This window comes from Tenrec ecaudatus, chromosome 10, assembly GCF_050624435.1.
Source record: "Tenrec ecaudatus isolate mTenEca1 chromosome 10, mTenEca1.hap1, whole genome shotgun sequence".
NCBI classification, from domain to species: Eukaryota; Metazoa; Chordata; class Mammalia; order Afrosoricida; family Tenrecidae; genus Tenrec; species Tenrec ecaudatus.
Window position 1 is genome coordinate 133842963 of NC_134539.1, and position 60948 is coordinate 133903910.

At 58.5% G+C, this 60948-nt stretch overlaps 5 protein-coding genes across 6 annotated transcripts; 4 read left to right on the forward strand and 1 right to left on the reverse strand.

The window, feature by feature from the left end:
- The first annotated feature begins 19011 nt into the window (after positions 1–19011).
- On the forward strand, positions 19012–20142 carry SP6 (Sp6 transcription factor). Its single transcript, XM_075559316.1, has one exon. The coding sequence runs from the start codon at positions 19012–19014 to the stop codon at positions 20140–20142; it is 1131 nt and encodes a 376-aa protein (XP_075415431.1).
- Positions 20143–27725: 7583 nt separating this feature from the next.
- Positions 27726–32072, forward strand: SCRN2 (secernin 2). 2 transcript variants are annotated; one of them, XM_075561710.1, is made up of 8 exons: positions 27726–27818; positions 28149–28322; positions 28546–28727; positions 29396–29595; positions 30650–30865; positions 30991–31156; positions 31389–31569; positions 31788–32072. In XM_075561710.1, the coding sequence occupies exons 2-8, from the start codon at positions 28149–28151 to the stop codon at positions 31944–31946; spliced, it is 1278 nt and encodes a 425-aa protein (XP_075417825.1). In that variant the 5' UTR covers positions 27726–27818; the 3' UTR covers positions 31947–32072. The 2 variants fall into 2 exon arrangements, with proteins under 2 accessions (XP_075417825.1, XP_075417824.1); XM_075561709.1 differs by having other exon boundaries at positions 27782–27854.
- Positions 31327–37319, reverse strand: LRRC46 (leucine rich repeat containing 46). The gene is made up of 8 exons (XM_075561712.1): positions 37005–37319; positions 36807–36912; positions 36292–36400; positions 34426–34472; positions 34069–34178; positions 33861–33930; positions 33415–33563; positions 31327–33144 (listed from the first exon to the last, which is right to left on the reverse strand). Exons 1-8 carry the CDS (start codon positions 37012–37014, stop codon positions 32774–32776), a joined length of 972 nt encoding a protein of 323 aa, XP_075417827.1. The 5' UTR covers positions 37015–37319; the 3' UTR covers positions 31327–32773.
- A 106-nt stretch (positions 37320–37425) lies between these two features.
- MRPL10 (mitochondrial ribosomal protein L10) lies at positions 37426–43984 on the forward strand. Its single transcript, XM_075561708.1, has 5 exons — positions 37426–37528; positions 39391–39560; positions 42370–42534; positions 42672–42816; positions 43685–43984. The coding sequence occupies exons 1-5, from the start codon at positions 37477–37479 to the stop codon at positions 43948–43950; spliced, it is 798 nt and encodes a 265-aa protein (XP_075417823.1). The 5' UTR covers positions 37426–37476; the 3' UTR covers positions 43951–43984.
- Positions 43985–46636: 2652 nt separating this feature from the next.
- OSBPL7 (oxysterol binding protein like 7) lies at positions 46637–59536 on the forward strand. Its single transcript, XM_075561713.1, has 23 exons — positions 46637–46763; positions 48039–48186; positions 48321–48446; positions 48611–48664; positions 49187–49300; positions 49676–49786; positions 49903–50020; positions 50520–50623; positions 50913–51005; positions 51091–51223; positions 51311–51405; positions 51577–51672; positions 52308–52445; positions 52952–53045; positions 53486–53733; positions 53856–53993; positions 55774–55837; positions 55950–56028; positions 57490–57634; positions 57716–57860; positions 57958–58084; positions 58283–58405; positions 58532–59536. The coding sequence occupies exons 2-23, from the start codon at positions 48112–48114 to the stop codon at positions 58638–58640; spliced, it is 2529 nt and encodes an 842-aa protein (XP_075417828.1). The 5' UTR covers positions 46637–46763; positions 48039–48111; the 3' UTR covers positions 58641–59536.
- Positions 59537–60948: the final 1412 nt, after the last annotated feature.

Here is a 60948-nt window from a genome sequence, read left to right on the forward strand (position 1 = left end):
CAGCCTCCCCAGCTCCTCTTTCTGGGGCAAACCCTGTGATCTTCCAGCTGAGCAATGAGGTGACTGTGAGAGCCTCTTCAAGGGATCATAAAACACAGTCTTGGCTTGACATTGAAGAATATTTTAATGTAAATGGCTTGGGTTTTTTGGGAGGTGGGAGTAATATGACATGCAGGTAGAAAGTTGCTCGAATCAAAAGTACCAAACTGGGTGGACGTTCATGAAATAAACACACCAGGGCAATCAGTCCTCAGATTAAAGAACACATCCTTATCTGTTCCTCCAAAGCCCCCACCAAGCCCCCTTTCCATTGGGCAAACGCCCCAAGGGCGATGGACCTGTCCACGCCTCGGTGGGTGTATATTTTTGACGTGGAATTGCATGCAGCATCCTCATCTCCACCTGGTCTCCTGGACTCCGTACCCTGCTTGTGAGATTCATCCTCAGCTGGAGGGTGAACGTGCTTGGTGAGGGAGAGGGATGCCACAGGTGCCCTTAGGGCCTCAGGCTCAGGCTCCCCAGAGACCTCTGAGGCACCCTTTAAGAGTTTGGTGTCGGCACCTCCACTTGGCTAGTCTCCCTTAGTCAGTCCCTTACAAAATGAACACTTGGGAAGATCTTGCCCTCTTGGGGCGCCTATCCGACCTGGGATCTGAGAACTGCTGGTCCCAGACCACACCCCTCCAAAGGGACTCCAGAGGAAGTCCCCGACTTGGGCAGGGTTAATTAGATGGCCCTTTGAGATCTCAGGATGAAAGGACTGCCTAGGGCCATTGTCCTTGGCCTCCTGTCCAGCTTGGTGGAGCAGGGGAGGGAGTACACTGGCCCCTTAGGCCCCAGTGGATAATGGGTCATCTGCCTACGGAGGTTGGCATTGCCAGGCTCTGGAAGAGTCTCTGCTCTGAAGGGCTCCTGCGTAGGAAGATATTGGGGAGTGGGGACCCCAGGGCCCATGCCCCTAGGGTCTGCCTCCCCACCTCCCGGGCAGCGCCCAGACAGCTCGGCTCTGGTGCCTGTGTGGTTTCAGGATAAGCTGCCGATGCCACCCAGAGCGCCCTGCTGACAGACAAGGATCTCGCCCGCTTTCAAAGACGCCCTTTCATCTGCCAGGGCTAATTACACCTGCAGAGTGGGGGAGAGGGCACTGGAGCCAGCCCCCTCCTTCTCCCCCCAGTCCCAGCTCCCAAGCCCCCTGCCTCAGGAGCCCTTCCTCTCCTCCCTCTGCCTGCTCCAAAGCCCCAGAAACACCACCTGCCAATTATGGCTCCTCAGGTGACAAGTGGCCCTGTTTCCTGGGAGAGAAGGGACCGGAAGATGGGCCTGTGTGGACCCAGGCGCTGGAGGGGCTGGGTGGCACTGGGAGAGGGTGAAGGCCTTCGAGGGGAACATTCCGACAAGGATCGCTTGGGCTCAGATTCAAGCAGTGCAGGCTTAAAAGCCTGCGTCCCTTCCCGTATTGGCGGTGTGGTCTTGCTTGTTTTCCCACCTGGAACATCACCTGTCTCCTCATGGAGACTGTGAGGAAGAGCCTTGACCATGTAGGAAAAGCCCCGAGCCTAGGATTTAGGCCCGTCCACGGCGAGGGCTCTTTGGGCAGGAGGAAAGATGCCATCATGGGAATGCCCCTCTGACCCCCGCAAGTGGGTGAGAGTCCCCTGCCCCTGGGTGCCCACTCTCCTCCCAGCACCCAGCGGCACATCTCCATAACCAGCTGCTGGTTGGTCCCAAGCTTCTGCCCGCCCTGGTTTGGAACAAACTCCCTCTGTCTTTGAGCGTCAGTAGTGTCCCAGTGGCCGGCACCGAGCAGGCCCATGGACCCTTGTGGACAGATGGTGGAGGAGCGTGGGGTGGGGGTACCTCGCTCGCACATGCAGGCTCTGTGCGGCTGTGGATAACCAGTCCAGGTGGGGGGCAGGGCAAGGGCCGTAGGGGCAGTGGCAGCGTGCCTGTGTCTGAGGGTCTGCTCGGGGTTGGATAGGATGACGTCTTTTAGCATCTTCCTGCTCAAGGCGGGGAGGGAAAAAGAGGACAAGGGCCCATCTGCCTCCCCAGGGTGAGGTGGGTGGGAGGCCAGCCACCACCGGCTACCACACTCCTCCACTCCCCTCCTGGTCCAGCGAGCAGGTGAGGTGCTGGCAAGCTGGTCCGAAGGGAGGCTGGAGCAGGTTGGACAGGTTTCCTTTCGAGGTTTGGGAAGTTGGGTGGGTCCATGGGGGCTGGAGGTGGGAGAGTGAGAGCCCACCCCCAGCCCCACCCCCAGCTGGCTGCTGGCCAGTGGCTGGCTGTGTCCTTCCACAGGAAGGACATTCCGCCAAACCCTTCGCCATCCCAAAGCAAAGACATCCTCCTGGGGTCTCACTCCAACGCTCCATGTCCCAGGCCCGGCCTGGGCCCTGCTCTCCTCTGGTCAGCCTCCCTAGACAGACAGACAGATGGTGATGGCTCATGGACTCCCACCTGGGCTCAAGAACCTGTGGGTTCTCACTTTCCCTCTAAACCTTCCCTTTCGATGCCCTCTCCTTCCCCCTTTACTCATCTCCCGAAGAGTTGGATGCTTTACACTCATCAGACCAAAAGTCCTTCCGGGATTCCAGCCGGCTTCTGGAATGTTCTCAGGCTCTGTTTGGGGGCTAGGTGCAGGGGGACCCCACTGACATTGGGATAAGATGGGGTGGGGTCTGACAACCCGGCGGAAGTCACCGGCCGCCAAAGTATGTCAGTGGTGGGTGTGTATCCCAGGCAGCCACACAGCCTCCCTTTCATCCTCTCCCTGCCAGCCCGCCCCATTCCCACCGCGGGTTCTCGGATTCTCAGCGTGGCGTGTCCGATGAGCCAGAGTCTTCGCCCGGACACGACCTGATCCTGGCCCTGCCCTCTGCTCACCTCCTCCTCCCTGTCTCCCTCCCAGCCACAGGGAACCACTTCCAGCACTTCCCCTGCCAGTCTCCTCACCATGCCTCTGCCCGCCACCCGAGGAGGAATTGTGGTCTGGCGGCAGAGAACAACTTTCCAGGGGTTCATAAAGTGGGATTTGGGGCAGGTTGTGGACCCGGCTTTCCCAGCAAGAATGCTGGTCGGTGCCTTGGAAGGGAAAGAAAATAAGGAGAAAGAAGTCGGGGGCTTCCCCCATCACCCCTCTTGCCCTCTGATGCTACCCCCCTAGCCTGAGTTCCCTGTAGGAGTCTGACTCCCTCCCTCTGATACCAACTATCCCCAAGCCTTTGTTCCCTGATGGTGTTCTGGCTGCTCCGGTCCGGCAGCCAATCCCCAGACATTTCTCCATTCACTTTGGCTTAAAGCAGGGTTTCCACATCACTGGAGATGGCTGTTTGCACTGGACCCTCCCACGGCAGGGCAGGGATTTGGATCCTAGGCCCTGGATCCCAGGCCCGCCCCAGGCAATCATGATCCCTCCCCAACTCAGGCCCTTCTTCTTTCTTTTCTCCAAGAATTCTGTGGCTTGGACTTCCAGCTCCAAGTATTTCCTCATCCTTTTCTTCTCCTCCTCCCTCAGGAAACACTCCCAGAAAGCCTGGCCTGCTCCCTTCTCCCCCACCTGCCCCAGCCGCCCAGCCCTGCTGCCCACGGTTCGGTCCACCAGAGTCACCCAGCCTTCCTCCTGATAGCTGTGTGTCCTGTCTGGCAGCTCCCCAAAGACGGGCATCTCTGTTTCCCCAACAACAGGATAGATGCTTTCGAGAGACAGAGTCTTCCCCAGTTTCTCCAGTTTCCTGAAAAGCCCCTAAACCAGGGTTGGGGAAGTAAGGGAGGGCTGAGGGTAATTATCTAGGGAGGCGGTGGGGAGCCGCTGAAGCCCAAGTCAGAAAGGTAACCAACTCCCTGACCTCTGAGAATGGAGGAGTTCTCCACATTGAGGGAGGTGGGAAGGGAACAACACTTCTTGATCGCTCCTGGGGAGGGGGTGAGCCTGGGGGGGCAGGCTGTCTGGGTGACTGCCAAAGGGAAGACTGGGGGAGGCTGAACTCCACCTTAGAGGGGGTGGTGGGGACTGGAGGTTCCTGCTTCGCAGAGTCCTAGCTCTGGGCCTCTCCCTCCCTGAAATGCAGTTGAGCTGTGGATCTCTCTGGAGCCACCCAGAGACCTAGCAAGTGCTGCTGACTGTCCCCGGGCAGCCTCCACTCCTGGATCTGCCATTAATTAATTTGCTGAATGATCTCTGGCAAGTCCCAAGACTTCTCTGGGCTCCCTTTTCTGTCCCGCCCTCCGTGCTGCGAACAGGTGCCGGAGGGAGGAGGTGGGGTTTCCTCCAGGCTGGTTCGGAGGCTGGAGGCTGCCAGCGCTGACCCTCCCAGAGGCCCCCCTCCGGTGGGTGCCTGCGGTCAGGGCCCATGGTCCTTTCATGGGCTCGTCCACTGGTCAGTGGAGGAGGCTGGGGGAAGGGAACCTGCTGGGCTTTTCTGCCTCATGGGAACAGGAGCCTTTCCACACCTTCTTTCCCTGCCCCTGCCCCTCCCCATGATCTGGCCCCCCTCCCCTGGCACCTCCTGCCCACCGGGGCCCTGCATGGGGGCCCTGCTCGGGAGCAGGCACAAACCCTCAGGAGAGAGACCAGCCCAGCACTCTGATGAGCAATAATTTGTTTTATGACAGAAAAGGAAATTGTCTTCAGTTTCACAAGAGCGAAACGAAGTCGTTTGAAGTAGCTTGCCCTGCGGCAGGCAGGCAGGAGAAGGTTTCTCTCTGGAGCTTGCTGTCTCTCTCCTCGCCCCTCTCTCCCTCTCCCTTTCTAATTACTGCAGCTTCCAAGCTGTTGGCATGTGTTGATGCCAGGCTGTCAGATGCCAACTGCCCCAGGATCTCACCTCTTGGGTGTGGATGGGGGGATGGACCCATAGGAACGAGGTGGGGTGGCTCTTGGTTCAGCCTTTTTCGTGCCCAAAGCCTGGCCTGGCACCACCAGGTGGGGAGGATGGCCAGGCCAGTGGGCACCATGCCAGGGCTCAGGCAGCTCCAGATTTGGGGAGATGACTAGCTCCTTGGGGTCCTGCCTGGGCCACCCATGTTCCCTGGTCAGCCCTCCTCCTCCTCCTTTTTTTTTTTTAAATCATTTTATTAGGGACTCACACAACTCCTATTACAATCCATACATACATAAATTGTGTCAAGCACATCTGTACATTTGTTGCCCTCATCATTCTCAAAACATTTGCTCTCCACCCGAGCCCCTGGCATCAGGTCCCCCTTCTCCTATCGCAGCCTTGAAGCTAGGCTCCCAAGGAATGCAACCGCTGGTGACCAGTGGGCAGGAGAGTGGACCACAGCCACTGGGTGTCGTTGCCATTCAGAGACTCACTGGAGGGTGGCTTGGAAGGGGAGGGTAGCATTGGAGGGTCATTTACTGCCTCCCTTCCGAAGTCCAGTGGACTGAGAAATGGGGAGACCTTTCCATGCCTACTCTAAGACATCTTTCTTCGACCATTTTTGTCCTTTCTTCCTTCCTTCCTTCCTTCCTTCCATTCAATGGCACACAAGCCTACAAAGCACTTACAGAGAGCCAGACCCCAGAAATAGGGCAACGAACAAAACCTCTCCCTCCATGAATTGGCCATTCAGGTGGGGAGTGTGTTAGCTATAGTGGGGAGGGACTGGTGCCTAGCATGTGCTTGGGACAGAAATCTTCAAAAGCATTTGCCGACTGACTGACTGACTGACTGACTGACTAGATGCTCACCCTGAATCAGAGGTGAAAGTGCAGCAGCTCATCTGGGGAGGGCAAGGGACCCATCACCCAACGCCTGCTCTGCCACATCCCCTTGCCCTCCAGGTCCTCCCTCCCTCCCTCCCTGAGTAGCCCTTCTGCATGGGCACGGGCATGGTCTGAGCTACCTCATGAAGGGGCAGCTGGCTGCTCAGGAGAGCAGGCAGGCGCCAGGCGCTGGGGCTGCCAAGTCGGCACCGCTGCTTGGCGCTGGGAGCCTCAAAAACAACACCCTCCATGTCTCTAATTCAGCACTTCCTGTTTGTCTTGATATTATCGCCTGTCCTTGAAGCCAACAGGCCCAATCAGAGACAGGGCAAGGAGCCCAAACTCTAGGGACTTGGAGAGGGACAGGTAAGGGTGCCCTCCTCCATCGGCTTCTACATAGTGCCCGCGGGCACTGGGCAGAGCACTGAGGTTGGGCCTAATGCCCCAGGGCACTAGGTGGGGAGCCCAAATCCCCTCTGTATCACCCTCCAGGGAATTCCTAGGTGCTGGATTCCAGGGGTCTCAGGGTTTGGGGTCAATGCCACCCCTTTCCCTCTATGCTCAGACTGGGAAGGCGGAACCAACAAGCCTCACTCCTGAGCCCTCTTTTCTAAATCCCCACAGGACAAGGACCTGTTCCATCACCCTTCCCTGCTTTGGGACCTAACTCAGGTCCCTGCTTCACCTGCAAGTCTCATCTGTCTCGGGCTCCTGAACCAATGCTGTGGGTGCTTTACCGCAACTGGAAAAAGGCTTTCTCTTCCCATCAAGAGGTACAGCCTCGGCGACCCACAGGGGCAGCTCCCCCTGTCCTATAGGGTCGCTATGAGGTGGCATCAGCCCAATGGCACCGAGCTTGAGTTTTCACCAAGGAAGCACATTAGAGATTTCGCAGTCCGTTGGGGGGCAGTTACCTCCCCTACACCCCTATGCAAGACATCAAGATGGGTGTCCTCTGGGGAGGAGGGTCAGAGCCAATTCCAGACAGGCCCCCACCCTGGCCAGAGGGGCAGCCTCTGCCACCCCCAGAGCTCCAGGTAATAACCTAGGGGCCACGCCAGCCTCGCCCGCACCTGAGCCACCGGCAGCAGATAATGACTGGGGAGCAGGGCAGGCCGAGCCAACCCCTCAATCAGGAAGCAAATTAAAAAGGGGAGGAATCTCCCAGACAGACCACAACAATGAGACCGACCCTCTTTCCAGGGCGCTGCCCGCCCCCCGCCCCCCAGCCTGCCCAATCCCGCCTGCCAGGTCCTGATACCCAGCCCCCCACCCCTGGCCCCCTGGAGACCCTCTGGGTGATTCTCGTTGCAGGGTGGTAGTGGTGCCCAACTGGACAGGCCAGGCCCAGGACTCAGGGTGCGAGGCCGCTCATTGTTCTTCTGTTGGCTCTGACCTGGCATCTGGATCAGGATGCTGGGCATGAGGTTGGGGCGCAACAAGCAGAGCCTGGGGATGTGCTTGGTGCAGCATCTTGATGCGCACAGGGCGGTCCATGGACAAGGGCAACAGAGGGCTTTAGGCAGGACCCCATGACCTCGACCTCCACCGGGCTGCCCCTTCGCCCCCGCAAAGAGCACAGTTCAGCATGAGCAGCACACACTCACGGCACGTCCAGTGCTAGTCCTCGTATGAGATGCTGGAAGCTCGGTCCACGGGGGAACAGAGAAGTCCGTCCCCCATCCCTCAAGGGGCTCATGATCACATCTCCCATCCCCACCCCCACCAAATGACATTCGGCCCTCCTGCATTTGAGGACTCCAGGAGAACAGAAAACAAGCAGAAACTCACTGTTACAGTGTGTGTGCAGAATGGCCCGACAGGACAGGGCAGAACTGCGCGTGTGAGTAGGAAGCCCCATCTTCCTCCTTAGATGGTTTTGAACTGCAGACCCTGTAGATCACAGGCCAACACATAACTGCTATACCACCAGGAGCCCAGAAAAAAGAGGAAGCAACTCTGCTGGGATGACCGGAGGAGGCTTTGTCCAGGCGGGGACGTAGGAGCTCATCCTGCAGAGAAATGGGGAAGAGCATTTTCAGAACGAGGGACAAAATGAGGCCTCAGAGTGTGTGGACAGGAAGGATGGGGCAGGAGCTCCTGTGACTGGGCCCTGGGGACCAGAGGCTGCAAAGGTAGGCGGATGAGGCTCAAGTTCCAAAGGGGATGGGTTTTTCCCAGGTTCCAAAGAGGATGGGCATGACCAGGGTCCTGCCACTCCTGTAAGAATGGTCTCTGCCCACAGAGGGACAAAGGCGACTCTGGTTTTCCTGCTCCTGCTTTGCACCCTGGCTGCTGCTCGGCCAGCCCTTTCTCCCCAACTCCACCCAGAGCTCCTCCCTCTCGCCCCAATTCTCCAGTGCCTTGTCCCTAGCAGAATGGTGGGTTGACTTCGGTCAATATAAGACATGAAAAATAAGGGAGGGAGGGTGGAGGAGGGGGAAATGAGCTGATACCACGGGCTCAAGTAGAAAGGAAATGTTTTGAAAATGATGATGGCAACATAGGTACAAATGCCCTTGACACAATGGATGGATGGATGGATTTTGATAAGAGCTGTAGGAGCCCCCAATAACATGATTCAAAAAGAATAGTTGCTGAGGTGAACGACCCTTCCTTAGCACTCACCCCAACCCTATGTCATTTCAGATGTCTTTCGGGACCCTTGTCTGGAATCCTTCCACGTCTGCCACACAGCGGGCACCAGCAGCTGTGGACACTGCCTTCGCTTTTCTCAAGGATCTTGGGGTCTCAAGGCCCCTGCTGGGCATCCCGAGCACCCTGGTGGCATGGTGGTTTGTATGTCTGTCAGGCTGCTGACCAAAGAGCCGGCCACTTAACTCTACCAGCCACTCCCCAAGAGAAAGATGGACTCTCTGTTCCTATGAAGATTTCTAGCCTCACAAACCTAAAGCGACCGTTGTTCTCTGTCCTATAGGGTCGCTGTGAGTCAGAATCCACCCAGTGGCAGTGAATTCAGTTGGTTTGACATGGTGTGGTGTGGTGTGGTGTGGTGAGGTTGTGTTTTTCCACCTGAGCCTGGTTTCTACCACCCTCCCCAGCTAAAGAGCTTCTCAGGAGAATGTCTCTCAGTCAGGTTTAGCCACCCTGATCGCCAAGACGGATCCTGAGCCAAACGAAGACAGCGTGGTGTGAGGGTGACCTGCTTTCTACCAACCAGCAGGGAAGATCAGAAAACCAAAACGGGGCATGGGGCAATAAATGCAAAGCCAGTTCAGAGGAGGAGGAAGCCAGTGATGGTCAGATAAGACAAGACTTCCTAGGGAACGGAACGCAGCCTTTGAATGGATTAAATGACAGGGGATATGGGCTTGAAGGATGAATTTCTTTCCTGGGTCAGGACCGGTGTCCCCAGGATGAAGAGTGCTGAGGCACCAGGGGGGAGGCTGTTCGTCTTTGGGGACATGTGTTCAGTCAGGCTGGGCTGGGATGCAGGGTTTGTGTAAGGACCGATGGAGGCGGCTATTACAGCCATGATGGAGGGCAAGTAAGAGGCCCTTGGATGTGCCGGCACGGCACCGGGGAGCCACTGAATGTGTTGGAGATGGGATCATTCAGATGGAATGGCATTTTAGGGTGCCTGCTCCTGTCTGTAGGACAGCTGTGGGGGGTGGGGATAGAGTGGCAGGTAGTCCCTATGGGAGAGCAAAAAGCACAATCCAGGCAAGAAGAATGTTCTGGCAGCAAGCTGGCCCTTCTCTACACTCTTCACAGAGCGGTGCCCAATCCCAAGTCTTTCACTCGGTCAAGAAGCATTTATTAAGCACCTACTAAGTCCCAGGCTTCATTCCTCCCTTGGCCGACCTTCCTATGAAAAGAAAAAGGTAAACTCTCCCCCGCACATGCCTAGGGGGACCTTCACGCAGCCCCTCCACCATGATCTGGAAGTTCCTGCCCTTTAGAGGGGAGAACCCGCTGGAGGGAGGGATTCAGGGATGGCAAGAGGTGGGGAAGTTTGGGGCTGGAAGAGGGAGAAGGGAACACAAATTCTGAAGCAGAGTGTGGGGAGACTGGGGTCTCTGGGGGAGACCTGCGACTTCTGAGGGATGGAGACTGGGGAAGGAGCAGAGAGGTGGCGGGAAGGAAAATAGGAGGTAGGCTTCTGGGGCTAAAGATGGGGGCCAGGAGGGAGGGACAAATTAGAGCACTGGAAAAGGAAGTCGAGTCTTAGCGGCTGGAGGGTGGGCGGGGGCTGGGAGGCGAGGGCAGCGGAAATGGGCCCAGGCACTGGAGACAAAAGTCTGCGAGTCTGAGCCTCTGAGGAGCCACCTGGAAGGAGCAGGCAGCGGCAACATCAAGCTTGGGATCCAAGGGCTGGCGCTGGGCGTGAGCTGGAGTTGGGGCTGGGGGCGGGGCTGGGGGGGCACTCCTAGGACAGCTGGGAGTAAGGAGCTTGAATATATCATTTGCCTTGGGGTCTTGGCTTCCTCCAGCGCCCCTTCCAGCATCTCCACCCACCACTCTGCAGATAGAGCCTCCTCCTTGCCCTCCCCAGACTTTCCCTCCCACCCCTCCTTGTTTGGAGTTGCAAATAGAAGAAAGGGGGGTGTCCCCTGTTTGTCTTCATGGCTCCTCACGCAGCAGTTAGGTCTCCCTCTCTACATACCCTTTACTGATCCAAAAGCTTCCAGGAGGGATATGGGCCAATAGGTCCAGGCTAAGGGCAGTGTTCCCCCCACCTACCCCAGGGCTCCCCTCAGCCCAAGATTCTCCCATCTTTGGACTGGACCTGCTACCTAAGCATATGGAACCGATTGAAAGAATTGGTATGCTCACCTTATAATTTATGCAAATCAACTCTGTAATTAACTATAATTTGGAGGCATCCTTTGGTATTTGAGACATTTATCCATGAGGAAATGCCCTAGTGATAATGCTCCCGTATTAACATTATTTACTCCACCTGTGTGGTCTCCTCTGCTTGTCCCCCGCGCCCGCCCCCCCAACACACACACACACACTCTGGTTTTCTGGGCTGGAAGGTAGGGAGGGCCAGGGAAGCCCCTCCCTGGAGCCAGCCTCCATCCTGACGCCTGGGTTCCCCAGGGAGTTGTGCCCGCCTGGCGGGGGGCAGGGGGGGCGACAGCTCTGCCCCCGAAGCCCTCCATTACTCCTCAGCTTGATGGGTGGCTTCCCAGCGAACCCTTTCACGCTCTTAATGGCCTCAACTCAACGTTCTCATCTCTGAAATGGGGAGAGGAAGGACCTGTCAGGGCCTTTATGGGATGATAATTACTAAAATGCTAATGGAGGAACTGGGAATCCCCTGGTTAGAGATTGCTGGGGGTGAAGGAGGAGGGGCTGGGAAAGAGTTCAAGGTGAAGACACCCCGATTTTCCCTGTGGGAGATTTGAGGGGGGTACAAAAGTCCTGGGCTACTCTGTGTGTGTGCACATGTATGTGTGTGTGACCATGGGGCACACAGCAGCTCTTGTCCTCAGGACCAAAGGCACTGGGCAAGAATGGGATGTGACCACAGGAGAAGTCCCCAGGCCAGTCCAATGTGGGTCAGAATTTCCAGCCAAGGGAAGCTTTGGGAAACATCTCCTTTCCCCTTCCTGGTCTTTTGTCCCTCTCTGCTCCAGGACATGCTCCTGTTAACCAACACGCCCCAACTTCCAGCCACCCTAAAATTAAATGCACATAAATAGTTTGGGGTGTAGGGGCTCCACCTAAATTCACCTCCAGGCCCCTTCTCCCATTTCCACGCTGTGCCTTCCAAGCCCCTCAACTGCTCTGGAGTTCCAGGGGCCCTGGACTACCCATAAAAAGTTGTCAGCCATGCTTCCCTCTGGTCAAGGCTGCCCACCGGAAGCTGGGGAGACATTCCTCCCTTCCCATCTGACAGTAGGAGACCCCCACTCCCTTATCCAAGGGTTACATGGAATCCTCTGGAAGATCCAAGATGGGAAGTGAACGTTTAAAAGTGGGGGGGGGGGAGCTGAAGAAAAAGGAGAGGGAGGGATGAAGGTTCTGGAGATGTACAAGAACCCTTCACTGGTGGTAGCCCCGGAGGGAGAGAGCAAGACTCACCCGAGGGACATATGTGTGTGTGTGTTCCAGGTCTTAAAAGCAGTCCTTCTGTCCTTCCCACCAAGTCCATGGAGGACACCTCAAAAGGCAGCACCTGGAATTTGGAGGCTCCCAGACTCCCTCTAGCAACAGCCCACTTCCTCCATCCCCCAAGAGCCCCTTGGTCCCTTTCCCACTGCCCATTCAAGCCCTGGAGGAGGAAGGAAATCCACCCCCCACCTCACCCCCAAGCTGGCTCTTCCAGCTAAAATCCTCCTTTCCTGGCAGACCTCAGAGCCTCAGATCTCACCCCCAACCCTTTCCCCAGGAGAGCCCGGGGCCACTGTTTCCTGGATTATCCTAAAAGCTTCCGAGCAGGAGGAGGCCTGGAGGACTTGGCAGCATCTCTGCCCGCCTCTCTCACCTACCCCTTTGGCTCAGACTGTTGCCTCCTTTATAAAGCCTGGCTCTCCCATCACCCCCACTGGCCCCTTGCTGATGCTGCCAGCTCTGGGCTCCATGGACTGGTAAGGGGGGTGTTCCCTGGTCAATAGAGGAGACAGAGGATGGACCAAGGGTCCAGAAGGCTTGGCTTTTTCTGAATTGGAGAGGGGGAAATAAGAAGTAGATCTTGGTGGGCTCTTCAGGGAGGACTCTTTGGGGGTCCTTGAGGTGGACTGTGCTCCCTGTGAGAAGTGGGTGGGGTTCACTGGTGACTAGGCACCTGGAGATTTTCTGCTGAAAGGATGCGCAGGTGCTAATAGAGATATTGGGGGCAGAACTCTGCACAGGTACTAAGAGAAGCTCTGTGCCTGCCATGTGGGGCACTAGCTCCACTGGAGTCCCAAAGGGACACTCAGCATGATATGCACACATGTTTATAGAGCCACACATGTCCACCAACAGACGGATACAGTGTCCTGAGCTGGGCTCATCTCTGAGGCGGAATGCCAGTGAGATTTAGAATACCTCATTTATCACTTATAATGCGAGTGAGGTTTAGACTAGAATGAGTGTCCAGAACAGTGCTTGGCTCATGGTAGTATTTAATGCATGAAAGGATAAATGGGCATAAATAAAACCAACATCCATTTAGCCTCACTGGTGGACTCTGTCCATTTTCCAGGGAATCTAGGAAGAGTGTGAGGAGAGGAAGGAAACAGAGGGCACAGGCCCACAGTCACCAGTGGGCAGGCTTCAAAATGCAGCCTGGAGAGCTGGTGGGGGGTAGAGGAGTAAAATCGGTAAGAAAGCTGGGCACCCGGAGAAGGAGGTTCTGGTCCCTGCTTTGTTTCCATTGGCTATGCGACCTTGAGCTATGTGCCTCCTCCTGGGATCCTGTTTCCCTCTGGTAAAAGGAGAACTTGGATTCTATGCTTTGTATAGGCAGAAGGGCTTTGATATTCTCCCTAGTACAACCTCTATGAAAGGCTGCAGAGCTTTGAGAGAGACAAAGGGGAAGGGTGTCTACTGCTTTGTTCCCACCATGCCATCCACCATGGAACCACATAATCGTATCAGACTCCAGATGGTGGATGACTTTGATGTAGGGCTCTAGTTTAAGAATGCTGTGCCTCTTACCTTTAGGATCTGCATGGAGGAGGAGGCTGGATAGACTACCAGGCAGACAGATGTGGACTGGATTCCTCTTAACAGCTTTGTGATCTTGGGAATGCCATTTAACTTTTTTGATCCTTGGGCTCCTGGATAATGATGGATGCAAGGCCACTGCATGAGAATGAGAGAGATTGGTGTGTTAAGTGCCGGGGGACACAGTAGATGCTCAGTAAATGCTGGTTAAAGTAGTGAGGCTGTCACAGGCACTGCTAACTGGAAGTCTTCAGGGGTGGTAGGGATGGGAGGTGGACCCTGGGGAGAACTTGTGGCTGTATCCTTCTGGAAGGTGGCAGCACAGAACAGAAATGACCCAAGTCCTGAGCAGCTCTCTGTGTGTAGGAGACACAGTGGGCGGTGTTGTTGGATTTTGAGGTGGGGGAAGAGGGTAGCATTGGGTAGGGGTGACCTTGGCCATCAGGCCCCGGCCACCTTTGCCAGGGAAACACCACGTAGCCCGTTCGAAATCGGAAGAGCTGGCTTTGGCTTCAAAGGAATGAAGGCAAGCAGAGGGAAGTAGTGCCCAGGGTCAGAGGCGCCCTGGGGGCAGCCGCTATCCCAAGGTCAGCATTTGGGAACCAACAGTAGCTGTGCGGAAGAAAAAGGAGGCTTTGCACTCTGGCGGAGTCAGTTTGAGACGCCCACAGGGCAGTACTACTCTATAATTTAAGCCTAGAGGGTCACTGTGAATCGATTGGATGGCAGTGAGTTTTTCTGGTTTGGGTCCAAGGGAGAAATTTACACAAGGCAGCGAATCGGAAAATGAAGGTCTCCCCACCCCTCCCCCTCCCCTTCGTTACCGTTACTGTTCAATTTCTTGCTGAGAGGCCACAATCCAGGAAGCCTGGTGGCGCAGCGGTTAAACAGCTCAGCTGCTCCAGGTAAAATGTGCTGGCAGTGGGCTTTCCTAAAGATTTGCATCCCGATGGGGCAGTGTTTTTGTTTTTTTGTGGGGGTGGGGAGCGCAAGCAGATGCAAGTCAAGGGGATTTGGGTTAGAGGGGCCACAGGTATTGCCGGCCATCTGGGACTGGGCTCTGTTTTCCTGAGGCTTTCTGTGAAGGTGCCGGGAAGATGGAGCCAATGGCACTAGGGAACCGTGAGGGCGCTGGGTTCCCGCAGACTGGGGTCAGGCCTCAGCATTCGCGTTGTTAGCGTCGGACAATAGGTATTGGGGCAGCTGGAAAGCCTGCGGGCAGGCTGGGGAAGGAGGCGGGGACCGCCCAAGGGGAGAATCCAGTTTAACGGAGGAACCGGATCCGTGAGCTGCAGCCCTGACCTGAGCCTAAAAAACTCTGTTCGGGACATAGCTGTGAACTAGGATGCAGAACAAGTAGCCTGGATTCGAAAGCTGTGTAGTTGGAGATAAAGCCGTGCCGATAGGTACGGTGGTCGGTGGTCGAGTCCACTGGGGCCCCAAAGTTTCAGGGTAGTTCAAGAGAATCCACATCTCAGGAGCCCGGGGAAGGGGGATCAGCAATATCGATCCCCGAAGTCAGGGTTGGGGCGGCGCGCGTTTAGCGGGGTTTCTCTAAGATTGCTGGGGCATCACATTTCACAGGTGAGGAAACTGAGGCTAGGAGCAACGCCATCAGCCCGCCGGGGTCCTTAGGAATAAATATTCCAAGCGTCAGGGCTGGAGTGAAAGCTGAAGTACATCGACAGCTGATGCGAAGATCTTTGAGAATATATCTTAATCCAAGAAGCATTGGTTAGGAACCACTTTATTTAATCATTCGAACAACGTTATCAGGAACGCACGGCTCACACAGCTCTGCATCTTAGGAATACCATTTCCTTAAAGCCCCAGGAAACCTTCCCAACGTGTACAGATGAGGAAACTGAGGCTTCAAAAGAGGGAGATGGGCGTAGTTCATCACAGATGAATCAGACATTGGTTCTGGATAGGCCGACATGTACGTGTTTGGGGAAACCCCCCCCCCACACACACACGCACACACAGATTCATTTTCCGGCGGCGTACGGACTCAGTCTGGCTCCGTTTTAGTCAAATAGCGAGGATTTGGGGGATGCTAGACGAAGTCCGCTGGACTCGCCGTCTGCCCGGCGGAACGCGGCAAATACCCAAACGAAATCAAAGCTCGGAGGGCGGCGCCCTTCGGAGAAGCGGGGTCGCGCAACGAAAGAGAAACGGAAATTGATCCGAAAGCCCTCAGCAAAAAGAAGTCCGCCCGAGATGCCAACGAGGGGCTGGGGGAGGCAGGGGCTGGCGGGCCGGGGGTGGGGTGGGGGTGACGCCGACAATCCTGGACTCTCGGGCGATTCCCGGAGGACCAGGATCTCCAGAGAAGGTCTGTCTTGGGTGGGCGCCGCGAATGCCCTAATATGCTCGCAGCATGTTGTGTTGCGCGTGTACATTTGGGTTTCTCGAACATTGGGACTTGTCAAAGACCCTTGCCAGAGTTAAGAACTGATAGTTGAGAATGAGAAGGCGCATCAACCAGGAGCCACTCAAAAAAAAAAAAGTCTCTCCCCTCCACTCCACCCCCCCCCCCAGCATCGATTCCTAGGGCCATTCAGACTCCTAGTCTAGCGTGCCAGGCGTCAGGGCGAGGGGGGCAAACGCGGTCGGGAGGGGTCGGGTGCTGCTTCAGTGGACAGGGCAGGGGAGGCGAGCCGAGGGAGCGCGGGAGAGCAGTGGGGCACGTGGAGTCCGGAAAGTGGGGCAGTGGCGCGGGGCGGGGGGGGGGAGGTCACCCTGAAAGTGGCCTGGGAAGGAGAACCCGGAGGCCAGAGGGACCCGGGAGGGGCCGCGCGAGAAGCGGTGGGGGATGGGAGGAAGAGGGCAGCGGAGATGAGGTCCTCCCGGCCTAGGCCAGGGGGCAGACCCATTACCTACTTGGCGCTCAGGCCCGTTGCCTGCCTTCCGCTCAGGTCCGGGCGCCCACCCGAGCCGGGGCGAGCGGGTCTAAGGCAGCCGAGGCCGCCGGCCCCCTGCGGGTGGCTCGCCATCTCCCCCAGGATCCACCCCCTCCTCCATTCCCTCGGGGTTGGCCTCCTGCGTGCCCTGCCTGACCAGCCAGCTCCAGGACAGTTTTCCACCCGGTGGGGGCGGGTCTCGAAATCTGGGGAACACCTCGCCCGGGTCCCCCCGCCCAGGGAGGAGCGACGGCGCGCGGGCTGGGGGAGGGTGGGGGGGCCGCCCGACGACAGTAGAGATGCTATCCGCTCTCCTCCGCCCGCCCCCCGCGCCACCGCCCCCTCTAGGCGGGCCGGGCTGGCAGCCCCGTCGAGCCCGCTAGGGTTAAAGGCGGCGGCAGGTGAGGTGGGCGGGGCCGCGAGGCCCCGGGGAAAAAGGAGCGCGGGCCGAGGATGCTGGCAGAGCGCGGTGAGTCACCGGCGGAGCTGGCCTCACTGCTCGCTCGCAGCCGTCCGCCCTCCGCCCTCCAGCCGCGCTCGCCGCCTCCGCCGCCAGCTGCCCGCCCGGCTCGCAGACCCACTCCAGCCCTCGCCGCCCGAGAGCCCCCGCGTCGGGCCCATGAGCGATCGCCTGTAGCGCGCCCTCCGGCCGTGCCCGGACCCCAGTGCAGCCTCCAGGTAGGAGCCCGGGGCACGCGGCGACGGGTGCCCGCAGCCGAGATCCTTTGGGAGGCGAGCGCGCCCCGAGCCGCCTCCTCTGGCCCTTGGGAACCTGAGCGTCTTTAGAGGCCCCGGCCGAGGGCCAAGTGGGCAGAAGGGAGAGGATGGAGGCGCCGAGGAGGGCGGGAACTAGGGCAGCTGGGACGCCAGAGGACGGGAACTTCGGGGACAGCGAGGACGGAAGGCCCGGCCACCTGACGACGGCGATCGCGAGAGGTGGCCGCGGAACCGGGAATGAGGGTGCCTCTGCCGGGTGGGGAGGCCAAGCTGCGCGCCTGCTGCCTCCGGTTCCGAGACCTCGGTGGCAGGTCACTGCAGCCCAGGGCCATGCACCCAGGGCTCTGGGTCGGAGAACAGAACGTCCCTGAGTCGTGCGTCCTGGGCTCCCCACCCCCGGGCCCCTGGGGCAGTTCCCAGGCGCCAAAAGCTATTAGGGTCTGGGGCCTCGCTGCTCCAGCCAGCCCCTTTCTCGGCTGCCCCGCCTGGGCCTCGGGCTCCCTTCTTGCCGCTTCACCCAGGTCTCTTTCTTGTGGTGAGGCAACCTAGCCCCAGTAGGCGCCCCAGTGCCCCTCTCCCTCCTTCCTCCCTCCCTCTGACTACTCGTGGCACCTCCTGAGATCCAGAGTCTGTAGGTGTTGGGGCGTCTTTGAAACCTACCGCGGAAAGGAAAAATCCCATACCTTAAATTACTGCACCTCCCCCAACGCCACCCCGCGATAGAAGAAGGCCGGGTCACACACCTCAGAGGCACCAGCGCTCAAGGAAGAGGTAGAACTTCCAGAGTCGCTGTGTGGCTAGAGCGGGGAGCCCTCCGGGGCTGGGTGGTAGAAGGAAGGAGTCACAGAAGAGGTGGGCATTCAGGACATATTCTTAGGTGGATTGAATAAGTGAATATAACTTCATCCGAATCACTTCTCCAAATTCAGCCTCGGTTTCTCTCCTTTCAAGTAAGAGCGATGTCTCTTCCCTGGTGTTGTACAGAAGGATCTGGGGGAGCTTTTAAGATGTAGTCCTGCCTGGGATGCACCTTTTCCCCTGCCCCCCCCCATAACCACTTTGAGCAATTCTTCCTATTAGCCTCCCCTTCCCTAATTCTGACCCTTCCACCTTGTAAGCGGCCAGCCATTTTACTTTCCAGAGCTTGCTGGCAGACCCCCCCCCTCCCACACTGGGGAAAGTTGACCCCTCCTCTCAGCTTTCACTCCGCCCCCCCACCCCCACCCCAGCAGTTTCAGAAGGGTCCGAGTAGGGATCAGCGAGGGTGGTTGGCACCGGTGTGGGGCTGGGCAGGGGACCTGGCTTTTTCTGGAACTCCCTTGAAACTGGTGCTGCAGCTGCACCCGGCAAAGGTGAAGTCCCTGCCTGAGGGAAAGGGGTGGGAGCCAGGCGTGGGAGCGAGTTTGGTGGGACCTGAGGCAACCCAGCCAAAAGCTGTGAGGGGGGTGGGAGGGTAAATAGTGCAGAGAAGGTGGGATGCTCTCCTCACTGAACAGAACCTGCTCTGGCCTTTTGGACAGGCAGGGCACCTCAAGCTTCAGGGTTCAGGAACAGACCCTTCCCTGCCCCCATCTGTGTGTGCATGGGAAGGCGTGGGAGTGGAGGAAGGTCTAGAATCCTCCCTGTGGGCTAACAGAGCTAGGGGAGGGCAGGGTGCTTTGCCCCTCACGCTGGGCAGTGCTCTCACGGTGTGTCATGCCTACCAGCCTGGGACCAGCCCAGCTCCCAGGGTGAGCTGGGCCCTGTGGGAGGAAGGCAGGGCTTGGGCTTCCCCATCCTCTGCCCCTGGTTGAGAACCTCACCTTCAAGAAGTGCACTGCCCAATTCTCTGACCCGGTCTGGAGGCCCCACCCAGAGCTGGGCGTCCTTTTCTCATTGGGGGTGGGGGAAGGGGGACGGAACCGAGGAGCACTTTGCAGGGAGGGCATCTCCGCCTGGACCAGAAGTGAGCCTGCTCCTTTCCTAACTGATCTTTTTTTTTTTTTTTTCCTTCCTCCTTTAGGTCGCATCTGAGGCGCCCCTGACCGTGCCCTGCCCCCGCCCCCACCCCGGATCCCGGCAATGCTAACCGCCGTGTGCGGCTCTCTGGGCAGCCAGCACACGGACGCGCCTCACGCCTCGCCACCGCGACTGGACCTGCAGCCTCTCCAAACATACCAGGGCCACACCAGCCCGGAGGCCGGGGACTACCCCTCCCCGCTGCAGCCTGGAGAGCTGCAGAGCCTCCCCCTGGGCCCCGAGGTGGACTTCTCCCAGGGCTATGAGCTGCCAGGGGCCTCCTCGCGGGTAACCTGCGAGGACCTGGAAAGCGACAGTCCCTTGGCCCCGGGACCCTTTTCCAAGCTCCTGCAGCCGGACATGTCACACCATTATGAGTCATGGTTCCGGCCCACCCACCCGAGCACCGACGATGGCTCTTGGTGGGACCTTCATCCGGGCACCAGCTGGATGGACCTCCCCCACACCCAAGGCGCGCTGACCTCCCCTGGCCACCCGGGGGCGCTTCAGGCCGGCTTGGGGGGCTACGTGGGAGACCATCAGCTCTGCGCTCCGCCGCCCCACCCACATCCACACCACCTCCTCCCAGCTGCCGGAGGGCAGCACCTTCTGGGCCCGCCCGACGGGGCAAAGGCCCTGGAAGCGGCTGCCCCGGAGGCTCAGGGGTTGGATTCCAGTCTGGACGGGGCGGCCCGGTCCAAAGGCTCTCGGCGCTCCGTTCCCCGCAGCTCCGGCCAGACCGTGTGCCGCTGTCCCAACTGCCTGGAGGCCGAGCGATTGGGGGCTCCGTGCGGTCCCGACGGGGGCAAGAAGAAGCACTTGCATAATTGCCACATACCCGGCTGCGGCAAGGCCTACGCCAAGACGTCGCACCTGAAGGCGCACCTGCGCTGGCACAGCGGCGACCGCCCCTTCGTGTGCAACTGGCTCTTCTGCGGCAAGCGCTTCACGCGCTCCGACGAGCTGCAGCGCCACCTCCAGACCCACACGGGCACCAAGAAGTTCCCCTGTGCCGTCTGCAGTCGAGTGTTCATGCGCAGCGACCACCTGGCCAAGCACATGAAAACCCACGAGGGCGCCAAGGAGGAGGCCGCGAGCCCGGCCACGGGCGAGGGCAAGGCCGGAGGAGCGGCGGAGACCCCCGGGAGCAAAGGCAAGCGGGACGTCGAGGGCGGCCCCGCACCATCCAACTGAGCGCCCCTCCTCGACAGCCACCCTGGCCTCTGCTGGGGCGTCGGAAGAGAACCCTCAGGCCTGACGCTTTGAAGGTCGGCCTGGGTGAGGGAGAAAGGTGGATATTTATTGAAAGGGGAGGGGAGCAGGGGTGCTGGGACCAGGAGATGGGGGTCTAGGGGGTTTGGATCCTTCGGGCTGGAGGGGGCATGTTGGACGGCTGATCCCAGAGTCAGTTGCTGCGGTAAGCGCTGTATGCTCTGTTCTCCGCTGCCCCATCAATTTCCTCCCGCCCTGCGGTTGAGCGGGGTGGGGATGGGCTGGAGGAGACAGCGCGTCCCAGAGCAGGGAGCAGTGGGACTGGCCCTGGGCGCTGGGGGTAGCTGCCTGGACACGTCCTTAGCTCCTGGGAACGGGACATAAAAGCACCGCCCTGTGTCCCTTTCATCCCCCTCAGAGTGGTGCTGCCGTCCATTTGGAAGGAGAGCCTAGATGGGGTGGAGAGTGGGGGGTGCCCCCTAGGGCTGGTCTCACTCTCTCTGGCTGGGAGGGTGGTAGTGGGAGAAAGGACCGTGATGGCGCTTCCTTGTTGACCTTGGCAGCCCCAGGTCTCCTGGAGGTATGAAGGAAGAGGGGCTCAATCTGGGCTTCCCAGCCAGGTCTGGGGGTGGTCTTGGAGTGAGCCACCCTGGGGGAGAGGGAGAGGAAGGCCTTTCCTAGGCTGAGAGAAGGGGGATTTGGTGGGAGAACGGAGGGGAAAAAAGTCAACTCTTTCCTTCTCCACGTTCGATTCCGAATCGATTCTGTTCTTAACCAAAGGATTTTAGGAAAAGGACAGTTGGGTAGCCAACCACCCCCATGTAAGGAAGCTTTCAAGGTGACCCCGGAAGTCCCAGCTCTAGAAATGATTGATGTAGGTTCTCAGCACTTGCTTTCTGTGTGTGTGTGTGTGTGTGTGTGTGTGTGTGTGTGTGTGTGTGTGTGTTTGGCTTGTTTCTTGGGGGGTTGGGTGGGGGAAGAGGGTTCCAGCCCAGGCACTTTCAGCCTTCCCCCTCTCCAAACCAGGATCGCCCCTGCCTGGCCATCTCCCTGCTCCCCTCCCCAGAAGCCAACCTCATTCTTTTTTTTAACTCACCCCCCTCAGATAGATGCTTGTGCTGAGGATGAATTTGGGGGGTGGGGATACCAGGAGGGAGTGAGGAGGCTGCCTCGCCCCACTGGGAGTCTCCTTTCATATGAAGGAGTGGTTCTCTGAAGTGCTCTCCGGGAAGCCCATTCCCTTCTTTAGGCGTTTAGAAATACATCTTGGTTATGCTCCATGGACAGGGTGGGGGAGGGAGGGAGGGAGGGTCGAAGCCCAGTGGAGGCCAGAGCTAGGCCGGCAGAGGGGAAAGCAGCTGTCACTGGGAGGAGGCCTGGAGCTGGTGGGCTTTCCCAGGCTGGGGGGGTGGGAGGGGGGCAAGGAAGAGGGGGAGGCCTTCCTTCTGAGCCCTCTTTCCCACCCCTCCCCCTTTGCTCCTCTTTGCCCCCTTAGTCTTCTGTGGGGATTAGCTGTGTACTGATGTTTAAGTTATAAGCAAAGGGTATTTTATTTAATATTAGGATATGTGTGTGCTTGTGTGAGTATGTTTCTGTGGTGCCTGTGTGTGTGTGCTCGCGCGTGTGTGTTTGCGTGGTTCTCTACTGAGCCTGGGGTCTCCAGTCAGGGAGACCCTGTCTTGTTCACCCCATTCAAGGCCCACAGTATCTCTTCCTAGGGTGGGGATGCTGGATCCCAGCCCAGGGTCTGGGAGCTCTTGGAAATGGTCGCTGGCTCTGGGTGGGAATATATGTCTCTGTAGAAAGGCCCCTCCTTTAAAGGGTGCGTGCCTTCTCCCTGGGGGGCTCTGGTAGGCCTGGGTAGTTTAAGAAGTAAAGTTCATTTTCCATCCCCTCTCTTTCCCCTCCCCCACCCAGCCCAACTCCAGGCCCCCTTCCTGGGGGCTGGAGGAGAGTTGGCCAGGCTGGGCTGGCTCTAAGGTGGCCTGGCCAGGTGGAGAGAGGGAGAGGGGGAGGGTGCTTTTCTCCCCCACCCATCGAAACCAGCCCCCCCTCCTTGTGCCACCAGGACAGCCTTCTCCGGTGACCATTCTGAGGGGAACTTCCAAAGAGTTGTTGGGGGTGGGGGGGCAGGTGGATGTGTCCCTCCAAACTCTGCGGTGTGCGGGTGGGAGCTTTGGATATCTTGTCTTCCGCTCCCCTCTTTGATAGATCTAGGTTGCATGGCTGCCTGCCCTTGTCCAGGCAGCCCCCCTAGAGGAAAAATGTAGGATTTTTTTTTTCCTTTAACTGCTGTGAACCCACTTTGGGGGAAGGAGGAGGAGGAGGTAGAAACAGCCTGTGTTTTTTATGTCACAATAAAGTCATCAACCACACCGTTGCTTCATTTGTCTCCCAACTCGGTTTCCACTCAGCAACTGGGACCAGGTCTGTGCTGCAGGCTGGGGAGGGTGGGGGCATGGAGGATGGGACAGGGACACCGCCCTTTGGTCCCACAATCCCTGGGCAGCCTCACTTCTCCTTGGCTGAGGTTGAACCTGGGGCGGAGGTAAAGAAGAGAGGCGCTCCCTCTGGGTTAACACCCCACCCTCATTCCTCCCCTTCGGAAGGCTATATAGTTCCTTCCTCCTCCACATGCAAGCCCCCTCTTTTCCCTCCTCTGCCAAGAGCCCAGGTTCTCGGCCTCCCAGAGCTGGCCTCTGCTCCCTCACCACACCCCCCGTGGGGGTGTGAGGGTATGCGAGTCAGTCGGTCCCTCTGGCTGTGAGCAAGGTGGGGGTGACTGATTTCTTCACCCAAGATGATCCCTATCGGGGACAAGGTGATGAAAGGCAGCCAAAATATCTGATTGGCTCCTGCCCAGCTGGAAAGTCTGAGGGAAAGGGCTCTGCTCCAGAGCAACAGCTAGACCAGCCACGTTTCACAACCTGGTGTGCGCTGCGAACCTGGTCTCCCAGGAGCCAGCGAGGGGCACCCTCTGGGATAAGCAGGACTCCCCATTCCCTCAGCTGCAGCACCCGGTGGTAGTCATTAAAGTTACACAGTGGGGCGGGGGGTTCAAGGGGTGGCAAACTCATGAATCCAAAGCCCCACCACTGGCAAGGTCCATTTATGGAGGGTCAGTTTGGGCCTGCTCTTCCCACCTCCTGGGGGTGGGATAAGGTGGTTCTCTGTCTGGCCCTCCCCTCAGATAATTCTTGACCTGGGGACGTGGGGGGTGGGAGCAGATGATTCCTACTTAATAAGCCTCTACTCCTTAGCACATGGGGTTACACACAGCTCACCACAGGCCTTCAACAGAGTCTCCAGCAAAATCTTATCTCGGATGGCCCAGCCCACCTCGGGTTTGGAAGTGTTTGGGGTCACAAAGTAGAGGTCACTTTGGGATGGGGGCATCAGAAGACTTCAGGATTACAGAGGAGACCAGACCGGTTTAGGGGCCCATTGTTTGTAGCTACAGTCTTGTTCCTAGATTTACAAACCTGGGAGATGGGGAAGTGGGGGCAGGGGATGTGGGTGCTGCATTTCTGTGACCTCATGTTCTCTCCCCCCCTGCACCCTCCCTGGGGCACCTCTTCTGTCTTCCTGGTTCTGGGGAGGTTAGATTCCAGACCCTGGTGAATCCTTTCCCTCCTTCACCACCCCCCAGGGACTGTGGGGCCTGCTGGGCCTGTCTGGGCAAGGCTGGGGCCTCCCCTCCTCCCCTCCCGGCTCCTCCCGCTGACCTGCATTCTTAGCGGGGGCCTTGGTGGGGCTCTGATGCTGCCTTGCTCGCCCCCGGCAGGCAGCAATGTAGTTTGGTTGGCCTCGCCTAGACCCCCCACCCCCCCACCCCTGTAGAGCCCAAGGCCACCTCTGACCCTCTGATCTGGCGCCAGGCCAGGCGATCCCAGAGGGCCCCGGAGGGGTTGGAGAAAGCAGAATAGGTGGGTTGACCCACAGAAAGACCTCAGTCTCCCTCCGGGATAGGTGGGAGAAGGATCCCTGCAGGTGCATGAGAAGTGACTCAGAGAAGGCGCCTGGGCCAGTGCTGGGCCCTCCTCGCCTCTCTTCCAGGCAGCGCCTGCCCCCCAGCGGGCAGCTGGTGAAGTTATGGGGAGGACACAGGGCTTCCTGCAGGCCCGCGTTAGGTGCTCAGGTTTATTTATTATTAAATCATTTCATGGGGCTCGTGCAGCTCGTATCATAATCCATCCATTCATCTGTGTGTCAAGTACATTGCTGCCATCACTTTCAAAGCATTTTCTTTCTACTTGAACCCTTGGTATCAGCTCCTCATTTTTCCCCCTCCCTCCCTCAGGAACCCGTGATCATTTATAAACTGTTATTATGTTTGTCCTGTCTTACACTGACCGATGTCTCCCTTCACCCACTTTTCTGTTGCCTGTCCCCCTGGGAGGGAGTTATATGTAAATCATAGTGATCGGTTCCCCCTACCTCCCCGCACCTTCCCCTTCCCCTCCTGATGTGGCTACTCTCACTATCGGTCCTGAGGGGTTTACCTGTCCTGGATTCCCTGTGTTTCCAGCTCTGATCTGCACCAGTGTACATGCTCTGGCCTAGCCGGATTTGTGAGGTAGAATTGGGGTCATGAGAGTGGGGGTGGGGATGGTGCTCAGGTCTCCTTCAGCACCCAACCTTCTGTTAGCTCGGGGAATGCCAGGCCCCCATTGCCCCTCCCGGGCCTCACATCAGAAGCCGTCTTGAATACATGCCCACAGGTTCCTGCACAAGAGGCTATCCAGCCCATCAACCTCTCGCTGTCTGCCCCCCTAGGAACCTGGGACACCAATGCTGGGGACGTATTAAAATAAACTATATAAACAAAATAATAAAACAAAGTCTTCCTCTTCCCGTTGATCGCAGTGAGCTGCACGGCAGTGCTCAGCATCCTGGCTGTGTAGGCTTGAACTTCTAGGGACCAGCTGGTCACTTGTTCTCACTGGGAGCGGGCACACGAGAGCCACTGTGGAGTGCTTCAAGAAACCGCAGTACCCCACTCCCTTAGGCCCTCGTGGGGCCATCCTACAGCAGTGTTTCTTAAACTTGACCCTGGAGGCTGGAGATTGGACGCCTGAGACTCTTTTTTTTTTTTTAAGTCTACATTTTTAACAAGCTTCCAGTGTGGCTCCACGGACCAGTCTTGTTGTTACCGTTCAGCGAAGGACACAGCTCCCTGGTGAAAGGGCAAGTTCTTCTTCAAGAAGCACCAGGGACGTTGAGTCGACGTTCGTGGTGGTGGACCGACTTGGCACAGGACAGCAGGGATGACCACGCCATGTCCCGGACTCGGCCATGTAGACACTGTGGAGATGGGGCGGGCTCTGGTCGGCATCTTTTCAACACACGCAATTTCAAGCACAAACCCCGTGATGTCCTATGCTCAACCTAAGGAGAAACGAAGCAGAAATAAGACCTATGTGGTGTGAAAGGTTAGAGGCAGAAAGAAGGGGGAAACAGCCCAAGAAGAAGAAAGGCAGCGGCAGAAGGGGAGAAATGGAGGCTGGAGGGGTCTCGGGTCTCCTCGCGGGGAAGTCTGGGGTTGGCTCCACAGACCTCACTTTGAGGAGCAGAGCATTCGAGTACTGGGCTGTAGAGTGGGAGTCTGGGTGGCTGCGGGGGGCGGGATCCGTCTTCGCTCCTCGTGAGTCCTGGTAGCGCAGTGGTCACAAGCTTGGCTCACTCACTGCTGAGACTGTAGGACAGGGTAGAACTGCCCCGTGCGTTTCCAGACTGTAACTCGTCTCAAACTACTGACCTTGCAGTTAGCAGCCCAACACATAACCACTACGCCAAGCTTGGCTGCTAACCCAGAGGTCAGCAGCGTGAACCCCCCGCTGATCCGAGGGGAACGATGTGATGTAGCCGTCTGTTTCCTAAAGATTGATCAGCTCGGAAGAATCCCCAAGGGGCAGTTCTACAAGCCACGATCGATGACCATCGTCCATGTCCTCATTCTACGACTGGGAAAACAGACCTCTGCAGGGGAAGGGACCTGCACAGAGACACCCCCCGCCCCTCAAGCAAAGGTGAGATGCCTGCCTGTGGAATTCCAAGTCATACTCTTCTGTGCCCGTCTCCCCCCTCTCCAGCCCTGCCTCCAGGGCACCAGGGCACTCTGCCCGGTCCAGCCTCCCTTCTGAGTGTCTGCCAGGAGATAGCATCCACCTGGCAACCAGCTTTTTACACTTCAGAGAACAGTAGACAAGAACTCAGCTGTGGGGTCCTCAGCAGCCCCAGGAGCATGTTTCTCCCCAGCCACTCCCCTGGCCCTGGGGTAGCCAGGCTGTCTCCCTCTGCCTTCATTTCCGGCCCGGCACTGACCACAGGCAGAGCTGCCATGGCCAGGGCTCCCAGTGGCAGCCCTGGCTGCTTGGCAGGATGGTTGTGGGAGGAGCCAGTGATCTGCAGCATCGCCCCTGGATAGGACCCCGCAGAGCAAGGAAGGAGATGGAGACCGCTTATCGTGGGAAAGGAGAACATCTGTGATTGACGTCTCCACGCCCCTGGGTTCCCACCTCGGCCTCAGGGTCTCCTGTCGTTTCCATTTCACTGCATGTAGAGGAGCGGTTCTCAATCTTCCTTAAGCCGCCATCCTTTCAGACAGTTCCTCATGTGGTGGTGACCCCCAACCCTAACATTATTTCCCTTGCTACTTGACCACTGTAATGTTATGAATCGTCATGTAAATATCTGATATGCAGGGTGCATTAGGGGACCCCAGTGGAAGGGTCGTTCGAACCCCAAAGGGGTCGCGACCCACCCACAGGTGGAGAACCACTGATGTAGCATTACCAAATATTTCAGCAATTTCTAAATTGCCTGCCCAAACTATCTTCCTATGAATCTGAGCACCGTGGGACAGACTAGATCTTCTTGGGGTCAAATAGGGCTTGCACGTAGGTGCACAAAAAATGCAGTCATTTAAAGGACTTCTGCAGCTTCTGGCCTGGGACCACCGGTACCAGGAAGCTTCAAAACGTTCCTGGAAGAAGGGAATTAAAAGATAAAGGAATCGTCCCATGAAGGAACTCGGATATACATATTTTGTCCTCCCTACCCCATCCCCTCTTTCCAATCCTGGTAGCATGGTGTGTTTGCTACCCCCAAGATCACAAGCTTGAAACCACCCGCCACCGTGCAGGGTAGACGCCTCTTCCTGTTCCTGTGCAGATGGACCGCCTTGGAGACCCACAGGGGCAGCTCTACTCTGTCCCATGCGGTCACTACGAGTCAGGGTCAACTCAGCCTAGGTTTGAGTTTGGGGCGTTCAAACAAGGATCCATATACACACATTTCTTTTTCAATTCCAAATGTCCTGGCTTTTTTCTTTCCGCTCTCACGCGGGCCTCTTTATTGTCCCCAGCTTCAGGTACCCATAGTGACCCCATTGGAAGAACCCCAAGAAAGCCTCCTTGCTTTTAGATCTGGAAAGTGTCCATGGGTCCACTTGGAAGGCCGGCTCTACGCCAAGAAGCGGTGCCGGTGCGCACCCTGGTGGAAGCGAGCCGAACTGCAGGTGCCCGCTGCCTGCCGGCTCCGCCCTGGGCCCCGAAGACCTTCCAGGTCACCTGGGAGCCTGCGCCCAATGGGACGCACTGACCCGAAGGGGAGGCGCCCACGGCTGCGGCCCAGCCGGGCTCTTGGAGGGAACGAGGGTGAGGGCTATCCCGCACTGGGGGAGCCAGGGACAGGTGAATAGAGTAGGGGCCGAGTTCAGAGATGGACTCTTGGACTCTTGGAGATGGGTGGGAGAATGCTCTCATCTAGAGATGCTCCCAGGACTGAGTGGAAGGGCCAGGACTGTAGTAAGGGGTCTTTGGGGTGCCCAGGGTCTGGGCACACTGGCTGGCGCCTGAGCGTGGAGTGTGTGTGTGTGTGGGGGGGGGGGCGGTTTGCCCAGCGTCTTCCCTGAGTGGCCCTGTGCACTTGTTGGAAAGTGGCTCCTTGGGACGGAGGGTCACACACTCACCTCCTCCCCTCCCCAGATGGCATCTCTGACCCCCGATGCCCCATGTTCCTGCGACTGCTTTGTCTCGGTACCCCCGGCCTCTGCCACCCCAGCCGTCATCTTTGCCAAGAACTCTGACAGGCCCCGGGAGGAGGTGCAGGAGGTGGTGTTTGTACCTGCAGCCACACATGCCCCTGGGAGTCTTCTCCAGGTGGGTTAGGGCTTATGGGGGTGCTGGGGGCGTGCCACATCTAGGTAGGCTCCTAAGACCCTTGTCCTCTGGTTCCCTCGCCTGGGGGGAGGGGGACATACATGTACTGGAAAGAGCTTGAAGTCCACGTGGACCTTAGCTGGTGGCTCAGCCTCTGTGGTCCTGGGCTTCCTCCACGGGCTGGGCCAGCATGGGGAGGTACCTCTCCCTCTCTCCCTTCCAGTGCACCTACATTCAGGTGGAGCAGGTGTCGAGGACGCATGCTGTGGTCCTGAGCCGCCCTTCTTGGCTGTGGGGGGCCGAGATGGGTGCGAATGAGCATGGGGTCTGCATCGGCAATGAGGCGGTGTGGACCAAGGAGCCTGTTGGGGAGGGGGAGGCCCTGCTGGGCATGGATCTACTCAGGTGCGTATTTGCCTCCCTCATCTCCCTACTCACAGGAATCTGGGAGCTGGGCATTGGCCCGGGTCCATCCTTCCGTCCCCCAAGCCTGTCACCAGGGTCCTCACGCCCTCCCTGAGAGCCTGCCCCTGCCCCTCCTGCTCTTTCAGGACCCCATAATCTACCTAGATCCACCGTCATCTGGTCGATTCTGACTTGTAGGGTTTCTGCCAATCTTTATGGGTCTCCTGAGGAGCGGCTGGTGGGTTTGAACCGCTGACCTTGTAGTCAGCTGTCTAATGCTTATGCAACAGCACCACCTCTAAAGTCTGGATTAGAAGCCTCCAGACGCAACTGCTGCCGGCTTCTCCTGTCTCCACCCCTCCGCCCCCCAAAAAGGAAGGCAACCGTTTAGATGTTGTTTTCAATAGAAGTGAAAGTTGTTTTGAAATGAACTTTTTGGGGGTGTCTGATTAAAAAGTGGAGTCGAAGGCTTGCAGGCAAAGGCTCTTTTCTGGGTGGGACCCGTCTCAGCATTTCTCAGGAGACCCCCAGAGCACAGCTCGGAAACACTGCTATAGCTGCTGATGGGGATCTAAGCTAGTAGGCTGCTCACCTAACCTCTCTGGGCCTTTTAGTTGCCTTTAGATGCCCCTACGACCCCTCCATCGCCTGGCTCTTTCTCTCTGTAGGCTGGCTCTAGAGCGGAGTACCTCAGCCCAGGAAGCCTTGCAAGTGATCACAGGTTTGCTGGAGCACTATGGGCAGGGGGGCAGCTGCCGGGAGGACCCCACCCCATTCTGCTACCACAACACCTTCCTGATGGCCGACCGGACGGAGGCATGGGTGCTGGAGACAGCTGGGCGACTGTGGGCTGCCCAGAGGATCCGTGGTGAGAGGCCTGGCACTGGGGCCTACCTCCCAGGGGTATCCCCCTCACTCCCACCCCTTATCCACCTTGGGAGGCAGGCAGGGAGAGGTCTCAGCCCAGGAGCAAACTTCTCGGGGTGGCTGGGACATCTGGGGAGATGGGCGCATCCAGGACTTCGCCCCTGCTGCTTGGTAGATGCCACTTTGTGTTTCAGCTTGCTGCTGCTTCCAGGAAGCCTTCCTGGGCACCTATCGGGGCTGAGTACTCGTACATGCCAGCAGGCGCCTCTTTTTCATTGCCTTCCCCACCCCCTGAGCTTACTTTCATTTTTATGATACTTTTATGACACACACACACACACACACACAGTGGAGGCTCGGGAGGGCAGGCTGTTGCCATCAGCATCGTGTGCTTGTGCTACACACGTGCGCGCGCGCGCCCGCACACACACACACACACACACACACACACACACACCTCTCTGTCTTTCTGGAGCAGCAGTTCTCAACTTGTGGGTCGTGAGCCCTTTGGGGGTCAACCGGCCCTTTCACAGGGGTCGCTTAAGACTATCAGAAAACACATATTTCTGATGGTCTTAGGAACCGAGACACGGATCCTCTATCCGTCTCCAGGCAGGTCCGCCCACATGCAGATATGCCCACCTACAAGTAGCCAGCCTGAAGACTGTTACCCAGGCTACACCATGCTTCCACAAATTTTTATTTATTTGTCATTAGAAATAAATATTTCACAATATATAATGACATATTGTTGTGACGAATCACTATGCTTTAATTATGTTCAATTTGTAACCATGAAAATGCATCCTGCATTTCAGACATTTACATGACAGTTCTTAACAGCAGCAAAATGACAGTGATGAAGCAGCAAGGAAAACAATGTTATGGCGGGGAGTCCGCACCCCATGGGGAATTGTATGAAAGGGTCGTGGCGTGAGGAAGGTCGAGAAACGCTGTGCTGGAGGCTCCGGCTTGTGGCCTTCCCCATCACGTGCTTGTGCTTGGTCACCCTGGCTGCCCCCAAACCATGAACCACACCCCCGTCTTCCCCACAGAGGGGGCCCGGAACCTCTCCAACCAGCTGAGCATCGGCTCGGACATCTCGGCTGAACACCCTGAGCTGCGGGCCCACGCGCAGGCCCAGGGCTGGTGGGACGGGCAGGGCACCTTCCACTTCGCCCAGGTCTTCTCCCTGACCCAGCAGCCTGTGCGCATGGAGGCTGCCAAGGCCCGCTTCCAGGCCGGGCGAGAGCTGCTGCAGCAACAGCAAGGTGGTTGAGGGGCTGAGCGGGGGTGGGGGGTGGGGGTAGGGACTCTCCCTTCCCCCAGCTCGGGGGTGGGGTGGGGTGGGGTGGGCTCTGCGCCTGAGGGACCCCGTTGCTCTCCTTGTTGCCAGGGGCCATCACAGCCGAGGTGATGATGGGCATCCTCAGGAACAAGCAGAGTGGCATCTGTATGGATTCTGGAGGCTTCCGCACTACGGCCAGCATGGTGTCCCTTCTGCCCCAGGACCCCACGCAGCCCTGTGTCCACTTCCTCACGGCCACACCAGACCCCTCCAGGTGAGGGTGGGATGGCTGGGAGCCTGTGTGGGTGAGGGGACACAGAGGGAAGCGATGTGCCCCAACCCCCTTTTGATTTCACACTTTTACTTTAAAAGAAAACAAAACATAATTTGTAATTCCCGCATACCTTTATTATGTCTTAGGTCTGACTGGCACGTAATTCACATAGTATACAAGTCAATCGTTCAGTCGTACTAAGGAGACTGTCCCTAATCCCCTCTCCCATTAGATCAGTGTTCAAGCCATTCGTCTTCGGGGTGGGTGTGGCCCAGACCCCCCAAGTGCTGTCCCCCACTTTTGGAAGCCAGGACCCAGCTCGGACCTTGCCCCGATTCCAGACTCAGGTGGATCGCAGGCACCCTCTCTACCGGGGACACCAGGTGGCCCTAGGGCTGATGGAGAGTGAGCAGGTAACCTCCAGAAAATAGGGGGTGGGGTGGGGTGTGTGTGTGTGTGTGTTTATCAACTTCTACTGGGAATCTGGAAACAGAGGGGCCTGGGAATGGGGAAGACACTCCAGAACTGGTGAAGCAGTCCTTCCTTCAAAGCCGACTGTCCAGGGGCCTGTCCGCGTCCCCTCCACCCTCAGGGAAGCCTGTCCCTGGACTCAGCTATGCCTTCCCTGCAGGATCTGGGGCAGCAGCTCCAGCAAAAGCAGCGGGCTCTGGAGCAGGAAGGCCTGGAGGTGGCCCGAGGGCTGCTGGCTGGGCAGCAGGCCCCACCAGCCCAGGAGTGGGGCAAGCTCTTCCAGACCTTCGTGGAGAGAGAGAGCCGGGTGTATGCCTGAGCACCGCAGCCCCTCCGGCCGGAATTTGGGCCGTGCGCTCGGGCCCCGCCTGAACCGTCCTTCACGCCCCAGCGGCCAGCTCAGCCTTTGCCCTAATAAAAGTATTTCATTTCTCTGTTCTTTAAACTTGATCCCAGGTCCAAAGGGTGGCCCTGAGCTGGCACCTGGGCCCTGGGTGGCCTTACTGGGCAGCTCATTTTATGGCTCCGGGGCGGGTGACCTGGTGGAGAGACAAGAGGGGTGGTGAGGAGAGGCGAAGGCCTCCTGTAGCCGGCCTGATGGGCAAGTGTGGGTCAGCTCAGGCCAGAGTCCAGCTGTTAGCAGAGAACTGGAACGCTAGGCCCTGGAGCTGGGGACGGACGGCATGGCTGGCGAGTGGCGATGAAGCCTACAGGAAGCCAAGTGGGGGGCCTGAGACACTGTGACTGAAAGATGGGAAATGTGGCCTTTGGAGTTTTGTGTTTCCTGTGGCTAGGAGCCCTGCTGGTGCGGGGTTACACGCTGGGCTGCCACTTGCAAGGTCAGGAGTTCGAAGCCACCAGCCACTTCCCGGGAAAAGATGGGGCTTTCTACTTTCTACTCCCTTGAACAGCTACCGTGTTGGAAACTCAGAGGGATGGGTTATGTAGGATCGTTTTGAGTCGGCATCGTCTTGATGGCGGTGAGTTTTTGGAGTATGTCCTCTGAGGGGCTCCAGTGACAGGAGAGTCATCCTTAAGCCCAGAGACGCTTTATTGGGGGATGGGCCCCTGCCCCAGGGGAGGGCTCTAAGAGCAAGGGCAGGGTCGGGACATTAGCTCTTCCTTAATCCGGTGGCCACCCACAGTTTATTTCTTGATTTTCTGGGTCTTGCTTTTGCTTGTGCTGGGGGCTCCAGGCAGAGAAGCCTTGGAGGCTGTGGCCCCCTTGGCCCTTGCCCGTGCCCGGGCAGCACCTTGCTGGCCCTGGGAGGTCCGGGTGCAAAGCTTGGTGGCAGAGGGTGTCTGTGGCGATGACGCAGTCTCCGTGGGTGTCTTCTTCCCTTGTCCGGGAGGGACAGTGGGGCTGCTGTCCCCAGCAGCCATGGGCTCCCTGGGCAGCTGGGGGAGGTCTGTGAGGACCAGCTGGGCCTCCATCCTCTGGCAGTGCTCCGTCAGGGCCGCCTGCTGCCTGCGCTCCCGGTGCCTGCTCAGCTCCTGCTCCAGACCCTTGAGGAAGCCTGAAGGGGGTGGAGTGGGGGAGGGGGACAGGTGGTAGGTAGGCCCCAGCTCACAGAGCAGGTTCTTGGGGGACCCCTGAGGAACCTGCTGTCCCCAGTGGGCATCACCCGGGTCACTGGCGTGGCCAGGATGAATTCCTGCTCGACGGCACTGCCCGTGACCATCTCTGACCAGATGCTGATCTGTACTTGGGGCACCTCCTTGGCTTCTCACATTCCCCGGGAAGGGTGGAGTGGGCTGCCACAGGCTGTCAGGGGACAGGCACCTACCTCGCTCTGAGCAGAAGGGGCCACTCAGCTCCGGGTACTCATCCTCACCGCCCGAGGCAGCGGCACCCTCTTCGTCCGAGACCCAGCGCTCCTGCACAGGCTGCCTGTCCAGGTCCAGGAGCAGGGGCAGGCCTTTTATCACCAGCTTCCTGCAGGGCGGGAGAGGAGCGGCCATCTGGGAGGGCCCCTGGGGCAGGGTGAAAACAGAGTCCCCCCCTTTCCTGGGCTCCACAGCCCCAGGAGGGGTGGCTCACAAGAGGCAGGTCCCTGTGGAGTTTGGGGATGGGGGAGGAACGGGGAGCTGGCATCCTCGGGAAAGAGAAGGTGCCTCTCCAGTGAGTGGCCCCAGGTTTGCAGCAGGATGGATCCTGCAGGGGGAGCTAAGCATCACATCTGCGGGCGGGGGGCAGCCCCCCACCCTCCCCACCCTGCTGCCACCTCCTGACCTGTAGTCTTTCTGCTTGGTGCAACCATTTCCGGTCAGGTTGAGGATGAGGAGGCTCAGGGGGAACTCATCTGTACATACCAGAGGGGGGCACTGAGGGGCCACACCCCTGGAGAATGAAGTCAGGGGAGGGGGTTCAGGTATTGCAGGAGAGAGTTGGGAGGGCCCGAGTGGGGCTGCCTCCTGAGTTTGGGCAAAGGCGTTCCTACCCAGCTTCAGCGTCTCTATCAGGTTCTCGGAGAGGTCCAGAAACTGGAGGTGTGGGAGGGCGAGGAGGTTTTCCACCTGTTTGATGCGGTTTCCTGCCAGAGACAGGAAGCTGGAGGGGGAAGAGAGGGGGCAGAGACTGAGCTGAATAGCCCAGCAGCTGAGTGGGTGGGGTAGGGGCAGAAGGGGTCCCCTGGTGAGGGAGCAGAGGACCAGTGGGCACACATGGCTTTCCAGGGTGAGGCCGGCTTGCTGGCCCTGCACTGGCAAGAAGCCAGGCCTGGTGAGGTCCCGGCCAGTGCCTTGGTCATGGTTTAAGCTTCGGCTGGGTTTTACACCCCTACCCCTGCCCTGCATACCGCAACGAGGGGATGCAGGCCAGGTTCTCAATTCGCTGGATCTTGTTCTGCAGGAAGAAATCAAGGTGGTGAACCATGCTGGGGAGGGGAAGCGGAGATACCAGAGGTCGTGTCTCTCCGTCCTGGCAGCTGAAGATCCAGAACTTTGTGATTGATCCCCCTGCTCCTTGAAATGCTTATCGCTCACTATCTCAGGGTGATCCAGGTGGCTGGTTACAGGTAGGAGGAGCCCCTGGTGGCCTAGTGGACCACATGTTGGTCTGGTAACTGCGAGGTCGGCAGTTTGAATCCGCCAGCCACTCTTCAGGAGACAGATGAGACTTTTTGCTATCGCAAGGATTGGCAACCTCCAAAACAAACAGTTCTACCTTGCCCTTTAGGCTCGCTATGAGTCAGAATTGAATTGCTGGCAATGAGTTTGGAGTTAAGGGTATACTCGTAGGTTGGCTATAGCCTGTGAAAGCATGCTATCTGCTGAGGAATCGGAGAAGGCAATGGCCTTGGTGACCACAGGGAAGTGGCAATGGCCTTGGTGACCTGCAGACAGGGAGGGAACTAAATCCACAAAACCAAACCCACTGCTATCCAGTCGATGCTGATGATAGGGAGTGACCTATCGGGGGAGGCAGAACTGCTCCAGTAGGTTTCTGACACTGTTACTTTTTCAGGAGTGGAAAGCCCCATCTTTCCCCCGTGGGGTAGCAGGTGGGTTCGAACTGTGACCTTGTGGTTAGCAACCCCGTGTGTAAGCACTACACCACCAGGGCTCCTAAGGAGGGAACAAACCGCTATCTTCATTTGTCTGTCGCGCGATGAACAGTTAAGAGAGCCGGGTATACTCAGCCAGGAGAAACTGAAAAGCCACTAGCCAACGAACCAACAAACAACCTCTGTGGTTCTGGAAAGTACAGAAGAACCTCCTTCTTATTCTTCCTCAAATAGGAAACAGGCTTGAGCTATGTCACATGGGTGATGCAGGGTAGAAAGAAAAAGCTATCCAGAACCAGACGGGGGTACGATGCAGGAAGAGCGGTGCAAGTCTGTTCATGGTTTCTTGGGGCCAGGGGGTTGGGATCCTCAGTCTTTGGACTCAGAGAGGATTCTGGATTCAGCCGAGGGCTGTTAAAATGAAAGTCAGCTAGCCTGGATACCAGGGAACGGGACAGGACAGTCGGGCTGGTGCCTTTCAGCGTCCCCATGGCTATGGAGTGGATTCAGACTCTGCACGGCGGAATGGGACTCCTCCTTTGGGTTTCCGAGGCTGTAAACCCCTCTGGGAACAGAAAGTCTCTTCGTTCTCCCTAGGAGAAGACGCCAACTCCTGACCTTGCAGTCAGTAGCCCAATGTGTAAGCTACTGAGCCATCAGTTTCCTTTCAGATTGTCACTTATTTTTTGTCTCTCTTTCACATGCACGCTCACTGCCATCAAATCAGTTCCACTCCTAGTGATCCTGTAGGATAAAGTGGAACTGTCCCGGAGTGTTCCCGAGGCTGGGAATTTTTACAAAAGCAGAATACCTCACCTGTCTCCCTGGAGAGGCTGGTGGGTTTAAAGTGCTGACCTTGACCACCCAACACATAAGCCCACTTACCTACTCTTGTCCCAGGAGCATCTTCCTTTCAGATTCCCAGAACCAAGCTCAACTCATAGTGACCCCACAGACAAGGCAGAACTGGACCTGTGGGTTTCTGAGATGGGAGTAGAAAGTCTCCGCGTCCTCCCACGGAGGGGCTGGTGGTTTAGAACTGCTGAGCTTGTGGTTTGCAGACCAGTGCACAACCCGGGGTGCCTCTTTCAGATTCAACCAACTAAGTTCCTGGTGTGGGTGAAGTAGAGGGAAGGGAGAGCAGAGGCAAGAAGTTACCGACTGCAGGTAGAGGCTGTGAATACTCTGGAGGCTCTCTAAGTTTCTGATAAAGGTAATCCTCTCCCGGTCCAGGCGTACTGTCTGCAGCTCAGCGAGGGTGTGAAACCTGGGGGGTGGGGTGGGGGTCACTGAACACCATATCTGTGGTCTCTTGGAGAAGGTGGGAAGGGAGAGGTAGGACACCGTTTTAAGGAGGGTTAGATGGTTGAGTGATTTTTTAAGTGATAAAAATACAGGTAACAAAAGCATTTGCCATTTCAACAGTCTTCAACGTGCAATTCAGTATTACCTGCCGGACATGTTTAGCCAGCACCTTTAGTTCCCACGTCTCCCCATCCCTCTTAGCAGCAGCTCAGGTGTCCCCTAAGTGGTTGGGTGATTTGGATCAGCTGCATGTGCAGAGTAAGGGAAGGGGGAGCCAGAGCCCAGTGGGCACATTAATTAAGAGGGCCATCCCGGACAGTTCAGTCTGCCGGCGGCGTCCTCCGCCCCCACCCGGCTCCAGCACTCACATCTTCTCGGACAGGTCATCATCCTCAGGGAAGGTCAAGTTGCGCTTCGTGATGAGGGCTTCGGTGATGTAGAGACCTTTTTCCTCCGCATCCGCGGCAAGCTTAGCTGTCAGGAGCAGAAACCAATCGCTCCAGTTCCTAGAAGCCAAACCCCAACGGCTATCCCACCGTCCGAGCTGCTATCCCGCCCTAACTCACTTTCAGGCATGGTCGGCCTGGGAAAAGAAAGGGGGCGGCGCAGCTTGGACAGCCGGTGGGCTGGAGGATCCCGAGGTGTTCCGCGCAGAACCTTGGGGGGCCAGGGGAAGGGTGGGCTTCAGAGTAAACCGTCGGGGTGGGGTTGAGCCAAGAGCAGACCGAGGGTAAGGGGTGAGGCTTGCGGAGCGGGGAGAAGGGGTTCGTTGCCAGCAGCTGGAGGACTGCGATCCGCGGGCGACGGGAGTAGCCACCTGGGGAGGAAACGGTCGTTGCCGGCGGGTTGGCGTCGTTGCTAGGAGACCGGACGCCAGGTGGCCGGAGGGCCCGCCCCCGCCCAGCCGTGGGCGGGCCCGCGCATGCGGGTTACTGACGCAGCCTGTGGACCCGCCCACCGCTTCCGGCCCTGGGGTTCGCTGCCCCACAATCCTTAGCAACTTCCGTCCTGTCGCTTTCCGTCGTTCCCCGGGCGGCGATGGCTGCGCCCGTGGTTGGGCTGCTGCGAGGGCGCCTCCTGCCCCAAGCGGGTAAGGAGCTGCCCACCGCCTCGCGGCGCGATCCGGCCGCCCGCTCGGGCGCTGGCCCCTAGCTTCTCCCACTGCTGATTCCTTCTGTCTGCCTCCTACTCCGAGAGCCCCGGCCAGCCCTGATCCCGGCTGCATCTCCGGCCTCCTCGTCCCAGGCAGTTGCCGGTGGCTCCGGGAACAGCGACAGTATTTGTGCTTTACACCCCAGCTCCCACCCTTCTTGGTGTCTAGCCCATCCCCGACATCTCCTATGTTCGGACCCCAGCCTCTCCCTGGACCTTAAGGAAACCCACGAGACTCCGAACTCCACCGGCTGCCGTGTTTTTGCCGGCGCTCGCAGGCTTGACAGGATGCAGTCCTAACTGCTTTTCTGTCGCTCCTTGTAATGCAGAGTATTTGCGTTTTCCTCCTCTGACAGGTTCCCGCCTTCCAGCTCTCACAGGGTTTACTGTACTGTCTTTTTATTAAGGTTCCCTACCCACCCCCAAGCTTCTGTAAGGCAGGTGCCTCCTGTTCTTCGCTTGCTGTGTCCTTGTTTGTTAAACCCCGTTGGTTGCCCCTCTTGCATCTGTTTTCTTCTCTCGTCTCCTCTCTCTTAGACTGTAAACTCCAAGAGGGCAGCTTCATGCTCGTTCAGCATAACCGGCAGATGGCATGGTGTCTGGCATTAGTAGGCCTGCAGGGATACTTGCTGGCTGAATGAATCTGGGTATTTAAGATAGGCCAAGCACTGTGAGACATACTTTCCATTCTCTCATTGAAATCTTAGGGCACCTTAAGAGGAAAGTATGATTCTCTCTCTACGCATGAGGAAACCGAGGTTCAATGACTGGCCAAGATACAGTGAAGAAGTGGCAGACACGAGGCTTGAAATCGAGTTTCATCTGACTCTAGAGGCCAGGCTGTTAAAAGTTCTGCCAATGGCCCTTGGCCGAAAAGCCCCTTAATCCCTGCCAATCTCCATGGTCTGTTTGTGTATGTGTTAGACGCACCTCGTAGCAGAACCTTTTCCTGAGATCCCAGCCCAACCCTGGGCAGGCCTGGGAGCGGAACCTTCTAGCCTGGGCTCGTGTGTCAGTGTGTCAAGGATGAACGCATCAGGGAGGCCCAGCATCTCCTCAGTCCTCTGCAGAGTGCTCGCTAACACGTGCTGGGGACAGGAAGGGAAAGTGGACAGGGAGACTTGTTTGGAGGAGCCAGTGGGTGACGGAACACTTCTGCCTTGCTCAGGTCACAGCGTTTGGGGCAATGGTTTTCAAGCTTTAGCGCGCATCATCACCTGGCAGCCTCCTTAAAAGACTTTCCCAGACCCCACTTCCTAGTTTGCGATTCGGTAGATCTGCTCCCTGGGCATGCAGGGGCTGCTGCTCCGGGGACCACACTATGTAACCAGTGACTTGGACCACAGGTTGCCAGATGGTAGCTGTTTGCTGATAAAGCTTTGTTTTATTTTTGATAAAGTTTTATTAGAACCCAGTACACGGTCCTGAATGCCCTGGTGAGAGAGCAGCAGAAACCACGGAGTTCTCACAGTGGAAAACACATATACTCTCAGGCCATTTCAGGAACAAGCTGGCCCCCCTTCTTTTTAAAACACGGTCCAAAGGATCTCTCCTTTGTCCCCGTGAACCCCATCCCATAAAGAAGAGATGCAGCCATTGGGGGATAGGTGGGTCTTCCAAGGACCATGTGACAGGTCTAGAAGAGAAAGGGGAAGTCAGGATTCCTGGTAGAAGATGTCTTGATTCCCTCTGTGCCGAGTCTAGCGCTTCGAGCCGTGTTTGTCTCTGCCAAGAGCACCAATGGCCCACTAGGGCCTCTGAGAGGCTGCACCTCCCCCACATTGCCCTCTCTTCTCCCAGGCCGGCTGCCCACCCTCCAGACCGTCCGCCATGGTTCCAAGGCCGTGACCCGCCACCGTCGTGTGATGCACTTTGAGCGGCAGAAGCTGATGGCTGTGACGGAGTATATACCTCCCAAGCCTGCCATCAACCCCAGATGCCTGCCACCTCCTCCCAGCCCGCCCCAGGAGGTAAGGGGAGAGTGGGCACACACTTGGTGGCAGGGTGGTGGCTTAGAGCGATCTGGTGATGAAGTAGGTCTGTGGGCCATAGTCACTGGGATCCTTCCTCCCATCCCCATTCTCTGGTCCGAGTACCTTAAAATCACTTCTGCAGGTGAGCTTGTATTGGCCTCTGGGCTCTTGGTCAAAGTCCTGTCGAAATTGCTTACTAAATTCTTGTCTCCAAAGAAGTAAGTATGTATGAAAGCTACTGTGTTGGTCTGAGTTGACTAGAGAACCCCATTCATAGATACTCATGTGTATAAGAAAGATCTTTAAAAAAAACGAGCTTTATGTAAAAAATAATTGTATATTAAGAAAACATCCCAGCCCAGTTCAGATCAAGTCCAAATGTCCAATTTTAGCCTTTATGTCCAATACTAGTCTGTAAATTCCTCTTCAGACTCAGGCAACACATTCAATGATGTCCAATTCAGGAATATCACAGGCGAGTAGGTGGAAAGTCTTGTGGATTCAGTGGAGGTGGAAGCATCTCAGCATTGGCGTGGGTCTCCACATGGCTCCTCCAGCTACAGGGCTCTGGCTGTATCAGCATAGCTCCATGTGGCTTGTGAGCAGGAAGACGAAGCAGAGAGAATGTGTGTGTCCCACCTCCAGGGAAGAGGACGAGTTCTCAGAATCCTCAGGAGAAGGCCATGCCCACACAGAGGCTTCATTAGCTATAACGATTGACAGGCTAGACTCCACCGCTTCCCCAAGTTGACAGCAGGTTTATGTAACTGTCACAGCTACCCAAGTAGGTGGGGATAGGACAGAGGATCTCTTTTGTCTGAAAAGGCACCGAAGCATCCACATTTTTGTGGAGGGGCGGGGGCAGGACTATAGAGCTTTTTTTTCTGCCCTTAAAAAAAAAAAGAACTGAAAGACCAGGGGAGGATTTGTAACCTTGCTACTGTGCAACCTTGAGTCAGAGTCGACTTGACCTTGATCGCAGTGAATTGAGTGTGAGTGCAGCCAGACCTCCCTGACCGAGGCTGGGTGGAGAGCCGAAGCCAGATACCTCAGGAAGTGCTGACGGAAGTCACTGGGCAGAGATTCCTCCAGGACAGTGGCCCGACAACCCCACCCATCTGGGCTTTGTTCTGAAGGCAAAGAACTGGCTTGAAGGAACCCTGCAGCCCTGTTATTTCAGGGGCTGGAGCTCTTGCAGCAGGACTTCCAAATGCCCACCTGGAATTGATTAACAGCATCGCCCCCTAACCACCCCTTCCCCCTCCCTGCTAACTCAGGCAAAGGTACGAGCACTTGGTGTGAGACTTGCAGCACCGAGGAACCGAGTTTCAATTGTGTGTAATATTAACCAAAGGTCGATGGCCCCAGGACCGGAGAGAGGAGACCCAGAGCTTAGAATCTGCACAGAATGAGCATACTAATATTTTCATGAGGTTCTGCGATGGACACCATGACGCCCAGGTACCCGCTTTCCCAGTGGATTTCAGGGTCATTACGCTGTAAACATTGTTACAGAGGTCCTTCCTGAGCCCTGGTGGCAATTTGGTCATGCGACGACAGGCTGCTGACTGCAATTCAAACCCACCAGCCACTCTTGGGGAGAAAGCTGGGGCTTCAATTACCGTGAAGAGTTACAGTCTTGAAGAGAGAAAAGACGACCTATGTGTCAGTGCCTGCATGAGCCAAAACGTGAATCTCTTGGGAAGAAGGGGAAGTTGGTATTTTCACATTTGACCATTAAAAAGAAATTGCAACATGTTTGTGTCAGTCTGGGTGGACTAGAGAAACAAACCCAGAGACATTCATATATGTGTAAGAGAGAACTTTATATCAAGAAGCAATTGGGCATCAATAAAACATCCCAGTCCAGATCAAATCCATGATTCAATATTAGTCATCAGTCCGATAGTAGCCCATGGCTTCTGGAAACTCACGCAGCACATGCAGTGATGCCGCTTGCAGGAAGATCACCGGCCAGTGGTGGTGGAGCATCTCAGACTTGGTGCAGGTCTCCACAGCATGGCTCCATGTGTCTTGTCAGCAGGAAGACGAAGCAGAGAGAATGTGTGTGTCCCGCCTCCAGGGAGGAAGACGGGAGTTCCCAGAATCCTCAGGAGAAGGCCATGCCCACCCAGAGGCTCTGACCTGATCGACAGGCTAGATTCCACGCCTTCGCTGAAGTTGACAGATGATGTAACTGTCATAACGTTCTTTAGGCAGATGATTCTTTTACTCAGAAATATTTCTCCATCTTAAAAAAAAAAAGTTACAGTCTTGGAACCTGACAGGGGCAGTGCTACCCCGTCCTGTCGGGTGGCTGTGGGCTGACATCAACTCGATGGCACTGAGTGTGAGTTTTGTGTAAAGCTCTGTGACTAGTCTTGAGCTCACAGGTGCTCAACTTAGAGAGACGTTGTCTTTAAAAGCAAATCACTCGATAAAGGCCTGTTCTGGGGAAGGGCCCTGTTTTGAGTGGCTGGGTGGCGGCGCTGTCTTGGTGTCTAGTTGGTAGAAGAATCCCACCTGGGTGCAGTGCCAGCGGGGAGTCATGCTGGCAATGCCATCATCCTGTAGCGCTGCCTGGGCAGACCTCCACCTGGCTGGGGGACCGCGTGTTCTCTGCTCTAAAGAGTGGTCATCGGATGAAAGAGAAAAGGTGGGGGCCGGGGGTAGGACACGTCTCAGGGAGCCAGAGGGCCAGCGAGCCCACCTGGCCCCTGGTGGACATTGGGCATCACTGGGCACCTGGGGCGCAGGGAGTAAGGCGTGGAGGTCATGCGGCTGGGCTGTCCCTTTTTGAGTCTAGGAGTCCGGCCTTATCCAGCTTCTCCGTCGGGAGATCGCGGCCGTTTTCCAAGACAACCGAATGATCGCTGTCTGCCAGAACTTGGCCCTGAGCGCAGAGGACAAGCTCCTGCTCCGGCACCGGCTTCGCAAACACGGCATTGTGATGAAGATCTTCCCCAACCAGGTAGGCGGGCTGGCCGGGCTGACTGGGCTGGTCCCGCTCTCCGCAGCCCCCGCCCAGCTTCAGGGGAGGGCCACTTCCGACTCCTACAAGCAGGTACTGGCTTGGCTACCTCCACTGCCCTCTCCCTGCTGTCCCAGGTCCTGAAGCCCTTCCTGGAAGATTCCAAGTACCAAAATCTGCTGCCCCTGTTTGTGGGGCACAACCTGCTGCTGGTCAGTGCAGAGCCCAAGGTCAAGGAGATGATTCGCATCCTGAAGAGTGTGCCTTACCTCCCGCTGCTAGGTGAGGGGCTGGTGAGTCCACCTGGCTGGGGCCAGGGGACTGAGGCTGAAGGGAGCCATCTGGGCCATCTGTGAGGCGTGTCTGACTCAGCAGCACTAAGTAGGAACAGCTGTACCTTCAACTCCGGGTGGTCTCACTGCCCAGGTCCCCTGTGTACTGGAGGAGAGCCATGGGGAGGCGGGAGGAAGTTTCCCTGAGATCTGCAGGAAGAGAATGGCTAACTAATACTGGTGGGAATTAGTGCGGACAGCCACGCAGGTAAAGATAATTAAAACCGAGAGCCCAAGCAGACCACTGAGACCGGCTCCCTGGGGCAGGCTTCCTGGAAGTGCTGATTCTCTCCACGTTTAAACACCTGGCCTTGGGAACTGATGGTGGGGTCTTGAAATTTTGGCTAAAGGTTTCTGAACATGCAAGGACCAAAATAGAATTCAAAATCAAATGTGCATCGAAGCCGAGGTGTTTCTGGCAGCTCGCTGGCCTGAGCTGCAAACTTCTCAGGGCAAAAGGGTCGGAGGTGGGTGGGAAACGTGTAAGGAGCCTTGCGGGTCTGGGGCAAAGGCTGGGCAGCTCTGTTGGAAATACAATGTCATAGGAATCTGTATAATAAGCCCCTCCCCACCAAGCCATGTTTCTTCACTAAAGTTTGGGAAGCCCTGACCTTGTGGGACTCGGGGTCCAGGGGGCCCGGTGGAGTATGTTATGCAAAGGTTTTCAGAAGGGGAAAGTAGGGGAGGGTGTGCAGCATGCCCAGGAAGCCTGGGCAACGGAGAGGGGCGAGGGAGAGCAAAGCCGGAGGCCTGGCACCTCATGGTCAGGCCAGGAAGGCAATTGTGGGGGAGTCCCGCTGACCTCCGGCTTCTTCCAGGTGGCTGCATTGACGACACCCTCCTGAGCAGGCAGGGCTTCATCAACTACTCCAAGCTTCCCAGCCTGGCCCTGGTGCGCAGAGAGCTGGTCGGAGGACTCGCCCTGCTCGTGGCCCAGACCCACTCCATGCTCCAGCAGCAGCCCCGGCAGCTGGCCGCCCTCCTGGAGCAGTACGTCAGGCAGCAACGCGAAGGGCACGCTGAGGAGACCGCGCCAGCCAGTGGGATGTCCCCTCCGCCTGCAGAGCCTGCTCCTCCCTCCTAGCCTGTTCCCCGCCCAGAAATACACTCAGACTCTCTTGGCTGTGTCGTCCTTCGTCGGAGATATGGAAGCATTAGGGTGGGGAGAGCACCCGTCACCTGGCAGCCATGGACAGAGCTGTGCTTGGTTTTCCCTCGCAGCTCTCCAGGTCCACAGCAGAGAAGCTGAGAAGGACCTGTCCTCTACCCCCTGGTCACTCTCTAGCTGCCCACCTGCCCCCACTGCAGCCTGTCCTCTCGCAGGCGCAACAGCTCGGTTGAGGAATCGGGGTAACGGTGGCACCTGGTGAGAGTCCCGCGTGTGTCTGGCACTGCTCTGAGCACCTGGTATGTGGGTGCTTTTGTTCCTCACCAGGTTGCCCCGTTTTACAGGACAAGATAAAGGGCCAGGCAGCTAGGGACAGAACAGGGACTTGAAGCAGGGGCTCTGTTCCTGAAGACCACACCCTGAATTCCTCCACTCCTCCAGTCTCCCGCAGGCTCTGAGGTTGGCTCTCACCTGGGAGAGGTGGGACACACTGGCTTCCCAGGGAAGGCCTTTCACTTCCTGTTTTCTTGTTTGAAAGGTCATCCTCCATGTAGTCTCAAGGTGACCTCTCAATTCTGACTTCCCCCCAAGCTTCCCTCTTCCCGTTACTCAAGCCTGTTAGCTCACTGTGCCTCCCCACGCAGAGCTCCGTGCACCGAGTCAGTGCCGTAGCGTGGCCGGTTCCGTGGGTGTGAGTCCGTTCCTCCACGCTGCACAGCCCCATCTCGGCCTCCTCTGAGCTGCTTCGCTCTCTTTTTTCTTTAATCATTTTATTAGGGGCTCATACAACCCATATCACAATCCATACATACATCAATTGTGTTTGCCTTCCTCATTCTCAAATCATTTGCTTTCCACTTAAGCCCCTGGCATCAGCTCCTCATTTTCCCCGCTCCCTCATGAACCCTTGATAAATTATAAGTTATTTTGTCATATCTTGCCCTGTCCAATGTCTCCCTTCACCCACTTTTCTGTTGTCTATCCCCCAGGGAGGAGATTATATGTAGATCCTTGTAATCGGTTCCCCCTCTGAGTTGCTTCTCTCCCAAGAACAGAAACCCCCCCACCCCGAGGTTCCGGTCTATTCTGATCCTTCGTCAATAGTTGAGCGAACAGTGCTCAAGACAGAGTCTTTACTAATTAAACCAAGCGATTTGGTGGTTCAAACCCACCAACTGCTCCGCAGGAGGAAGATGACACTGGCCACTCCATCCGGGCCATGAGTTTGGGGATATTACTTGGTTGGGGAAGAATTCAAGGGGATATCTTTAGCTAAATGTTTACAGGTGATCCCGGGGCAAGGGTTTCTTCCAGCCTCCATGATTCCAGAATGTCTGGATTTTCTAAAGCAACTGACAGCTTTTAAACTCCCGCCCCCTTACAGGCAGCTGACAGCTTTGCCCTGTAGCCGACACATTCCAGACATTCCCGAACACAACCAGGTTCTCAAGTGGAGTGTCAGGGCATTCTCAGGTCCATGCCTCATCCCCAAGCCTTGACCCAACAGCTCGTGGTGTCCTGGAGGAGGTGGCAGCGGCGATGCAGGGAGGTGGCAGTCCTAGGACTTGCGGTGTCACAGCTTCTTTAGCCCCTGGACACGTGCCCCTGGCAGAGAGGAGCTGAGCTCTGCTGTGTGGCCTGGTCCTGGACCAACTTCCCTCCCGTGGTGCCCAGCTCTGTCCTGTGCCCAGGGCTGCACAATCAATACAAGTGGATTAAAAGGCTCTGGAGGCTTGTGAGTGCCAGAGCCCCCCTGGTCAAGGCTGTCCCACTGCTGCTGAGTGGCTTCCCCAGTCTCCCAGGACCCCTCCACAGACAGCAGGTGGCTGCTGAGAGGGGAAGGGCCTTCTGGGTAAGCCAAAGCCTGTGGGGTCCAGGTGGATGGGGAAGTGGCCAACGGTCGCACACTGCTGACAGGCCCTCAGCCCCACCTTCAAAGACGCTGCTTCCCGGAAAGTTGCTTTAACTTCATTGAAAGCCATGTGTTTTCCCCCAAGCAGTTGCGTTTCCGGTCTTTCTCCGGAGCTGGTTTTTAATGAGAACCCAGCACCTGGACCTCGGCCCCGCAGCAGAAAGGCAGGGCCACTCAGGGGAGGGGAGGAGCCCAGAGTTGGGAGTTGGCTGCGGTTTACCCCAAACAGACCCACCGGGAACCAGACACTGAGGAGGCAAGGCGCTTCGAGATGCCCCAGACGGGTCCTGATTTAGGGTGTCAGTGCATGCTCTGAGCCCAGGCTTGCCCCTGAGGGTGCATCCATCCATCCTTGCCCATCAACCTGATACAGTGGCTGGCTCCAAGTTTTGCCATCTATTTGCAGATGTAAAATGATCGGCTGGCTTGGCCGGGTCAATAAGGAAATGCCTTGAGCGCTCACTGCGGCCGGTGCGCGGGGCCACCGTAGATTGAATAAGCCCTTTCCCCCCACTGGCGGGAGGCCAGCAGCTCCCAGTCTTCTGGGCTCTACCTGGAGCTGGGCCCAGTGGGGACGGTGCCCCAGCGCCTGAGCCAGATCGGCTGGCGCTGGGGGAAGCCTGCCCGGCCCTGAGTCCTCCGGGGAGCAGGGGGGCAGAGCTGAGCGGCCGAGGCGCTGGGCGGGAGGAGGGGACGGGGAGGGGGAGGGGGAGATCCGGCTGGAGGGGAGGCTCCGACGTCCCCTTCCTTCCTGGTTCCTGCAGCAGCTGCCGCCGCCGCTCCGCTCAGCCCCGCGCCGAGGGAGCCTGCGAGGCGGAGACGTGACTCAGGTGGACGGCGCGCTGGCCGAGGAGCTCTGGCGTCCATGGCGCCTGGGGTAAGGGGCCGCGCGCCCGCCCAGCTGACAGCGCCCCTGAAGCCGGAGCCCGGGGATGCCGGGGGGAATGCAGCCGGGAGGACCGATCACCTGCCTCCTGGACCCCCACCCCTCCCGACACATCCTCCACCTCCACCCGCAACCAGTGAGGGTGCCAGGCTCCCCACGGGGGTGGGGGCCCAGAGCCAGGCCACAGAAATGCCCCAACACCCCCAAGAGTTTGGGAACTTTGCATGACCGAGGGCAGGGTTTCACCCCCCCCACCCCCCGCCCTGCGACAGCCTCTGCTCCCACCCACCTCTCAGCTTCTCTTTCTCCACCGAGTCCCTGTCCCCTGCCGGCCGCCCCGTGCTCCTCAGGTGCCGGTTCTCGAAGGTGACCTGAGTGGCTGCCCCCATCCTCACAGCCTCACCCTTCTAGTCCCCCCCACCCCCACTCCCGGGCTCACACACACCCCACTGCTTGCATTATTGATGGTCTCGTCTCGGAGCCGGGATGGCCGGGGTTGGTGCCAGGGCCGCGGGCACAGCTATGGGACCTGTGTGGACCTGGCATGCTGAGGGCCACCTCCTTTCCTGTCCCCCACTGTCCCCCTGCACGACCTGTCTCCACCAGCCCAGTCCCCACTCTCACTGGGTGGACAGTACTATAGTAGCCCCTTGGGGCCGGACAAGTGGGACAGGGATGACAAGGCTTTGGGACACAAGGTGGCCCTGGTCGGGATTCAGGGGGAGGCCTGGTGGAAGGAGACATGGGCAAAAGTGGGGGGCTGACTCAGGCCTCGGTGTCCACTGCAGAAAATTGGAGCCCAAGAACTAAGAGGATATGGGGATCAATTGGTAGGGCAGTGGAGTGAGGAATTTGGGGCCACTTTGCTTTTGTACTTCCAGGCTGTGGTGGGGGCAAGGAGCGGCCTGAGGGTCAGGCGGTGGGATGAAAGCTTGCTCCCGTCTCTGACCCCTTCAGCCCTGCCTTGGTGCCTTGTCCTTCCCTTTGCTCCCCTGCCTCACCTCTGAAGGCCTCCAGAGCCCTTCCAAGAAGGCTCCCGTGCTTCCTGGAGCCCCGCAGTGTGTGCCCAAGGCGGGGCCCAGTGAACTTCCTGCAGCTTTCTGGGCACAGCCTACGGCTGCATTCAGCTCACCTCCATCAGGGGTGTGGGGGCCAGGAGACCCCCCCCCCAGGGCAGATAAGCTGAGATTCTTATCCCAGAGGGTGCCCAAGGGGCTTGGGGGTGGGAAGTGATCTGAGCTAACCGGCCCTCTCTTTTCCTTCCAGGGCCCCTTCAGGACAAGGTGACTAGCCCTGCCCTGCCCTGTGTCCCCAGCAGGGAGTGGCTGCTCCCTTCTCCATGGACTGCCACGAGAGGGACCCGCCCACCCTGACTGAGAGCACTCAGTCCTCAAAGCCCAGCAGTGCCCAGCAGGTCTGGGAATGGGAGAACAGGCAGTGGGGTGGGGTGGAGTGTTGGGAGGGGCTGGCCTGAGCTGGTCCCAAAGGGAGGGGCGTGATGCGTTGGCCTTAGGATCCACTCCCCACCCTCTCTGTGCCGGCCTGCAGGCCTCGGAGATGTGGGAGGTGGTGGAGGAGCCCAGAGGCCGGCTGGAGGCAGGGGGTATCATGGCAGAGAGGCAGGAAGGCCACCTGCTCAAGAAGAGGAAGTGGCCTCTGAAGGGCTGGCACAAGGTAAGGTGGGCAGGGAGAGGGGTGGAGCCTGGGGGGGACTGGGGCTGGAGGGGGAGGCTGCGGGCAGCCCCGGGCGTTGGTGGTGTGACAGCAGCAAAGTGTGTGTTGTGGTTGCTCTCTCTTCCCCACACCCTGCCCTCTCTGCCTCCTGGGGGACGCCACAGAGATACTTTGTGCTCGAGGACGGGATTCTGCACTACGCAACCACCCGGCAAGATGTGAGTCCGGCCTCTGCTCAGGGCAGAGGGAGGAGCGGCCCCAGAATGTCCCAGGCGACCACGGGACAGTGGCGGGCAGAGAGCAGGGTCTGAGTCCTAGCTCCCCGTTTGCTGGAAGTGGGCCTGGGTTTCCTCTCCTCTTAGACTATGGTGTGTAGGGCTGTTGGCATGTGAAGGGCAGAGATACCCTTGAGGCACCAACAAGAAATGGGAGCTCTTGTGGGGCTTGCCTCCGGCCCCTGGTCATGTTGGGACGCCTGGGTTCTCGGAGAGAAGAGAAACTCAACCTTGCAGGTTCCTAGGCGTGGGGGTCATTCCCTTTGCTCTGTGTCTTCACGGAGCTCGGAATGGGACTTGACGTAGCAGGGTGTTCTGTCCACAGTAGGGTGATTGACAAGTTCCTACCAATACTGTGACTTGGGACTGGGGTGAGCCTGCTGCTTCAGGGAGATGAGGGGGGGGGGCTCCTGGCCCTGAGAGCCTAAAGCCAGCCCCCTCTCCCCTCACCAACTCACATCCCAGATCGCCAAGGGGAAGCCCCATGGCTCCATTGATGTGCGCCTGTCTGTCATGTCCATCAATAAGAAGGCCCAGCGCATTGACTTGGATACAGAAGACAACATCTACCACCTCAAGGTGACATCCTGTGAGCCAGGGAGAGTGGCTTGGCCCCTGGGCTGGCAGAGGAACTGGGGCATGCTAGAGAGGGGCTGGGGCTCGGGGGTGTCGTTGTCGTCTATGGGCTGAGTTTGACAAAAAGGATGCCCCACTGTTTAAAACAGTCCCCGGAAGATGCACCTGCCGCTGGTTGTTATGTGAGCCAGTGCAGAGCTCTGGGGGTACAGGCTCTGGGGGAGCTGGGCTTGGCCTTCCCGTCGGGACTTGCACAAGCTGGGGGCTTTCGGGAGAGACCCTGCCTACCTGGGGACCAGGGCCCCGACTTCTTGCCCCTGGAAAACAGTCCTTCCTTCTACGTGTCCCTCTCCCAGCCCCATCTCTTCTCTCCTGCAGATCAAATCCCAGGACCTGTTCCAGAGCTGGGTGGCCCAACTGCGTGCCCATCGTCTGGCCCAGCGCCTGGACATGCTCCATGGCCCACTGCCCAGCACCAATCACCGGAAGGTCAGAGGGGCCCAGGGGTGGGGCCAGGTGAAGTGGTGATTGGGGTGGGGGCTGGGGCAACTGGGAGGCCCGGGGAGGCTGACACTGACCTTCCTGACCATCCCCTCACCCCATAGGCTGCTGGTGCCCAGCTTCCCACTGTGGGTAGCACGGCGGCCCTCCCTGGAGTGGGGCCCCGGGAGAAGGTGTCCTCCTGGCTCAGGGACAGTGACGGCCTAGACCGCTGCTCCCATGGTGAGGGCTGGCCCACGCTGTTGGGTCTGGGTGCATCAGTGCTCACAGAGGGGTGGCCCGGTCACCTCTGTCCCTGCCTTGGGAGCCCCTGCCTGGTGACAGAGCACACACAGCCTCTGCTGCTCTGAGCTGCTCCCATGGCTCAGGCCTGGCCCTGGGGAGCCCCTGACATACAGAGGAGCGACAGATTGGACACAGGGTGCTAATGCAGGGGCTGGGGGGAGGGTCCTGAGGAGTGGAGCTGGGGAGTCACGGGTGTTCCCAGGGCGCTCGCCCAGGGTGAATGTAGCAGAGGTGAGGTCTGGGGCCTGAGGGAGAACTGGGTGCAGACCCTCCTGGGAAGCCAGGCGAGGGCTGGCATTTGTTAAGGGGTCTGGGTTCCTGAGTAGGGGCAGGGAAGGCTCTGCTGGGATTTCTGTGGCTGCCGGTGAAGTCATTGGCGGAGGAAGGGGGGGCCCTGGTGGTGGGAGGGGAACTTCCTCCTGGCCTCTCTCCCCAGAGCTCTCGGAGTGTCAGGGGAAGCTGCAGGAGCTACACAGACTTCTCCAGAGCCTGGAGTCCCTGCACCGGATCCCCTCTGCCCCTGTGATCCCCACGCACCAGGCAAGGCCCAGGGCTCCCCCATCTGCTGCCCTCATTCCCCATTGCTCATCTGGGAAGGCCTCATCCACTCTGTCACAGCAGGTTGCTGAGCACCTCCACCTGCTTCATGGCTCTGAGCCCCTTATCCACGCTCCCCCTCAGCGTCTTCCTCCCTCCTGTCCCTAGTATCTGCCACCCTGTTGGTCTTCCTTGTCCCCCACCCCTGGCCTGGGCTGTGTCCCCTCTGCCTCTCCCCCGAGCCCCACGGGTATGACCCTTTCCCCAGTCAAAGCCCCACCTTGACTGCCAGGTGTCTGTGACGACGGAGAGACCCAAGAAGGGCAAACGGAGCAGCCGCATGTGGTGCACACAGAGCTTCGCCAAGGACGACACCATCGGACGGGTGAGGGGGGCCTGTGCCCTCGCTCGCTGTGGGTGGGTTGCTCTGAAGGAGGGTGACCCCCGCTAACCCTCCCCTTCCCCGACAGGTGGGTCGTCTCCACGGCTCTGTTCCAAACCTGTCTCGCTACCTGGAGTCCCGAGACCCCACGGGCCCCCGAGGGCTGCCAACCCCGGACTATGCCCATCTGCAGCGCAGTTTCTGGGCCCTGGCCCAGAAGGGTGAGTGCTTGCCTACTGGAGAGGGCAAGGGCAGGCAGGAGGGAGAGGCGGGGAGTCTGACGGCTGGCCCTGTCTGTCCACACACAGTACACAGCTCCCTCAGCAGTGTGCTGGCCGCCCTCACCACCGAACGGGACCGTCTGAGGGACCTGCCCCCGGGCTCGGAGCTCTCAAGGCTGGGGGTGAGGCTGGGGGACCAGGGAGGCGGTGGGGGCGGGGGCTGGAGGCTCCATTCTGCAGGCCCAGGGGCTGAACGCAGACCTGACCCCAAACGGGGAGACCCGGCAGGGCATTCAGCACAGGTGAGCAGACTTTACCCTTCCCAGCACCTTTCCCCTCACTTCTCCCTGCAGATTTCTGAGGTCCCAGCTGGCCAGAGGCGCCTCCACTCACTGTCCATGTCCTCAGACACCACCGCGGACTCCTTCAGCTCCCTCAACCCTGAGGAGGTGAGGGGTGGCGGGCTGCAGGCCTCAGCTGTTTCTCCTCGGGGTGGTGGGTGGGGTGGCAAGGTTGGCTCTAGCGTGTGCAGCGGGCCTTGATCATTGGGAAAAGATGAGGCTTTCGACCCCTGTAAAGAGTCACTGATTCGGAAACCCAAAGGGGCAGCTCTGCCCTGTCCTCTGGAGTCCCCAGGAGTCGACATTGGCTCCATGGCAGTGAGAGATAAGCAGTTATTCCCAGGCTTCAGTTGGTAGGAAATTGAACTCCAAGATCCTCAGTGGTAAGTCAGGGCAGTGTCCTAGAGTCAAGGGTTGTGAACACGGAGCCCCGGGCTGTCCTGGTGACCCTGAACCTCAGACCTCAGGGTCTTCCTCTGCAAGCGGGCATGGTGGGGGTGACAGCCTCCCCCGGCCTCGTCGCCTGCTTGTGACGATGTGCGTTGATGCAAAGGGAGGGCTCGGGGGGGGGCTGGCATGAAGTTCTCAGGCAGTGCCAGTGGACAGGGGACCCGTGTCCCTTCAGGCCCTCAGCCCCTCGTCTCTGCTGCCCCTCCCTCCTGCTCAGGCAGGTGTGACCCTCAGACTGTGAAAGTGACTCCTGACGCAGCGTCTGGGGCCTCACAGCCTTCTGGTTCCCACAGCAAGAAGCTCTGTACATGAAGGGGCGGGAACTGACCCCCCAGCTGTCGCAGAGCAGCGTCCTGTCCCTGGCCGATTCCCACACGGAGTTCTTCGATGCCTGTGAAGTCCTCCTCTCGGCCAGCTCTTCGGAGAACGAGGTGAGGGAGGCGGCAGTGAGTGGGAGACACCCTGGGAATATGGAGCGAGGGTCCAGAGATCAGAATCGATGGGATCCTGAATCCTTTCCACCGGCCTTAGCCGCCATCCCTGGGGCCCTGCTCAGAGATCTCCCAGCTTTGACAGACTCTTGTACCCAGGGGCGTTCCCCAGACCAGGCTGCCTGGACCCCAGCCCAGTCATCCTCCTGTGACTGGTTTCTACTTCAGCACTCCCCTGACCTCACTCCCCAAACCCTGAGTCCCATCATCTCTGTCACCTGCCGAGTCCCGCCAGTCGGAGTGCCAGGCCTTCCCCTTCACAAGGTCACGCTTGGTGATGCCAGCCTTCCCGAAGACTGCCTCGGACCTCAGACCACCCCCACCACCAATACATTCTCTTCCCCTCCCTACCAAAGGGCTAGCCGGGCAGATTCTTGCCAGGCCCTGGGCACTGCCCAGCTGCCCGGGGGCACACTCTGCCCGGCCTGTCATCTGTCCTGGCCCAGGGCTCTGAGGAGGAGGAGTCGTGTACCAGTGAGATCACCACCAGCCTGTCCGAGGAGCTGCTGGACCTCAGGGGGATGGAGCGCTGTCAGAAAGGTGCCAGCCAGGCGGGGACAGAGAGGGCTGGAGGTGGCCGGGAAAGGCGCCGTCGTCCAGGGCTCAGGCCTCAGGGGAGGGAGTCCTTGTGGGATTGGGTGCTGACTGACCCCGCAGATGACTCCAGAAGGAAGGAAGGAAGGAAGAAGGTGTGAGCTGCAGGTCGGGGTCAGGTCGGAGGCCATGGGCTCGGGTTAGGGGCCCCCTTGCCCTCTTTCTAACTGCTTGGCTTTGGATGAGCCATTTGACTTTGGTGTCTGCTTCCCATCTGTAAAATGGGCTGTTTTCATCTGTGTCCCAGAGCCTGGGTCTGTATTTGCAGAAGGGTACAGAAGGCCCCGGTGGGGGCTTAGGGACAGCTCCAGGGGCGCTGGTCCAGCAGGCTGGGGGGCATCTTCGGGGCTGGAGGACTGGAAGTGATAGGCTGGGCTGGGCGCCAGGGGGCTGTGTTTCAGGAAGAGCTGTGGGGCCGCCACGTCGCCGCTGCCTGCCTGCAGCCAGTGGGCCTGGGGCCGACGTGAGCCTGTGGAACATCCTGCGTAACAACATCGGCAAAGACCTGTCCAAGGTCTCCATGCCCGTGCAGCTCAACGAGCCCCTCAACACCCTGCAGCGGCTCTGCGAGGAGCTGGAGTACAGCAGCCTCTTGGACCAGGCCAGCCGCACCGCCGACCCCTGCGAGCGCATGGTACCTGCCAGCCCCTGGCCCCCAGGAAAGCCTGGTGGGGCTGGCCCCTGCCCCGGAGCGCCCAGTTCCAGCAGTGCCCCTTCTCTGGGCACGCCCCCTGCTCAGCGGCCTTCTCCCCGCAGGTGTACGTGGCAGCCTTCGCCGTCTCTGCCTATTCCTCCACGTACCACCGAGCGGGCTGCAAGCCCTTCAACCCCGTCCTGGGGGAGACCTACGAGTGTGAGCGGCCTGACCGGGGCTTCCGATTCATCAGTGAGCAGGTGTGAGCCCCGGGGTGCTAGGTGCTGGGCAGGGAGGGACCTGGCCTTCAGGGAGGAGCAGCTGGGGGGCCAGAGGGCCCAGGGCAAGGAGGAGGAAGAATGGGGCAGCCCAGGGATGACAGACAGAGTATTGGAAGGAGGAGCTGCTGGAGCCTGCCCTGAGGATCTAGAGGTGCGCACCTGGGAATCCTAGGTTATTTGCCTGCCCCGTGGGAAAGCCTGCTCTAGGGGCCGGGGCTGAGCTGAGTCTTGCAGGACCAACAGGAGTTGGCTGGGGGTGGGGAGAATGTGATGCCCCCACTTAGAAAGGAGGGAGCTTGTCTGGGAAGAGTCTGAGGGTTCAGGTGAGGAGGAGTTGGTTCTGTGTTGTTTATCCTGAAGGCCAGGGGGAGTCACTGGGGGACTGCCCAGAATGGTATTTCATGGGAAGCCCTTGGCAGTGTGTGGGGGTGGCCAGAGAGGCCATTAGGAGCCATTTATGTCTGGCGGAGCAAGAGCAGCGAGGAATTGCACTTAGGCTGGGCCTCAGGCCTAGGCGGACTTGGACTTAAGATATTCTGGTCTGTGGGCCACAGGACGTGCCTGGCCAACCAGAGGAAGAAGCCGGTGGCTTCAGATTTCTGGTGGGTGGCTGGTGCCAGTGCCATTTAGCAAGGCCGAGGGTGTATGAAGAAGGTGGCGTTATTTGGAAGACATGCAACCCGGTATTTGGTTTGACTTCCAAGACCTGCTGAGGGAGTGGGGGTGGGGTGGAGCAGGGGGGGCTGGCGTTGGAGCAGGGCCACTGGGTGGAGCTAACCTGTGAGTGGTAGGAGAGGGGGCCCCCCAAGTCTGGAAAGTGGGCGGAATCACTAGACTCCTCCTTCACAAGGGGAGTGGCTGTGGAGGAAAGCCGATGGAAGGTGGATATGGCTTTCTTGTTTAGACTTTAAATGCATTTGAAAACAGGGAGAACTTCTGCCTGAATACAGTCGTGCATGCGTGTGTGCATGCAATCTCAACGAAGTCCACGTGCCTCCCCACCCCCTGCTCCTGCAGGACTGAGGCCACCTACTTTTGTGGCTCCTCCCAGGAGTGCTTATGCATATGCAGATCCAGTGGACCTGGTGGGACGAGCCGGGCAGGCTCTCGGCATCTCAGGAGGAGAGGACAGGAAACAGTTGTGTTCTGAGAATGAGAACTCTGGTCCAGAGAGAGCGGGCTGGCCAGTGAGGGACTTCTGCAGGGGGGAAGGGGGGGTGGGGGGGAGGCACCCGACCCTGACCCCCAAGCAGAGAAAGAAGTGGAAAAGATGGCGTGGGAGGCTGGAGTGGAAAGCTTGCATCTCCATTTCTGTTTTCTGGTGGCTGAAGGGGGTGTGGTTTGAAGGGAGAGGGCGGGGCCTGGGGCGGGTGGGAAAGACTTGAAACTTGGTGGGGAGGCAGGGAATTCAGAGAGGCAGGGCAGGGCAGGCTGTGGGATGGTGGAGTTGAAATTCCAGGTGTGGTGGCGTTCTGAGGACACAGCCAAGTTTCACCTGTGTGGGATGGAGGGGATGGCGAGGGGAGGGTGGCTTGCAGGCAGCGGGTTGAGCGGGTTCGGGAGGGAGGAGAGTGAGTGAGAAGGGGCAGCTTGGTGAGGACCAGGATGACCGGTGAGTGGGATCAGGGTGGTGGTCAAGGATGGCGCATGGGAGAGCTGGTGTGCCAGGAAACGGAGGCAAGGGTAAAGGTTCGAGGGGGTCTCGATGGTCAGGGGGCAGAATTCAAGGTCCTTAAGAACGTGTTCTCTGTGCACCAAGGTCTCCCACCACCCGCCAATCTCGGCATGCCACGCAGAGTCGGAGAACTTCATCTTCTGGCAAGGTGAGTGGAGGCAGGCAAAGCCAGGTGCAGGGAAGGTGGGGAGGGGAGGGGCTGGAACCCCCTCCGCCCTCATCGCTGCTCTTCGCCCTCCCTTCCCTAACCCCAATTCCAGACATGAAGTGGAAGAACAAGTTCTGGGGCAAATCCCTGGAGATTGTGCCAGTGGGGACCGTCAATGTCAGCCTGCCCAGGTGCGTGTCCTGAGGCTCAGCCACAGGTGATAGGCCCGGTGCCCAGTGGGTCGTAGGGACAGATGGGAGGTCTGGCTGTGGCTGACTGGGGCGGAGGCAGGGCCTGCACACCCGTGCCCACAGCTGCTCCCAGCTGCTCCCCAGGGTTTCCAGGGCTGTGACCTCGAGGAAGAAGTATGCCTGACCTTAGTTCCAAGGCACCACTGAGAGGGTTTGAGCCACCAACCTTTCGGCTAGTAGCCCAGTGCTAACCATTGACACTATGCCGGGAGTCCTGTATGCATAGCGATTGCCGATGACGAAAGGTGAGCCACGTAGAATAGTCAAGCTGGAAGCGCCCTAAGACGTCATTGGATTTGGTGGCTTTCGCACTGTTTTGAACCATGACTCACAGTAAGAGGTGAACTTGATACTTTAAGCCAGTGCGTGCGCACACACACACACACACACACACACACACACACTCCTAAATTGATGTCAGGACTAATAGGTCACAAACCACATCTGAAACCATCTAGCTCGTTTTCCAGGCTAGGGAAGCGTTGGAGGGGAGGGGGTCAGCCAGAGAGGGAGCCGGGGTTAACCACCCGGGTTCCAGGAGTTAGCTGGAAGTCAGTATAAGGGGAAGAAAAGGGATCGGAGTCAGAAGTCTTGGGTGTGAGTCTTGGTTCTGTCCCTTAAATAGCTAAGCCAGACCCATGCCTTAGTGTCTGCTCATCAGTAGACTAGGTGGTGGTGGAGGTAGAGGGGGGGGGAGGAGGAGCTGTCACGTTGGTTCTGACGCACAGCGACCTCACAGAGCAGGAGAAAACATCGCCCGGTCCAGCAGCACCCTCATAAGTGCTGTTACATGTGAGCCCATAGCTGCAGCCGCCGGGTCAGTCCCTAGGCAGCTGTTCCGCAGTCATAGTTTCAGTGTCTCCCAACCGGAGGGGCTCCTCGCCCGGCCTGGATCAGACAGCGCTCCACGGCTGTTCATGAAGTTTTCGGTGGCTGGTTTAAGGAGTGGTCCTCTCAGCCTTCTTCCTAGTCTTAGTCTGGAAGCTACACTGAAACTGGTCACCATAGGTGACGCTGCTGGTAGTTCAAATACACAGCTTGTAGCGTCCCGACGACACACAGACCATCGCCGTGTGACCAACTGACAGAAGTGGCAGATAAAGTAGGAGTAGCAGATGATGCCCAATAGACGTGAGGCTTGAACTGGATATTATACATTGCCGTACCTACCACGGTCCCTGGCACCCAGGGTAGGGACTATGTCTAAGTTGTTACCCCCATCCCTTAGGCTCGTGTGAACGAACGCAGACCTGGGGACGGCACGCATTTGGGGGAGGGGTGCTGCTTTACACGTCATGGAGAGCCAGGGCCCCCAGTTCTTTCCCCAGCCCCGTGAGGCTTGTTCCAGCGAGATGGGTGCTCCCAGGGCAGCCGGCTGCCCTCCATGCCCCTCTCTCCCAGGTTTGGGGACCATTTTGAGTGGAACAAGGTGACGTCCTGCATCCACAACATCCTGAGTGGCCAGCGCTGGATTGAGCACTACGGGGAGGTGCTGATCAGGAACACCCGGGACAGCTCCTGCCACTGCAAGATCACCTTCTGCAAGGTGGGCCCGCCCCTCCCAGCACGCCCCACCTCTGCTCCGGAGCTCGGCCTGGGCATGGGGCTCACCTCGCACCCCTCCCAGGCGAAGTACTGGAGCTCCAACATCCACGAGGTGCAGGGTGCCGTGTTCAGCCGGAGCGGCCGCATCCTCCACCGGCTCTTTGGAAAGTGGCACGAAGGCCTGTACCGGGGACCCCCACCGGGCGGCCAGTGCATCTGGAGACCCAGTACGTGGCGGCGGCAGTGGTGGCAGCGGGGGTAGGGGGCGCAGGGGGAGGGCAGCGTGGCACCGTGCACCTGCCGCAGCGCTGGCCTTCCCTCCAGACGCCATGCCCCCAGACCACGAGCGCAACTTCGGCTTCACTCAGTTTGCCCTGGAGCTGAACGAGCTGACGGCGGAGCTGAAGCGCTCCCTGCCCTCCACTGACACGCGGCTCCGCCCAGACCAGAGGTCAGCGCCCCCCAGAGGCCCTACCCTGTCACTGCGTTCCCTCCCGCGCCCCATGGAGCTGGGACAAGGCCCTTCCTCCCATAAGGCACCTGGGGGCTGGGGGAGACCTGGTGAGGGACAAGCCCGGCGAGAGACAGAGACCCCGGCTTTGGGGCCTGTGAGGGAGGACGGTTCTGCCCACAGCCCTCGGGTCCTCAGGTACCTGGAGGAGGGGAACGTCCAGGCGGCTGAGGCACAGAAGAGAAGGATCGAGCAGCTCCAGCGGGACAGACGCAAGGTGATGGAGGAGAACAACATCATGCACCAGGCGCGCTTCTTCAGGTGCCCACCCTACACCCCCCACCCCTGCCGCCAGGCACCCCGCCTTTGCCCCTTGCACCACTTCCTGTGGAGTGGGAGGCAGCCCCTGGGGCCCTGAGGCTCACCTCCCCCTCCTGTCTCCCGCAGGCGGCAGACGGACAGCAGCGGGAAGGAGTGGTGGGTCACCAACAACTCCTACTGGAGCCTAAGGGCCGAGCCGGGCTATGGGAACCTGGATGGGGCCGTGCTCTGGTAGCCCTGGCTCTGGGGGCAGGAAGCCCTGAGCTACCCTCCTGCCTCCACCCTGCACCAGGGACACACTTGGGCGAGGCCAAGCTCCCAACCCACCTCCCACCCCTCTGCTGGCTGGAGGGGCTGCATCTCAGCCCAGTCTCCCGTCCTCCCCCTCGCACCAGGGGCCAGGCAGGATGTGTGCTGCCCCAACTCCCCTGGCCATCTGGCATGTCGGGTCCTTCGTGCGTGCTCTGTCTGCCCCCTGCCTGTCCCCCTTGGGGTGCCTGGGAGAGAAGCCAGGCTTCTAGGGTCTGGTCCCCATTTCAGTGCCTTCCTAGGCCACAGGGGACCCCTTGCTGCTCCCCAGGGCTGTGCACAGGCTGTGAGTTGGCGTGCTGGGAACGGGAGGAGCTGGCATTTTCTCCCACCCCTGCCATCTTCCTGAACCCCTCTCCTCAAGGATTGGCAAGCCACCTGCAGCTTCCAGCTCCCTACCCTCAAGGGGCAGCCTTCAACCTCAGCTCCGAGTGACCGAGGGAGACCTCTTCCAGAGTGGGGAGCGGACGGCAGGCAGGGCGCCTGGCTCTGCCTACCAAGAGAGAATGAACTGCGTGTGTGTGTGTGCATGCACACGCGTGTGTGCGTGCCCCCTTCCAGCTGCTGCTCGCGGGCGAGCAGGAGTCCCTCATCTGGCCGGCACGCCCTGCCTGATGTCCCCACCATCGCTGCTCGTGTTCTCATAGTCCGGCTCAGATGAAGGTGAATTGCTCGGACATTCCAAGCTCCAATAAAGACTGTCCCAGACTTTGGCCTGTGTCCACTCACCTGAGCTAGAATACCCCTGTCTGCTCCCCTCTCCCTCCATCCCACGTCCTGTCACTCCTGCCTCGGCTGTCTCTCAGCTCGGGCCCTTCTCTCCGCCGCGCTAGCCTTAGCCCAGGCCCTTAGCCACCTGCGCCTGGATCAACCCTTGCCTGCCACCCTTACCCGGTCATTGCAGGGGCTTCCCAGCAGCCGCCAGTCAATGCTGGCTTTTAGGGTGCTATTCTGAAAGCAAACATATGCCACCCCACACCTGTCTGGTATTCTGTTTATTTCTTCCCAGCGCCTACAGGAAACCTCCACACTTCAGCCAGGCAGACCGCACGTTCCATGGTCTGTGTCTCCCTCACAAGGGTGTGATTTGCTGACCACCCTAGACAGTGTCCACCCACCATTGTCCATCAGGCCTCTGCTCCCCCCCATTGACAGTCCAGGGAGGAACCAAAAGGAGATAGGGTCTGTGGCCGCCTCTCACACCCGCCTTCTCTCAACACCTAACAGACCCAACTCCAAACTCACGGCCACTGAGCTGACGCTGACTCGGGGCGAGCTCAGAGGACAGAGCGGAACTGCCCCTTGGGTTTCCCAGGCGGCAACTTTTAATCCCAGCCGACGGCCTCCTCCTCCACGGAGCAGCTGGTGGGTTCAAACCACTGACGTTTCCGTCAGCGGCTCCACGAGTATCCCACTACATCACTAGGATTCCTTCCCCGGCACAGACGGCGTGCCAACCCCAGCTCTTCTGCCAGGGGAGGACCGTGGTCAAGTGCTCTTGGCCTCCCTGCCCCTGGACTTCGCGCCCTCGCCTGGCTTCTCCCGCTGCTGCAGCGCCAATGTGTACGAGGGGTCCCACCAGACCCTGCCCTGGTTTGCTGGGCAGGAAGTCATGCTTTCTCTGTGAAGTGGGGTGGCAAGAGCCTGCCTTCCAACCTGCGTCCTTCCCTCCCGCCCTCCCCCAGCCCCTGGGGGGTCTACATTTACAGTTTATTTATGGAGAGTGTTAGAGTGAAAATTCACACACTTGTCCTGACACCACCTATCAGAAATAACTTCTCCCCCGTCTCGAAAAAGCCAGAGGCTGCACACACTCAAGATCTGTGAAAGATGTGTCCCACCAGCCCCCGTGCCACTGTTCCCCTCTGCTTAGACACCTCAGAACCTGGCTGGCCAGTCTTCCTCTCGAGGGGCCCCTCTGGTCCCAGCAGGGGGCTTGGCCTCTCCTCCAGGGCCTGTTTGTGTCCCGGGAGGCCAGCATGGATCTCACAGGACAGTCTGGGCTGGACGTGGCTACCCGATGGCCAGTTCCTGGTCAAGACACTGAGTGGAGGCAGCTGGCCTAAAAGAAGCAGATGAATCCATCCTGGTGCTTGTCACACCTGCAGCTTCTCTCTCCGGACCCTAAAGGGTTGCTGAGGGCTCTGGGAGTGGGCGGGGCTATTACACAGTCCCCGCCTACCGTCCTCAGACTAAGAGGAATCAATCTGGTGGAAGTGCCCAGAGGGCGGGCC

Excerpts from the sequence above, each read along its gene's own strand:
- SP6 (XM_075559316.1), top strand. The coding sequence starts at position 19,012 with ATGCTAACCGCCGTGTGCGGCTCTCTGGGCAGCCAGCACACGGACGCG.
- SCRN2 (XM_075561710.1), top strand. The coding sequence starts at position 28,149 with ATGGCATCTCTGACCCCCGATGCCCCATGTTCCTGCGACTGCTTTGTC. Across the intron at positions 28,323-28,545 it reads CCCCTGGGAGTCTTCTCCAG|TGCACCTACATTCAGGTGGA; the intron begins GTGGGTTAGGGC and ends TCTCCCTTCCAG. Across the intron at positions 28,728-29,395 it reads CTGGGCATGGATCTACTCAG|GCTGGCTCTAGAGCGGAGTA; the intron begins GTGCGTATTTGC and ends TTCTCTCTGTAG.
- LRRC46 (XM_075561712.1), bottom strand. Across the intron at positions 36,401-36,806 it reads GATGACCTGTCCGAGAAGAT|GTTTCACACCCTCGCTGAGC; the intron begins GTGAGTGCTGGA and ends CCCACCCCCCAG. Across the intron at positions 33,145-33,414 it reads CCCCTTCTGCTCAGAGCGAG|GCTTCCTCAAGGGTCTGGAG; the intron begins GTAGGTGCCTGT and ends CACCCCCTTCAG.
- MRPL10 (XM_075561708.1), top strand. The coding sequence starts at position 37,477 with ATGGCTGCGCCCGTGGTTGGGCTGCTGCGAGGGCGCCTCCTGCCCCAA. Across the intron at positions 39,561-42,369 it reads CTCCCAGCCCGCCCCAGGAG|GAGTCCGGCCTTATCCAGCT; the intron begins GTAAGGGGAGAG and ends TTTTGAGTCTAG. Across the intron at positions 42,817-43,684 it reads GCCTTACCTCCCGCTGCTAG|GTGGCTGCATTGACGACACC; the intron begins GTGAGGGGCTGG and ends GGCTTCTTCCAG.
- OSBPL7 (XM_075561713.1), top strand. The coding sequence starts at position 48,112 with ATGGACTGCCACGAGAGGGACCCGCCCACCCTGACTGAGAGCACTCAG. Across the intron at positions 55,838-55,949 it reads GAACTTCATCTTCTGGCAAG|ACATGAAGTGGAAGAACAAG; the intron begins GTGAGTGGAGGC and ends CCCCAATTCCAG. Across the intron at positions 57,861-57,957 it reads CCAGTGCATCTGGAGACCCA|ACGCCATGCCCCCAGACCAC; the intron begins GTACGTGGCGGC and ends CCTTCCCTCCAG.